This window comes from Labeo rohita, chromosome 25 (genome assembly GCF_022985175.1).
Source record: "Labeo rohita strain BAU-BD-2019 chromosome 25, IGBB_LRoh.1.0, whole genome shotgun sequence".
Taxonomy (NCBI): Eukaryota; Metazoa; Chordata; class Actinopteri; order Cypriniformes; family Cyprinidae; genus Labeo; species Labeo rohita.
The window spans coordinates 17,328,109-17,400,197 of NC_066893.1; the positions used below are offsets into that span (position 1 = coordinate 17,328,109).

Consider the following 72,089-nt stretch of genomic DNA (forward strand, 5'->3'; position numbering starts at 1 on the left):
ACTACGCAAGAGGCAGTTGAAGCTAAGCCATAACAGACTTACGACAAACTCTGAAAGACCTTGTACGCTCAGGCCTGGTTTAATGAACTAGCAGCAAGACTTAAAATTAAATGTTTTATTTGTTCATAATTTCCCATCAGATTCTGTAAAGTATACCAAAATATTACGCAGCCAACATGGCATGTTATTGACCAGTAAAAGCTTGTCAGGCTTACAGCCAAATTTCCCCAGCTTAATAACCCAAACTTCACCTACACAGACTTAATGAATATGAGAACTGTCTGAGCGTCGTCTCTGATGGTTCATGCGTGAGTCGGGAACATTCTGGTCTCGGCTGGTCAAGGTTGTTCCTCTGCCGGATTTGGATCAGTGCCTCCAGACGAGACAGCTGACTTTATTTTCTGTAATTGAAAAGAGTTTGTGTGGGAGAGAAAGGGCTGCAAAACAGTGGGCCGTCAAGTCCAACTCTAATTAAGACAGGAGCTGCCATGGTGCTTTCCATTACACCAAACAGCTCCCTGGATCTGAGAACAGAAGCCGCATATAGCAGATTAGCTGACTTTAGAACAACCCGCCATGAGAAGAGACCGCGCTGACGGTCTGTCAGTATTCCAAATAATAAGTGTCTTTTATTTATGTTTACATTTTCATTTTGTTTTCTCTAACAGAGGGGTTTGATTTTATTGGACAGGTGCTGAAGTGAATATGACAGTTGTTGAAAACACTGTGGGTAGTCTTGCATATAATTGTGTTGTTCTCCAGCAAGATTTGCCGCACAGGGCTCTGTGTTCAAGGATTTGAAGGTGTCGGCCTGCATATTATTGGCAAAACAAAAAAGTAGTCATGATTACCCACTGTATTTTTCCAGACCACAAGGGGGTGTCATTTCTCCTGAATGTCCTGAAAGGTTAAAAAAAGCAAAACCTTTTGCCAATCCAACACTGGTTGGATAAACAAACCTCTGCATGCAAATAATGTGATTTTATCATTGCTTACTCTGTAATATTTACTCATAAATGCATATTGCTTGTCTTTATGGTGCTATATTTACTCTTGTTTGTTTTGCATTTGTGCAGATAACTAAAAAGTGTGCTTTCAAAAAAGACATTCACTTGTCAGACAAATGTCCAGCATATTGAATATCTTTGTCATTATCCATGCGCATGATTGCTTTTATTACAAAAAAGTATAAAGGTTTTGTTTGCGCAGAGAAAGCAATGTTTTTCAGCTCCTCTGGGGAGTTGACAGCTTTGTAGCGGAGCTTGTCTAAAAATTGCTGACAAACAGTTTGTGTGTAATCAACTATGTCATGAGACAATTTCAACGTCCAGCTCACTGCGTTGGCTGCCGAGTCTCTTGATGTGCTGTACTTATGCATTTTTTAGCACAATCCCACTCTTGGATATTGCCTTCGCAAAGACTGAAATTCTGTCCCCCACTGATCACCCACTGATGGAACACGTCCGGAGGGGATTGGCAGAAATGGAGGGACGTGGGTCTGTATGGCCGTCAATCCAGATGGCATCTGTTTGCGCAGAGCATGTCAAGTACATGTTCAGGTCTCGGGACAGGATTCACGCTGTTCCTCCTTAAAGAATTTGGACCCTGTTGGCGTGTTTGACATATTTAATGGCCTCTTGTAATACATTCAGCCCTCCTTCCAGCACAGTGTGTCATACTTTTGGGGGAGCGCAGAGAGCATTTTAAAGAGCCCGAAGCCCTTGACGAGAGAGTAATTGCCTGAACGTGTTTTGATATGTATGTGTGGAGATTTTTTGGAGCAATAACTGAGTGCACAATTTTGTAATAGGTCAGTGAAAAAGTACAGGGTCAAGAGCGAGGTTATGAATAATTCAGAATGTCCTCTTCAAGATGAGGCCTGCTATTGTGATGCCTCCATGTAACATTGCAAATCCCATCAGAAATCCCAGGCTGAATAAAATTCACACATAAATGTCTGTATATGACACGCACGCTTTTTGTAACTTCACAAAGCTTCTAGGTTAAAAGTATTTATAAAAGATGATTTTTATTTTGCTTATGCAGAATCACTGAAAATGAGGCTGAGTATTGAAAGGAGATTGAATAGTCGTTTGCACTTAAACGGGAGGCTTAATTACACATCCTAGATGAATGTAGTTGAAGGCTCATCCCTGTTGTTAATTAACTCAACACAACCATCATGACTCGGGGATCTCATAAATTATAGCCACTAGAAATATTATTTTTGTTCAGACGTGACCGTGATTTCAATCTGTATGACTTTTATGGACCACTAATAATGATGTATGCCAAACAAATCACTTTTAAGTGAGAGCAATCGCTTTTTCAGGCCGCTGCTCTTGTGCTTTGTTTAATTGAAAGAGAGTCATTACAAAAGCCATATCAGCCCTAATGCTACCAGAACAAGAGCTGTATATCAGGTTATTCTGAAAACATCAGTAAACGGTATAAGAAAAAGTCTTATTCAAATGCCATGCTTTTTTCTTCGTGATATCAACTTGCATTTTGCATAAAGCAAGATTCTTGACTTTAAAGGAGAAGTTCAATTCCATTACAAAAATGTACAGATAATGTACTCACCCCGTTGTCATCCAAGATGTTCATGCCTTTCTTTCCTCAGTCGTAAAGAATTTTTTTTTTTTTGAGGAAAACATTTCAGCAATTATCTCCATATACTGGGCTTCAGTGGTGCCCGCGAGTTTAAAATGCAGTTTCAATCCAGCTTCAAAGAGCTCTAAACGATCCCAGTTGAGGAAGAAGGGTCTTATTTAACAAAACAATCTGTCTTTTTCTAAAGAAAAATAAAAATGTATATACTTTTTAACCTCAAATGCTCATCTTGTCTAGCTCTGCATGCGTATGCATACTCTGTGTAATCTGTAATCGATGTAGGATGATTTTAAAGTTGGAGGAGAAAATGAGATGGGAGTTTTTCGACATACCCTAACTGTATTGACCCGGATTACACAGAGTGCACATGCACATGGTAGAGCTAAACAAGACAAGCATTTGAGGTTAAAAAGTATATATAATTGTTCTGTTTTTTTAAGAAAATGACCGATTGTTTGGCTAGATCGTTAGACCGTTATTCCTTGACTAAGATCATTTAGAGCCCTTTGAAGCTGCATTTAAACTACATTTTAGACGTTCAGACTCGCAAGAACCATTGAAGAATGCTAGATGTAGATAATTCGAAAAACATAATTTCTTTATGACATGAACATCTCGGATGACAACGGGGTGAATACACTATGTACATTTTTGTTCTGAAATTGAACTTCTCTTTTCCCTGGTGAAAAAAACAGCATATGCTGGTAGGTATGTTTTGATGCTGGTTAGGTATGTTTTGATGCTGGTTTAAGCTGTTCCTTTGCTGGTTTATGCTGGTCCTTTGCTGGTTTAAGCTGGTCCTTTGCTGGTTTATGCTGGTCCTTTGCTGGTTTAAGCTGGTCCTTTGCTGGTTTATGTTTAAGATGGTCCTTTGCTGGTTTATGTTGGTCCTTTGCTGGTTTAAGCTGGACCTTTGCTGGTTTATGCTGGTCCTTTGCTGATTTATGCTGGTCCTTTGCTGGTTTAAGCTGGTCCTTTGCTGGTTTATGTTGGTCCTTTGCTGGTTTATGCTGGTCCTTTGCTGGTTTAAGCTGGTCCTTTGCTGATTTATGCTGGTCCTTTGCTGGTTTAAGCTGGTCCTTTGCTGGTTTATGTTGGTCCTTTGCTGGTTTATGCTGGTCCTTTGCTGGTTTATGCTGGTCCTTTGCTGGTTTATGCTGGTCCTTTGCTGATTTATGCTGGTCCTTTGCTGGTTTAAGATGGTCCTTTGCTGGTTTAAGCTGGTCCTTTGCTGATTTATGCTGGTCCTTTGCTGGTTTAAGCTGGTCCTTTGCTGGTTTATGTTGGTCCTTTGCTGGTTTATGCTGGTCCTTTGCTGGTTTAAACCAGCAAATGACCATCTTAAACTAGCCTCAAAACATACCTAACCAGCATCCCAGCATCAAAACATACCTACCAGCATATGCTGTTTCTTTAGGGTTAACTGCTGTGTCACTTATTCTTTTACGCTATGATTTGTTTCTGTACAACTTTAACACTCATGAATCCATTGACAAATATTACCAACGGTTGTTTAATCATTCCAGTATAGCTTTATAGTGATTTTAATGAGTGAGCAATCCAATAACTTTTAAGATTTAGCGATATGAACGGCATCTCACATTAATACAATGTTTTGTTAATGAGTCATGACCCAAATTTACGTAGACTTAAATGTTGGGTCTCAACGTGTGTTAATGAAACGTAAATATGACCATTTAAGCAATGAATTTGTTTTTTAAATAAATGAACGGAAAGAGCGAAATGATGTGAGTTCTTAATGGCTGTGGACAGGTTAAAAGTAATGAGTCAGAGGAATTATTAATAGCTTGATGGAGATTCAGTAAAGTTCTGACAAATTTAGCGAATTCATTGGGAAACTCTTCTGCGTTTGTGAGAATTTTAAACGAATCTTTAAAAAGACTCGGTTAAATAAGTAATTTGCTTATAAAGCAGACTACGCTGGTTGCGTTAAATGTTTTTGATTCACTAAAAAGAACCGATTTGTAAGAGAAGAGCCATTTGTTCGTAAATCGGACTACACTAGCTTAATCATGCCTGCGTCTCAATATGCATACTATCCACCCTGTCTGCCCTAAATAGTATTGAAATTTACTAGTATCACATAGAATTTAGGGTGGATAGTATGCACATTGGGACGCAGGGCAGATGTATTTGATTTACTAAAAAGAACCGATTCGTAAGAGTCATTTGTTCGGTATCTGAAATACACTGAGCGCGCTGTGTTTTAACGCGCGAATCCCACAAAGAGAACTCAGTAGAAAGGCTTATTTTCTTGCCAACATTTTTCGGTCATGACCTTTATTCTCATCACATTCAATTCAACCAGCAAACTCAGGTAAAATATGACTTTTTGTACATTCATTAGTGAGGCTGCGTCTCATATAGTTCAAATGATGACAGCACTATTTGTTTAGCTCTGATTCAAATGGAATCGCCTGCTTTATGTAAGACACTTTGAGAATGTGTAATTTCCTGGCTAATAACCCTGGTGAAAAAACAGCATATGCTGGTAGTTGTGTTTTGATGCTGGGATGCTGGTTAGGTATGTTTTGATGCTGGTTTATGGTGGCCCTTTGCTGGTTTATGCTGGTCCTTGACCAGCAACATGACCAGCTAAGGACCAGTATAAACCAGCAAAGGACCAGCATAAACCAGCATCAAAACATACCTAACCAGCATCAAAACATAACTACCAGCATATGCTGTTTTTTTTCACCAGGCAAGTTGCCACAGGTTTATTATAGAGCAATAACTTTTCAAAAAATTATCTTAGGCAGAAAAATATGGTTTTATTATAGCCTTATAGAGGGTTTGCACTTGCACCTTGATTTGGTCAGTTACCCGGATATGCAGCCATAATGGCGATACTCGGATGTAAACAACAGCATGGATTGCACAGTTAATGTAGATACTACTAAATACATTGTTTTGCTAATTTATGCTGTCTAAACCATGAAAAAAAACATGTGAAAGCTGCTAAATCATATAGAGAAGGACTTAGTAAGCAGGAAAGGGCGCAATATTTTGACAAACTAAAGTTAATAGATGGTAAAGACACATACGAGCAGTATTAATTAAGATATTAGTCTATTATTTCACCTACCTAGCTGGAAATGATAAGAACAACTGCGAATGTTGTGCAGATTTTTGCCCTGGAAATCCTGCTTCAGTTTGGCCAACAACAAACGCCTTTTATTCCTCAGACAGTTCTCCTTGATTTGTTGTATAATTTTTGGCAGTCTGTAGTAATCCAAATGTTTTTCCTAGTCCGACCAATTAGTACAGCCCAAAACACGACAATAATTGACCATTTTCAGCAGCAACTATCAGAAAAGTATGCAGATTTAGTTTAGTTCAGTGGCATTGTTTACATTCAGTGCTGCCAATATGGCCGATATATGCTTTTTACTGTTTGTCAATGTAGACAGACTTTGTTTTTCATACTTGCGTTTTGAAAATACATATGTTTAGTTAAAATGCTGTTTTTTTATTGTGAAAAAAAAATCACCTCTAAAAGAACCCATTTATATCAACGTTACATTAAAGTCTAATTATGTTACGAGATATCATATAAAGTCCATGTCACAGTATGTTCTCTCAGCATCCTACGCTGAGGAAAAACTGAAATCCTATTCCCTGAACTGTAGCGCGTCTCCTCCACCTACTGATGGAACAGGTCTGAAGGGGACCCTAGTGATTGGCAGAAATGAAGGGCCAAGGGTTTGTGTGGGCGTTGATCCAGATGGCATTCTGTTGCTTAGTGCAGAGAGCATGTCAAGTCCAGGCTACCTGGAGGACACGCTCAGGTCTCAGGACAGGAATATCATCCTATTCCTACTCAAAGATTTTGGATCTGTCCTTGGTGTGAAAGAGAAAGGAGGAGCCAGACATTTTTAATGGCCTCTTGTAATACATTCTGCCCTTCTTCTAGCACAGTGTTTTTTTGGGGGAGCACAGAGAGCATTTTAAACAGCCCGAAGCCCTTGACGAGGGAGTAATTGCATGAATGTGTTTTGATATGTATGTGTGGAGATTTTTAGCTTCAATAAATGAGTGCACGATGTTGTAATGGGTCAGTGAAAAGAACAGGGTCAAGAGCACAGTTATGAATAATTCAGAATGTCCTATTCAGGATGAGGCCTGCTATTGTGATGTCTCCATGTAACATTGCAAATCTCATCAAAAGTCCCGGGCTGAATAAAATTTCCTGTAAACATGTCTGTGTATGACATACACTTTCTGTTGCTTCTTATGTGCCTCAGGTCTCAAAGCGTCTAGGTTAAAAGTATTTATTTAATTTTGCTGATGCAGAATCACTAAATATGAGATTGAAAGGAGATTGAATAGTCGTTTGCACTTAAACGAGAGACTTAATTACACATTCTAGATGGCTATAGTTGAAGGCTCATCCCTGTTGCTAATTAACCCCACATGACCATCATGACTCTGAGATCTCATGAATTATAGCCATCGGAAATATTATTTTTGTTCAGACGTGAGCGTGATTTCAATTCGTAAGACTTTTATGGACCACTAATAATGATGTATGCCAAGTAAATCGCTTTTAAGTGAGAGCAATCGCTTTTTCAGCCCACTGCTCTTGTGCTTTGTTTAATTGAAAGAGAGTCATTACAAAAGCCATAGCAGCCCTAATGCTACCAGAACAAGAATCGTAATGACTTCACGGCAGATAAGTGTACTGAATATAAGATGTGAGGGCGTTCAGTGACATTTGATTCATGGGTGGTCAAGCCATTAATGGAGATTTTGTTTGTGTTAAGAAATGACTGAAATCGTTATGGTCTTAAGTCATACAAGGTTAGTCCAAACAATGGCATCATGATTTTTCTCGGTTATATTGAAAGTGACATTAACAAAAAGGAAGGTTTTACTGAAATCACATTAAGTTTTATTCAAAGTAGGCTTAACAATTTATATAAACGCAAAAAGATTCTCCAATTTAAAAATGCCTTTTTTGAACTAGCAATGACAAAGCCACAGCAGAACCAAGCAACACAGTAATCATGTTCTTTTCCTGAATGATTCAATGTTTTTGAATCGCTTGAGTAAATGATTCAATGTTTCGTTTAAAAAGACAATTACTTAAAGGAATAGTTCACCGAAAATGAAAATTCTGTCTTTAATTACTCACCCTCATGCCGTTCCAAACCAGTAAGACCTTCGTTCATCTTCGAAACACAAATTAAGATATTTTTGATTAAATGCGAGAGCTTTCTGGCAGAACTTAATTTTACCAAGCGTAACATGTTCCTGGATCAACATCTTTGTTAACCCTGGAATAACACTGTGATTTAACCAATCAGATTTGAACCAGTTTATAGTTTTGTGAAGTTTAGAATTTACAATCAGTGTTTGGTGCTTGTATCACATCAGTGTTATTCATCTAGCATTTCCTTTGATTTTAGGGATTACTCATGGTTAAAGGAGAAGTCCACTTCCAAAACAAAGATTCACATATAATGTACTCACCTCCTTGTCGTTCAAGATGTCCATGTCTTTCTTTCTTCAGTCGTAAAGAAATGTTCTTTTTGAGGAAAACATTTCAGCATTTTTCTCCATATAATGGACTTATTTGGTGCCCGATTTCTGAACTTCCAAAATGCAGTTTAAATGTGGCTTCAAACGACCCCAAATGCAGTTGTAAACGCTCGTCTTGTCTTACTCTGCCTGGACTGTTTTTTGTCCGGTTTATGACAGTTAGTGTATGTTGAAAAACTCCCATCTCATGTTCTCCCTGAACTTCAAATTTGTCCTATATCGCTTATTTTTTGTTAAGGGGGTTTGATCTTCTTTGCATGTTCACTTCTGCAGTGATGTACAATGATTTTGAAAAGTCTTTTGAAGTTGAGGGAGAAAATAGGACTGGAGTTTTTCGACATACCTCTTGAATCACAATACACAGAGTTCAGGGAAAGAAAGGCAAGACAAGCGTCTAAAAAAAATGTATTTAAATTTTATTTTTTTAATGAAAATAACCGATCATTTCGCTAGATAAGACCCTTCCTCCTCACCTGGGATCGCATGAAAACTGTTTGAAGCCACATTTAAACTGCATTTTGTAAAAATTGTACATTCAGTAAAAGTACAGATATGTATAATAAAATATTACTCCAGTAAAAGTAAAAGTACTCCTTTTTCAGTTTAATTTTTTTTTGAAAGTACAAAAGTACTTTGCAATTTTATATAGGCTACCTAATTTAATTTTATCTTAGCATATATTTTTTATAATCCTACTTCTCAAATTACCTGTGATTTTCCCAAAATAACCCCTATATGGAGTCAAGATATATTTTTGTAGTTGATATAGACTATGTTCATGCGTACCTGAGAGAAAACAGATTTTCACCAGTAAGAAAAAATGTTTTAAAACTTGTTTTGCAGAATGTCACAGTTATATATGATATGAGAATAAGGCCTGAAATTATGAAGAACATTTTAAGGAAAATATAATTATATTTTCATAATGATTTTTTTTCTCAAACCTTGTCTGTGGTGTAAAAACACCCCTAACCAAATGCACTCAGAGGGCATCACTTCCCACTTTGGTAATTACTGTAGTTACCATGTTCTGAACATCACATCCTTTCTTTTTTCCTCTGATGTAATCTATCTGGGTGGTTGTATAAATATATTTGGACTTTATATCTAAAAATGACCTCACCAGCACCAGCAAGCTTGTTTGCTTAACTGTTAGCATCAGCTAACAGTATTTACTTATTTTCAGTATGGTTATGAATAAGCATTCATATCTGTCTACTCTGCTAGTTGATCCAAACAATATAAAAATGTATACTGTTGATAAACAATATAAAAACAGACGTCACATAGGGCTAAATGTGCATCAGTTTCGTTTTTTGACCTAAAACATAGAGACACTGATGCTGATGTGTCTGCATTCAAGCATTTCAGTGGGCTTAAACAGATCACCCTTTACATCAGATTTAGATTACAAACAACTGACAGTTTTGACCTAAATATTATATTCAGTTACAATAATTAATCCTAAAATTTGACATTAGTAACTTACTTAACAAGATATCCCAGTTCATACTTGTGAATTTAGTTCACTGGAGACTTGCTCTAAATGGATCATTTGAATGAGTTGTCGACTCCAGAACAGCTGCAATCGGATCATTCAAATTTGTGAATTAATTATTTGGTGCAATTTGTGAACCGATTTAAAAGGTTCATTAAAAAGAATTAGTTTGTTCTTCTGCTGCTTATGAAATTATGAAATATAGTGAAGTAAAAATTACGATCTAATGCTTTGGATAGAAAAGTAAAAGTAATAGTTACTCAAAATAAAACTACTTCAGTAAAGTTCAGATACTTGAAAAATGTACTTAAGTAGAGTAACAGAGTAAAACTACTTTGTTACTGTCCACCACTGCACTGTAAAAAACAATTTGTTGAGTCAACTTAAAATAGTTTGTAACCTGGCTGCCTTAAAATTTTAAGTTCAGTCAACTCAGAAAAAGTTTATTCAACTTGAAATGTTAAATTATACTAAGTGACAAGTTAGATATTTGAGTTGAATCAACTTAAAATTTTAAGGTAGCTGGGTTACCCATCTGTTAAGTTTAGCAAACACAAATATCTAAGTTGTTACTTAGTACAACTTAACATTTCAAGTTGACTAAACTTATTTTAGTTGACTGAACTTAACATTTTAAGGCAGCAGGGTAACAAATTATTTTTAACTGACTCAACAAATTGTGTTTTTTATTTTTTTTACAGTGTACCCTCGGCAACAGTGTATAAGTAGCCCAGATTTGGCAACACTTGATATGGTCAAGGCAAATTTTTTAGATTAAAACGTTGAGGGTCAACAAAATATGTTGACTTATGAACACATCTAACTTAGCAAAATGAGGACGTGCAAGCACAGCTACCATGTTCAAGCCCAGAGAGGTAGTAAGAACATCATTAAAATAGTACATGTCCATGTAAAGCTCTCGGATTTCATCAAAAATATCTTAATTTGTGTTCTGAAGATGAACAAAGGTCTTACAGGTTTGGAACAACATAAGTGTGAGTAATTAATGACAGAATTTTCATTTGTGTGTGAACTATTCCTTTAACACTTACTTGAGAATTAACCAAGGTTTGAATAAATGATTCAGTTGACTAATTCATAAAGACAACCACTTGTCATCAGTTGCTGGATGTGTTTTTTATTCATGGTTGCAAGGTTGTAACCTTTAATTTATCAATGTAAATTTGAGATTTTTATTGCCAATATTTTCTGCCAAGCTAAAATAGAATGTTTAATCATAACATTGGTAGTTTGGTGGTGGCTTTATTGAATCTGAAACCTTAATCAAAGTAAATCAACTTTGCCCGAGGCATGTGCAGTGTTCTTTTAGTGATATTATTATATTTTCCAAAACTTCAAAACTCATAACACCATATGATAAATACTGTCCAAGGTTGTTTCATCATTCACCACAATTAGGCTTTATAGTGACTTTAATGAGTAATTCATTAAAGTAATGATTTAGAAATTGGCACATCACTTTAATACATGGCCATCATCATCTGCTAAGTCATATTCATGGCTTTTTTTCATTGTCTGTGAAAAGCTAGACATTTTCTTTCAATGGACTTTCTTAATGATGGAATCAAAGCTCAATTGAAGCACTATATTGGATTCCCATATATATATACATACCAGGGGACCAAGAAGGCAAAGCCGTGATGGTGTTTTGCGCTCCCACAGTAATGATCTTCTCTCATTTGCAGTGCCCTCGCCGCTGTCTCTTTGTCTCATGAGGGAGACTCTCGCATTACTCTTTTCCTCTAAAAAGCTTAACCTGCTTTACCTGATGCTCCAAGCAGCTCAGCCGCATGACAAAAATAATGTTTAGAGCCACCTTAAACATTGAGGACATTTGGGGCAGAGCGTGTTTCTTTACATAATGCGCTTTTGAGAAACCAAGGGCTTTGTGTCTTTCCCGAGCTAACTTAATTCCAGCTTTGCATGCTGGTTTTTAGGGCCTGAAAAGAAACTCGATTTTCTTCGTATGAGTCACAGTATGAACTGCCTTCTTAGACATCGTTCAAAGGCATAGTCTCATAGTTTCAAATTGTATTATATCAGCACAATCAGGTCCTCATAGCCATCATTCAATACTTTAAGCGTTATTAAAATCACCCTTTCTCATCCCGAAAATCTCACCACTCCCATTGCTTTACATTAGAAGGATCGTTTAGTGAAAATACATCACCTTCCTATAATTACTTTGCCCTCTATTGGAATGGAACTCTTTCCATTCATTTATTAAGTGCTACAGTTTACTTAAATCACTGGCATCCTTTGCTCTTCTCCGCCTCTTCCTCTTTTCTCCCTCCCTCTTGTTCCCTAAATAGATGCATTTCTAGCTGTCAGCAGAGTTTGTGGGACAGACTGAATTATGGAATCATACAAGCTTTTGGTGCTTTAATGGTTTTTCTATGGAGAAGATTACAGAAACAACACAAAGAGCCTATGCTGGATTAGGGCAGATACATTACATTGTGATGGATCGCAGAGCCAGGATTTGGCAGTCAAACGGAGCATAAAAGATGTCCATTTTTAGAAGCATCCTATCAAACCCATCCCACCTGAGATCCATCAAATGCTCTTTTAATTGGAAAGCTTTCATCCAGGCTTTGATGCTGAGTTTTTGACGTGGCTACTGAAGATGATTCAATTTAAAAACATTTTTTTTAAGGTTTATTTTTGTCGTCTTTTGCTTTTATTGTAACAGGACAGTGTAGAGGAGACAGGAAGCGAAGTGGGAGAGAGAAGGGGGCGGGATCGGAAAAGTCTTCGAGGTGGGGTTAGAACTCGGGATGCCCGGAAATGTATTTTTTGAACTGGTTTTGTCTTTACGATGAAAGTCAATGGGGTCCAAAACAACTATGGATCATATTGTCCTTCATTGTATGGACAAAAACAGTTTTTGAATTACACATTTTAACCAGGCCCAGAAGGAATCTGCAAACCTTTTCTGCACAGATTTTAGGACATAATCTGCACAAACGGACTTGTTGAAGAGAACTAGATGCTTAGGTAAAGGCATAAATAATATATGTTCAGCTATTCTTTTTATTTTTCAGATTTTCAGATAATTAGTCATCAAAGTTTCTTGTAATATTTCAACATTATTTTCATAATATTTCGACGTTATTCTCGTAATTGCAACTTTATTCATGTAATATTTCGACTTTATTCTCGTAATTTCAACTTTATTCTCGTAATATTTCAACTTTATTATCAAAATATTTTGACTTTATTCTTGTAGTATTTCAAATTTATTCTCATAATATTTTGTCTTTATTCTCATAATATTAAGTCTTTATTCTCAAAACATTTTGACTTTATTCTCGTAATATTTCATCTTTATTCTCGTAATTTCGACTTTATTGTAATATTTCAAGTTTATTCTCGAAATACTTTGACTTTATTCTTGTAGTATTTCGATTTTATTCTCGTAATATGAAGTCTTTATTCTCGTAATTTCGTCTTTATTCTCGAAACATTTTGACTTTATTCTCGTAATATTTCATCTTTACTCTCGTAATATTTAGTCTTTTTTCTCATAATTTCGACGTTATTCTCAAAATTTTTCGACTTTATTCTCGTAATATATTTTTATTCTCGTAAGATTTTGTCTTTATTCTCGTAATTTCAACTTTATTCTCGAAATATTTAATCTTTATTCTCAAAATATTTTGACTTTATTCTTGTAGTGTTTCGATTTTATTCTCGTAATATTTCGACTTTATTCTCATAATATTTCAACTTTATTCTTGTGATATTTCATCTTTATTCTCATAATTTTGACTTTATTCCCGAAACATTTCGACTTTATTCTTATATTTCAAATTTATTCTCGTAATTTGACTTTATTCTCGTAATATTTTGTCTTTATTCTCATAATTTTGACTTTATTCTCGTAATTTTGACTTTGTTCTCATAATATTTAATCTTTATTCTCGTAATTTTGACTTTATTCTCGAAATATTTTGACTTCATTCTCGTAATGTTTCGTCTTTATTCTTGTCATTTTGACTTTATTCTCAAAATATTAGGACTTTAATCTCGTAATTGTAGAATTTTCCATTTTTTTTTTTTTTTTTTTTAACGCGGCACTGATACGCTGTTGTAGAACACAATGTGAAGAACTATTTTTGTCTATGCAATGAAAGTCAGTGGGGTCCAAAATTACTTTGAATCATATTGTCTTTCACTGTATGGACGAGAACAATTTTTGAATTTCAAATTTTAAATGTTGTGTTCCACAGAAGAAGGAAGGTCATACAGATTAAAAAAAAAAATGCAATGTCATTTTTGGGTGAACTGTTCCTTCAAATCGATTATAAAATGAATCATTCAAGTACATGCGGTATTTCATTCTTTCCTTCCTTTCGGCACAAACACACTTTTCTATATGCAAATGAGGCGTAGAAAATTGGCACTTATTGCCTGGCACAATTAACCTTGAGCTAAAAGCTTGAAGTAAACTGTATTTTATTTTGCAATATTTTATGTTCAGTATATGTGTCGCCCCTGTCGTTTTATGCAATACAGACCTTAGACTGCATAAATACATACTGTACAATGAATGAAATGTTCAAAGCTGTTCAAATCACCCTCGCTTCCCCCCCAAGGAAAGAAAGCGGCGAGCTAAACCGCCGCTCAGGAGGCCGAGAAGGGCCTAAAACAGGATGATCCCGGCTCTTGAGTGGGATGCTAATGATGATAAATGGTGTATGTGTGGATTAATGAGAACAGAGGACCAGACGGGGGGAACCGGGAGTTCCGGGAGAAAATCTTTGCTCCGTCTCGCGCTAGACGCGAAGAGCTCAATCGTCGGTGACGGTACTTCACTGTTTGCCCTTGAAAAGCAGGTCCAGTAATTATCTCTCCCCTGTGCAGAAAAGGGGGAAGGGACAGACCTGCCTGGAAGCTTCCTCATAATTACATGCTGCCTCTCCAGTAGGATCAGATGAGATGATTTTACCTGTGAACCATCTGTGTTATACTCCACAGTTATTGGTGAGAGAGGATAGCAAGCAGACTCGGGATTTTTTAGTAACTGGAACAGTCTCGTGGGTGTGCAGCATTATCTCAAGGACAGGAATGAAAAGAAGAATGACTTATGAACAGAGGTCCCATAGGCGTTTGTTGTATCGCATGATTTTTTCATGACTTTTCAAATTGTACATAACCAAGCCCAGAAGGAATCTACAAATATTTTCTGCACAGATTTTAGAACATATCTGCAAAACTGACATTAAACAGTACTAGACACTTAGCTAAAGGCATAAATTATAAGCCTATATATATATATATATACATATATGTAACTTGTGACTATTTTTGAATTCTTCCGATCATCAAAGCACGGTAAATATTGGTCACAGACACAGCTGATTACTTATTAAATCTCCCACATATCATGTTTTCATGCCATTTTAAGTCTTATTTTGACGTAACAAAGTGGTTATATCTAACTATGTGGGTTGTTTACTTACTTTTTTATTAGTCTTCCAATTAACACCATTTTATTGATTTGCAGATGCGGAATGTGCACAAACACAAAAGGCGGGACTTATCGCATGTACCAATTACAGCCAAACATAACCAGTCATATCTAATCAAATCTTCCTGTAGGCCTATACTAGTATTATGATTTTAAAAACATCATTTTATAGATATTTTTGTGGCACTTCAAATCATATTATCTTGTTAAAAATATGAAATAGTTCTGAGCAGAACTTAACTTGAAAAATTGGACATTTCCATGACTTTTCTTTAAATTTTAATGACTTGTACACTACCAGTCAAAAGTTTTTGAACAGCAGGAGTTTTAATTTTTAATAAAATAAATATTTTACTATTTAAAATAACTACTGTTTAAAATGTAATTTATTCCTGTGATCAAAGCTAAATTTTCAGCATCATTACTCTAGTAGTTTTATTTAACAGAGATGCTTTAAACTGATCAAAAGTGATGATAAAGACATTTATAATGTTACAAAAGATTTCTATTTCAGATAAATGCTGTTCTTCTGAATTTTCTATTCATCAAAGAAACCTGAACATTTCTAAGTTTTCAACATAATAATAATAATAAATGTTTTTGAGCGGCAAAACAGAATATTAAAGGATTATGTGACTGGAGTAATGATGCTAAAAATTCAGCTTTGAAATACAGGAATAAATTATATTTAAAAATATATTCAAATAGAAAACAGTTATTATATATAGTAAAAATATTTACAAATTTTACTGTTTTTCCTACACTGCAAAAAATGCTTTTCTTAGAATTTTGTCTTGTTTCGAGCCAAAATATCTAAAAATTCTTAAATCAAGAAGGATTTTCTAGACAAGCAAAAATTATTGTCTTGTTTTCAGAAAAAGACATCAAATTAAGTGAGTTTTTGCTTAGAACAAGCAAAATAATCTGCCAATGGGGTAAGAAAAATAATCTTATTTCAAGATGAAAACGAGATTATTTTGCTTACCCCATTGGCAGATTATTTTGCTTGTTTCAAGCAAAAACTCACTTAATTTTGACTTGCTTTTTCTGAAAACAAGACAATCATTTTCGCTTGTATAGAAAATCCTTCTTGATTTAAGAAGTTTTAGATATTTTGGCTGGAAACAAGACAAGAAATCTAAGTAAGAAGCATTTTTTGCAGTGTATGCTTCTGATCAAATAAACACATGCTTGGTGAGCAGAAGAGAATTCAAAACATTAAAGATCTTACTGTTCAAAAACTTTTGACTGGTGTATGTTAATTTCTGTTTCCACATTAACATGTTTCAAAATCATTTCCCTGTGTGAATGCTGATACCAGTTTTTTACCAACAAGAGGTTTGTTACCTTCTGTGGTTTGAAATATTCTTTTCTTGTGTCTGTTATTTTATGTATGCATTTATTTAATTCCTTACTTATTTTGTTGGGTTTATTAGTGGAAATGTTTCTGCTCAGTATTCAAATAAAACCAAATGCAGTGCTTATAAGGATCTGGCACATTTGTGTCTTTCTCATTTAAAACTGACAAGTCACCTTTACTGACATGTCTTTGTATCGCCCAGATATTTATCAGGTATCTGGTTTTTACAGAATGTAGATAACAACAAAGTAAGCGTTTATGATACTAACCCCAAATTCTGTGCTTTATGTTAGCACATAAAGCAGAAAATTACAATTCAGTGTAATCATACAGATGCATTTCACAAAGCTTCAGCCTCAAATTAAAAGAAGATTAAATTAAAAAACCAACTCTACGCAAACAGATAATCCAAACATGAGCAGCGCAGTCCAATTTCGCTTCAATTAACACTTTGATAGGCCACATTAATCACGAGCTGCAACAATTCGGGCTGTATCTCTTCAGCATGTCCCTAAACAAAACACTGCAAAAGAGGGGAACAAACGAGCAGATAAAGCAAATTGGATTGGAAATTTAGTCCCCCAAATGACCATGTAAATTATTGCCCATGCAAATCGTCCCAGTGTTAAGCATCAAAAAAGAGAAAGGATATGCTTGCCGTCCAGCAAGGATAATTAAGTTCCAGAGTCGCCGGAGTCTATCAAAAAGGCAATGCGGCAAATGGACAGTGCAGAGCTAGTGAATGCATTACTTTGAAGACACAACAGCGTGGCCGTGCATTGTTGTTGACGCATGCCTCCAGCTTGAATGCTGCTTCTTGGTGTATGAACATGAAGTGAAATTCAAGTAAAATCCCTCAGAGACCGGCCAAAAGCCAGCGCAGCACTTTCATTGTAAACATGGCCGCAGGAGAAATGAATGGAAATGTGTTCTGAAGGCGTTTTTGAATTTGCAGTCCTGAATAAGATATAAGCAACATGAAGTTGTAAGTGTCTCAAGAGACTCATCTTTTCGAAGCATTGAAATTGCATTCAGCGTTTCTATAACCACCAGGAATCTCTCCTTTACTCGACCATATAGCGGCCCCCGAATGTGTTTAGGCTTTCGGTTAGAGGCAGATGGGTTTTCTTTTCACTGGGCTAAATTATTATTGATTTAGACGCCGAATCCCTTTCACTTGAAAGGTAAAAACACACAAGTGGGAATAATTTGAGCAATTTGCCCTGCACCGTTGCACCACGTACAAAAAAAGGAGTGATAACGGATAATTTCATTTTCCTGGTATATGGCTTTGTTGGAAGCCTTTTCAAACGATATTCATAAATGCACTGCGCTCGAACATGCATTTTATGAAAATGAAATGCAGTCATCAAATGCACTTTTCTTCATTAAAACGAATCAAAAGATATGCTGCTGTAATGCAGCTTGAAGTATTTCACATTTCATTTTCTGTTTTTCTTTGTGCACCATTTCCTCTAATTGCCATCGCTGAATCATTTTGAGAGAACTTTATGAAGTCGTCTTGATAAAAGGTGACATTTTCCCAATATTTCTCTTTTCTCAACTCTTTCTTTTATTCAGATCGATGGCTGCAAACCTCCCATTCCCTGGTTTTCGCTGCCCCCGATGTTCAGAGTTGCTCTAGGCTCATTTGAATTTCAACAAGAAGCCAGTTGACGCTTATGTCAGTCTACACAGATTAATGGAGTGGAGCTTTCCTCACAGTGTGCGGGCAAACACAAGGCCCTGAATGTGTAAACAAGAAGCACAGACTCAGTACATCAGCCCAGATAAAGGTCTTCCACACAGAGTGCCAGTGTACTAAGGGATACAATCCGTGCGGCTGCCTCAGAAAATAATCATGAGGGTTGCATTTCAAAAAGCTGACTGTCCTCGATTTCTCCTCTAGCCCTTCGCATCAAATCACTTCTAGTTCGTATTCAAGTTTTGCCTTACTCTTTCCAGGAAAGGCAAGACACAACTGCAATATTAACTAGCGCTTGGGCACCCAAAGGCGAGGCCTGGATTGATCATAATTTTGCTTTGCGAGCGACCTTGTTGATTTAAAATCTCTTGCTCTTTGACATCGCAAAGATCTAAAAGCCTCTGATTTTAAAATGTTCCGGATCAATGAACCGTTTAAGTTTTTGCTTCCTCTTAGTTTAGACGGGAGGAGCTTTTTTGCACCCTGTGGTTTTTCAAAGATCCAGTGTCATAGAATACTGTAATTTTAAAGGGAAGTCAATGTGAGCGGAGAATGCTAAGTGCCTCTGTAGCGATTCACCATCTGTGGAATTAATTGTCTGTAAAAAGTTGAATGCTGGGGGAAGGAGGGGTTGAATTGATTCTCATCGATTCGCTCCAAGGCTTTGATCCATGAGAAAATGCCTTGTAATCATGCTTCAGGAGCCATAAACGAGACTAAGAGCGAAGTCATTAATAGCGATGTTTTTTAGAAATAGCGTTCTATAAAACCCCCTTGGGGTGATAAAGCGGTAGCATAGCTGTAAGTTTAAGCACCGTAGCCCTTTATAGGCTACTGTTTTCATAAGCCCTCAAACATATCAGCTGAGTTCAGGAAACAGCAGAAAATGAGAGGCCAAAATGGAGGCTTATGGGAATTTTTAGATGATACCCTTCATTTGCTCATCATTTCAAGTGCATTCATGTTTTTTTCCATAAAACATAAAGCATTTTTTATTGTTTTAAATTATTGCTTTTATACAACAGTTCAGTAAACAAGCATTTTAGACACAATCAGTTTCATTTACAAAACGAACATACGACAGAAAATTGGGCGTACGGTCGTTTCTATGCAACTTGTAATTTATCAGTTTGGACGTGAGCGGTGGCTGCGATCAAATCTCATGTCAGGTCTCAGCTTGTGTATGCAAGTTTTCGCACGTTAAAAAATAATTATGACCTCACAATGTGTTTACACACTGTTTCCGAAACTTTTGGCCGTCATAAAAAAGTTCAGATCAGGTTCGATTTTTTGTTTTCGCATCCGTAGCAAACATTTTGAAAGAAAAGGTTGACAAATACAAAAAAAAAAAAAAACGAAAAAATGCATACGAAATTTTCAGACTCAATGTGCAATGACCTTTAGCATGAACTGTAAAAGGTAATGCAATGTTAACTTAATAAATTTATGTTCATCTTATTTGTTTCTGTTGATATTACTCAGTTTGATTGAGTTTTTATTCTTTTCTGTTACTTAAAGCATTGCAATTAATTTCACTAAACTTAATTTCTTTGTGTTCAGTGAAAAAGACAAAAATGTGGCTAGTTTCTGTGATATAAAAGAGACAATTGTACATCTTTTTTTGTGAATGTGTCTGTGAAATTTTTTTTTGGAATAAGTTATGTACCCATCTCTCAGAAAAAAACAAAAAACAAAGAACAAATGTTAGAGTAGGCTATGTATTAACACTTTTGATATTTGACTCTAACTCCCATATTCAATATATTGTTACTCTTTTTATTATTCTTGGCAACTTTTTGTTCATAAATTTTTGGGTAAGAGCCCACTAATGTCAGTTGTTATGTTTTGTCTTTGATGGACATTAAAAAACGTCAAAAGTCAAAAGCTTTCAGTGTCTAACCTTGTATAATTTTCCCCTTCTGGTTTATGTTATTTATTTATTAATTTATTCATTTTTATTTTATTTATTTGTTTTAGTTTCTTCCTTCTATTGTTTTTTTTTGTCCTCTATTGTTTTGATATTGTTATAGCAATGTACTTGTTATGAAGTATGGTGTGTGATGGTGCACGCAACCGTGAATATGGTAGATGTTAATTCTGTATATTACCAAAGACTAAAAATAATACCACCGTGATAGATAGCCTTGTTCATATAAGACTTAAAATGTGAAAAGATCTCCAATGATGTGTACGTACATGTTGATGAGAAGAAGACGACAGATCCGACAGCTGGATTTGAGACACGCTGTTCGTGTTTTGCTGCGTGACCTCATACTCTAAACACTTTGCACTTGAGAATGACGCGAACCCTAACACAGGCTTCCAGATGTGAGGTCAGAGCTGGCGACAGGGGCTGTAGAGGACGTTGTTTGTCCCAGTCGATAATGCAGAGGCGCCATCGTGCCCCTGCCTGTCAGTGGCAGCTGTTTGCATTGGGCCATGTGTATGCATGGCAAAGACACTTAAACAGTTCTAGCGCTGCAGAGCTGTCACTGTTTGTCACGTTCACGCAGAGCGGGACTGTCTTTGAAAGAACGCCAGGCCGGAGGACATGAGCTGGAGCAGAGGTTAAAATAACCTACTGAAACAGACGCACAGAACAGGATGGCAGCCTGATGGTAATTGGCGGATCACGTTGGCTTCCTCTGGTGCTCTTTTAATGGGGGAAGTTGATCCACTTAATGTCGAAGCTCAATATCTGAACGTGCCACAGGATACTTTAGGAGCGATTAGAAAGCGATTGGCAGCTGAAATCCCTGCAGACTCTAAAACAACATGTGTCTTGATTTTGTAGCCTTGCGTTAATCGTGTTTTACCCTTTGATGTACACATCCAAAAGCTACTGGTTTTTCCCTTATAAGCAATTACATGTGTGACCAGGGTCCAATCACACATGGTGGTGCATCAGGACCAGCGGAAACAATTTGATTGCCTTTTTTTACAGCCATTTTGTCTGCTCTGAAAGAAAAGAAGAGAGGCCACTTAAGACCATTTTCTAAGACTAGCCATGTCGCTGTCGGATTACAGTGATTTTCTGTCATTCTCAGTCTGGGCTGGATTATGGGTAAATCCCACGAGTGACCCAACTCTGCCATAATACAGACCCTCAACCAGTCTCAGTGTTTGATATTTATGTCAAAACAACCTGTCCAGTCCTTGAAATAGTGTACTCTTGAGGGTTTTATCCAGAGAATAGTAGGGACAATTGAATTGTCCCAGACGAGAACCCCTTTGAGAATGATGGCCTGGTTATAGCAAGATATTGTTGGAAAATGTATGCACACATACACAATATTGGGCAATATTGGGAGATATTGGGAAATGGGATGAGAGTGGATGAGCTTGGGAAGTGGTCCAAGTTTCTGCACGCGCGACACCTGTTACTGTCTCCAGCCGTATGTGATGTGGTAATGGGCTATATTCGCCTTGGTTCATACATGAATAATAGTAGGTTCATTCTATAATTGTGGGTACATCTCATGTCCATTAAATATTTTCATCAATATAAAGCCCTGATGCTTTATTTTCTAGTACACAATTATACTTTTCCCAATCACACTACTGTATGTTGAAAAAGCCATATCTTTTGTTCAAAAAATGTTCATATCACATACAACCCTGGTTTACAGCTGTCCAATTTTGTAACCTTGCTCATTCTACTCTGCATTTAAGCATGAAAATTACCTCAATTATAAATTAATTTCATAGATTTGACTTCAGTTAGATTAGGTTATCAAGACATTTCGGTGTGCACTTCAAAAATAATAAGTGTTTATTGTGATATAACTTGTTTTATTTGTGTCTAAAAAAACATTGTCAACTAAGTTACCCACTAGAAACCCCCCCTAAAAAAGGAATGGTTTGTCCCATTCTCACATAATTTGCACAGTATGATGATATTTACTCTAGAAGCACATAGATGAAACACTGGAAGTTATGTTCTCTCTGTTTGATTGGTGAAACTAGCAAACCTGTGTCAAGAGTGGATTAATTGACTGTCAACAGTGTTACACAAGTATTACTGCTGCAAATTTTAACAAGACAATTTAACCAAAACTTATGTTTTGTTTACAAAAATATATTTCTAAACATACCATATGCTCAGTAGTTCTAGGCTTCCATGTTGAGTACAGGCCCAAAACACTAAAAATGTCAACTAAGTTACCTGTCAACTGTGTTACTCAGTAAAGGTAACATGGTGGACAGTAGCTGGTATTTTATTTACACATAGATAGTATTTTATGCACATATTCCTACAGACCACCTTTATTTATATAGCACTTTATACAATATAGATTGTTTCAAAGCGGCTATGTAAGGTCATGTTTGGGTTTTTGAGAAAAAGGAAAACTTTTTTTCACGTAGTCAAATTCTAAATGTACCCCTAATTATAGAATGAACCAGTAACTTCCCCATATATATATTAATCTCAGTGGTGTATATGGTTGCATCTCATTTTATGATTGGAAATTTCCCCAAAACAGCGGGATTAACATTTTTATTGCTTAATAAAATGTAAATTGTGTCTAAATATTTAGCATAAAACCCGTGAAAGAGTTATGTTATTTTAAAAATAAATATTATTTATTGCCATTATTTTGATGATGTAAAATGGTTGCACTCTGTAAGCTACTTGCGCTACCTGTTTCTATTTGTACCACAAACAATTATCGGAAAATAAAATACAGATATGATGACCACAACTGTTGAACGAGCTTACAGGTTGCAATGGATATAAGCGAAGACTTAAACCAAATGCCGTACCATCGATTTTTCCCCACAAGGAGTCTAAATGCTCCCAGATATCGAGTGAAATCCACACCGAAAAACGCCTTCAGTGGCTGCGGCGTCATGACAAGCATCAGCATGTTTACATCCTGCCAGGATGGCATCTAGCATTTCTTGTCTCTGCCGTTTTAAGCTTTTTCAGTAGCTGTGGTCTACTCAAAGCCTCAAAGGCATCAGGGCTATAAAGCTCATCAAGTGCAACCATTTGACATAATCAAAAATAATTGCGCCCCCAATAGTCCAAAATATGTACAAAACAATGTGGATTTTTTAAAATAACGTAAGTCTTTAATGTGTTTTCTACTACATATTTCGGTAGAAGACATCATTTACATTATATTAAGCCATGCAAGTCAAAATACCCAGAGTTCCCTTTAAAAGGCTCTAGAAATAAACAGGTAAATATTTAACTGTGCAATCTGTAAAGTGCTAACACAGCACTACTAGGAAGTAGATTTACATTTGAAAAACTGCTTGGGTCTTCAGTGCCGTTAATGAGTGGGCAGCTAGGTATTAGTTTAGGATTACTGTAAGTCAATTGAGCACATAAATTCAAATTATGTGTGTTGTCTGGTAGCAGAAAGACAGTGTGACTCCTCAGGATTCACTCTTAAAAACAAGCTGATGTATAATAGTAAACACCTTCCATTTTCAGATTGTTTTCTCTTAGTTTTACTTTTAACAAGGTTCATTAACCTCAGCGCATGCTTAGTTTACACTCTCTGCATTTATCCACTCCTGTTTAAAAATATCTTATGTTGCTCAAACCTAAGCAAGCCTGTAGAGATAATTTGATAAGTAATGAGTTGTTCTGTTCACTTCTCACGTACTGTGGTTGTTTAGATGAGGGTGGTTGGATTCTATCTGATCCTCTAACCTACATTTCTTTGTGATATGTTATCATTAACCCAGAAATGCTTGTGCATTTCTAGTTTATTCTATGGTTCTGCACTCTAAGCAGATGCTGCGTTTTAAATGATTTGTGAAGACTCATTTAGATAGTCGAATCTGTAATGTATTAAATTATTTTTAAAAGAATTAATGTGTTTCTGTTCCACCAGATGTTCTCCCATTTGGTCACCAAAAATAGCACATTAGCTTTAAAGACAAGAGATATTGATTTAAAATATGTGTCTATATCTGCAGACAATTTAGCAAATGGTTCTGTGGGCTCTTAACGGTGTAAAACATCATTGACAACAGCTCATCAAATACAGATAAAAGTCATTTATTATACAGTTGAGGTCAAATGTTTGCGTACACCTTGCAGAATCTTCAAAATGTTAATTATTTTACCAAAATAAGAGGGATCATACAAAATGCATGTTATTTTTTTATTTGGTACTGACCTGAATAAGATATTTCACATAAAAGACATTTACATATAGTCCACAAGAGAAAATAATAGTTGAATTTATAAAAATGACTTAGTTCAAGAGATTACATACACGTGACTCTTAATACTGTGTTGTTACCTGAATGATCCACAGCTGTTTTTTTTTTTTATGCTGTTCAGAGTCCATTGTTTGTCCTGAACAGTTAAACTGTCTGTTGTTCTTCAGAAAAAAATTTCAGGTCCCACAAATTCTTTGGTTTTTCAGAATTTTTGTGTATTTGAACCCTTTTCAACAATGACTGTATTATTTTGAGAGCCATCTTTTCAAACTGAGGACAACTGAGGGACTCATATGCAACTATTACAGAAGGTTCAAACACTCACTGATGCTCCAGAAGGAAAAAAGATGCATTAAGAGCTGGGGGGTGTAAACTTTTGACAGAATGAAGTATGTACATTTTTCCTATTTTGCCTAAATATTATATATTTTTTCATTTAGTACTGCCCTTCAGAATCTACAGAAGATACTTACATGTTTGCCAGAAGACAAAATAAGATCTTGAAATTCCAAAAGTTTTCACCCCCTGGCTCTTAATGCATCGTGTTTCCTCGTTGAGTCCCTCAGTTGTCCTCCGTGTGAAAAGATGGATTTCAGAATCACACAGTCATTGTTGGAAAGGGTTCAAATACACAAAAATGCTGAAAAAAAATTCTGAAGAACAGTGGGTAATTTAACTGTTCAGGACAAACAAGGGTCTTTTGGTAACAAGGTAACTACATAGCATTATGAATCAAGTGTATGTAAACTTTTGAACAGGGTCATTTTTATAAATTCAGCTATTATTTTCTCTTGTGGACTATATGTAAATGTCTTTTATGTGAAATATCTTATTCAGGTCAGTATTAAATAAACAATAACATGCATTTTGTATGATCCCTCTTATTCTGGTAAAATAATTAACATTTTGCAGATTCTGCAAGGTGTATGTAAACTTTTGACCTCAACTGTATGTCAGGACTTATTCTTTCAGCATTTTATTACAAAACAATTTGATTATAGCAGAAACTGCTAATTCTTGAAGTATTTCTCGTAAAATAAAGTTTTGAAAAACCAGTGTTAGAATGACAAAAAATGACCTAAACTGTCTCACCAATATACAATGGCTTTTTGACTATAAATTGAATGGCTGATGGTTTAAGTTTGGGTATTATCAAATCTGCTATATTTTCTTGAAGGAAATCCGCACGCTTGTCAGCCATCTTGGTAATGCTACCATTTTTTTGAATTAGGAAACTCTCAAAAATAGTTAGTCAAGATTGCATTTATATAACATATCAAATCAGAAAAATTGTATCATAAATTGAGCTTTTTAGCTCAAAAAAAGCTTAAGATTTGCTATTTTACCTAAAAGGTGGGACTTTCATTCCTATAGCAGCCATGCTGAGATTTCTCCCAGTCATTTTTCTATGGTCCATCTCCTCCTCCTCATACTTTCTCCGGTATAGTGTGACACACCATTTGATAGCATATGAAAGATTTAGGTTGTTACATAAAACAGAAAACGGTCCAGATGTCTCAGTAAGTTGGGGTATATAATTTATTTATTCAATTAATTTTCTTTCTACGCTTCAGACTTATTGGACTGTGTAAAGTGCAAACCATAGCTTCAAGGCAGATCCACAAAAAAAAAAAGTAATGTCACCATCTATGCTGTGCTATGACATCCACATGATTTTGATCTGTTGCTGACAAAAGAAAAGTTCCAATTTGCATTTCAGGTCTTGTTGTTATTCAAGTCATTCTTGACCTTATACAGTGCAATCCTAATGCAAAAAATGTAAAGTATTCAATTAATTGCTGTTCCTTTCCTCCCCCCCTTTCTCTCTGCTTCTCTTTTTACTCTCTATCTAGGTCATCAACACTGCAGAGTCTCTGTAGCGGCAGCAGCTTATTCGCTCTCTTCAAAACACAGGTTTGTTTCGCCAGACACGCTTCATCAACGCGACCAAGATGAGGCCATTATCGAGAAAAATAATTGAGGCGTTAAAGATCCATAAAGGGCGATCATAGATGTCATCCGTCAATTCCTTGATGCAAGTCGACACGATTACAGTGAAACATCAGACAGCTCTAATTGCAAAAAACTAAATCTTTTGTTGATTGCCAAAACCTGGCCGACAGGTTGCCCACTGGGATTTTAAAGAGGTATAACCAAATCTCCTACAAGTGCCGGCGTTAAAAAGCCCTCTCTGTGGGTTTCGCATGAATACAGTTGATTATTCAGAGAGAGCCAAACCATGATTACAATCAGGTTTTATTACTGTGATCAACACAGTATGACATTCAATCAGGGGTTTTAATCGAGAGAATGAACGAACGATAGCAATCAGGTTGTTAGAGCCAAACAGTCTATTCTTGCCAGAAATCCACACTATATTTACCACAAGCTATGATAAGGAAAAAAATAAGAAATCATTATGCTCTATTTTGACAGTATACACGTGGGAACATCCAGTCCAAAAGTCAGATTCACTTATATAGTCAAAAAGTTTCAATATTTGTAGTTAAAAACAATAAGGACACTGTTCTTATTGAGGCCTAAAAAAATACAACAAAGCTAAAACCGCAAGTCTTACTTAAAAAAACATTTTCTGAGACCATGTAATAAGATTTTTTTCTTAGAGGACAACCGAAACGGACAACTGAAATCCATTCGCATACTCCCATTCACTCTATTGTCTGACTGGCCCATTTACTGTATGTGTTTTTGTCTTATCCTGCAAACATTTCACACTTCTGCGCTGTGAGACTCAATATGCCCGCAAGATTTATTCTTTTGTCTTTATTATGTTGCTGCCACTTGTCTCCCTCACTTGCCCCTTTGTCAAAAAGAAAAAAAAAAAAATGATTTTATGTTGATTCTTTTGGCAAAATTTGTTAGCAGTTATGGGCGAAGCTCTGCCTGAGCTAAAAAAGCTAAAAAAAAAAACATGCTTGAAGAGTGGTGAATTCAGAAATATGATTTTAGGCTAAGCAGATCATGACCTTGTGACCAACAGATTGTGCTTTGCAAATGCATTTTTCATGAGACAGCTTTCCCATTAACAGTCTTCATGGTCAAATTTAAAAAAAAAAAAGCATTTTCTGAATTCAAAACGGCAGACGGAATGTAATTATTCAAAAAGTGATGCACGTTTTTAGATTTCCACACCAATATGCCCAATAGCATTGCTTCCAGTTTGGAGTCCATGCCATCGTATTTGTGTCCCTGCACCACAAAACCAGTCATAAGGGTCAATTTCATCATATGAAAGCTGAATAAATAAGTTTTCCATTGATGTATGTCTTGTAAGGATATGACAATATTTGAGAAAATCCCCTTTAAGTTCTTAGCAATGCATATTACTAATCAAAAATTACGTTTTGATATCCAGAAAGGATATACAAAAACAAAAAAATTCAAAATGGCGTCAAATTTTGCCAGGCGAAAATTGAAACCACCAGGTGTGTCTAACGAGTCATAAAACCATAAAGCCCAAGAATTTCATTTGTAGACCACATGGTTTGAAAGTTACGAGCAGAAACATAAGTGTAATTTTGAGCATGTGTCTCTGTAGTTCTCTGTTGATGCCTGAGGGGTTGTGATGGCCTATAAAACTTCTATTCCCTGATTCAGGATTGGACGTCTCAAGACAAACAGACGAGGACTACCTGGAGATACATACATTAACGCCAGTCGGATTCCAGTTGCATTGAAAGCTGTTTTCTACCATTTGTTAATGCCTACGGGTAGGTAAAAAATTCAGTAAGTGCCTACAAGAGCACCAAGACAAGAATACTTGAAAAAGAATTATCAAATGAAAGGTACTGATATATATTAATATCAGAAGTACTCTATATGTTACTATATTAAAGCATTAGTTCACTCTTGAATTAAAGGGGTGCTATTATGCATTTTAACTTTTTGAATTTTAGTCAGTGTGTGGTCTGTATGTTTGGGCATAAAAAAGATCTACAAAGTTACAAATCTCAAAGTCCACTCCAAAGGGAAATATTTCTCGTTTGGACTACAGCGTTGTTTCCGAGTGCTATGATGTCTCAATGCGGCCCATTAGAATATAATCAAAATAAATCCTGTCTACGGAAATTCGAATGGTTGGGTCGTAGGTATTAGGGACGAGGTGGGGATTAGCATAATTTTAGAGATGCAGTGTGGAGAGCCACTTCTGGGATGTTTCAACGAGCCGCAGTGCAGCTGGTATAAACACAAGCATTGACCAGAGTGGCCGCGATCAGCTCTGGTGGTCGTGTTGGACCTGTAACATGCCGCAGACTTGTACAGTGTGTGGTAAGAGATTTATTCATCATACAGTGCAGTTAGCGTCACATATAAAGCAAGTGCTTTTTTAAAATGCATAAACTTGCACTAGACTAGGCTAGGCTAATCAGTGATGTTCTTTAATAATGTTAATGTTCTTTGCTCATTTTCTGTAGCTGCTTTTTGAATAAGGAAATGTAAACAGTATAATTAGTAACTTACAATGTTTTTATTCAATTGTTGTCATGTTAAATACAAATTAAGTCATTAAAAACAGTAGGCTGCTTTTAGCCTTATGCTGGAGTTGGTTTCGGGCAATAAAAGTATGTAAATATTTAAATAAATTAGCACGATAATATCATGTGCGTGGCAGTACTGAAACACCATCTAAGCTGTTCGCCAATCACAACGCACTGGGACAGCTAACCAATTACAACACGTCTCGTTTTTCAGAAGGAGGGCCTTCGTCAAACCCAGAACTAATCGTGCCGTTTGCGCCAGGCTGGGAAGAAAGGTATTTTATATATACTATATAATGTAAATTATGTGAAAAATAATGCGTTTTTCGAACCACCAAGCATGGGAGCATGTTTTACTCACCTCTATGTCATCCAAGATGTTCATGTCTGTCTTTCTGCAGTTGAAAAGAAATGAAAGGATTTTTCTCTATATAGTAGACTTAAATGGCGATCAACGGGTTGAAGGTCCAAATTGCAGTTCCAGTGCAGTTTCAAAGGCCTCTACACAATCCCAGCCGAGGAATGATGGTCTTATCTAACAAAACAATTGGTCATTTTTCAAAAAAAAAATATAAGAATTACATACTTTTTAATTACAGATGCTCATCTTGTATTAGCTCTGCTATGCACATCGGTGACTTCACGGATTACATAATCACATTGGAAAGGTCACGCATGGTTTGTTCTTCGTCTGTGTTCTTCAGTTGAAAAAGGCAGGGTAGGGGAAAAACGTATCTCATTCTGTCCTCCCACTTCAAAATCGTCCAACATTGTTGTATTACATTTTTTGGTAAAGTGCGTTTGAGATTTTTTTTTTTGCATGTTCACTTTGCAAACACTAGGTTGGTACTTCCACCTACGTCACATGTGAGCTTTTCAATGTGACAACGTAATGCAGGATAGTCAAGCTAGTGCAAGAGCATTTGTAGTTAAAAAGTATATAAATTGTAATTTTTTTAGAAATGACCAATCCAAACTAGGATTGTGGCCCTTCGAAGCTGCATTGAAACAGCAATTGGACCTTCAACCAGCTGATTCCCAATGAAGTCCACTATATGGAGAAAAAACCTGGAATGTTTTCCTCAAAAACCATAATTTCTTTTTGAGTGAAGTAAGAAAGACATGAACATCTTGGACGACATGGGGGTGAGTAAATTATCAGGAAATTCTAGCAAACATTGCATCAGTGTGAAGACTTTTCCACAACCATCTACTGTAGTTTTATACTCTTCTATTTCCTACTTCATACCAGTTCTTGACAAATAACGTGGACGAGTGTATTGCCAAGTCCACCTCTGAAATTTCACATGCCACTGTGTTTTTAATGGCCATTAAACCAGTGGGTCACCAACCAGCCTTAAAAACCCACTGGGTTGACATGGAAATGCACTGAAGTGCTATGGTTTTAGGCTAGAGGTTTATATATATCTTGTGCAGTTCTCCATAATGATTGTTTTTGACATGCTTCAGGTCATTTAGATTTTGACAGCCCACCAAAAGCCCCCATGTCACCAGTTTTTTACATTTGTATGACTAATTCACACACACAGCATGCTATTCTGTCAGTTTATTAATCACGCAACCAGTATATGAAGTCACTGCGCATTACACGGAGATTAGTGGAACGTGTACAGTCACAACGTGTTCCACATCAACCACCAACCAAAACTAGCAGCGGCTCCATCCCGCCTTGCTGGAAGCTCGGGAGTCGGGCTGACCTCACTCTGAGCAGTCCTGTTTTCATTTGCGTTGTGTATTGTCTAAATTGCTGTTCTTGCAGGCCAGGTCACGCTTCCGTTCACCAGAATAGGACCGTGACCCATGTGCGCGCGCCAGCTCAACCCGCTACTTTCTCACCGTCCTGAAACTGGAAGAGAATGATGAATGGGCGTGGTGTAAGTGCGCGTGTGTGAGATGAGTCTACAGCAGAGGACACCGTGTCCATTCCACCACACACACACACCAAACCAAACAAGACTCAGGGGTCAGTCGCTCGTCCCAGCGGTGCAATCTGTCCCACCAAATTGGGTTTGATAACGGATCGACTACAGCGACAGCGGGCATAATAGCTTCCTCATGCCTGGCACTATTACCTGTGCCCATCCGTGGCCAGATGTCTCCCTTAAAATCTGATATAAGAACATTTCCGCTCGCTCACAGCTGAGTCAAAAAAGTAAATATAAAATACAATATTCTTTCTGTTGTTGTAGTGTAAACACCTCTGTTGTAGGACACCAGATGTGATTTTGCAAGACATGTGGGAGAGAGATAAATTTACTACTATTATCCACTTTTTTCTTAACGAGTCAACAAATTATTGGAGGCACTTCCGGTGTGGGGAAGTTCCACTTAGAAAGACTAAAACATATCATTTCAAATCATGACGTTTTTTAGTGACATGGTATAACAAGAATATATAAAGAGCTCTTTTCAATTCATTGCATTCTTTTGCTCCATTGTTTTCCTTTGTATTCCACTGTAACTGTAAAGAGACAACCTATACTGTACATTTGTGGTTTGCTCTTCATATTTAATATACAGTATATCCCATGAGGGATAATAATTCAGTGGAATACACTAAGAATCTCTCATTTTTTCCCCCTAATCCTCAAGTCTCTTTCGAGGTTTGTTTTCACACTGATGCTTTGAAATGTAATAGTTACATATGTTACATTACATAGACGTACAGCTGAAGTCAAAAGTTTACATACACCTTGCAGAATCTGAATCATTCAAAATGCATGTTATTTTTTATTTAGTACTGACCTGAATAAGATATTTCACACAAAAGATGTTTACATATAGTCCACAAGAGAAAATAATAGTTGAATTTATGAAAATGATGCTGTTCAAAAGTTTACAAACACTTGATTATTTATACTGTGTTGTTACCTGAATAATCTACACCTGTGTTTTTTTTTGTTTGTTTTGTTTGTTTGTTTAGTGTTAGTTGTTTATGAGTCCCTTGTTTATCCTGAACAGTTAAACTGCCCACTGTTCTTCAGAAATATCCTTCAGGTCCCACAAATTCTTTGGTTTTTCAGCAATTTTGTGTATTTGAACGCTTTCCAACAATGAGTGTATGATTTTGAGATCCATCTTTTCACACTGAGGGACTCGTATGCAACTATTACAGAATGTTCAAACGCTCCCTGATGCTCCAGAAGGAAACACAATGCATTAAGACCTGGGGGAAATCTTTTTGAATTTGAAGATCAGGGTAAATTTAATTATTTTGTCTACTGGGAAACATGTAAGTATCTTCTGTAGCTTCTGAAGGGCAGTACTAATTAAAAAAAAAAAATAGGACATTTAGGCAAAACAAGAAAAATGTACACATCTTCATTCTGTTCAAAAGTTTTCACCCCCAGCTCTTAATGCATAGTTTTTCCTTCTGGAGCATCAGTGAGTGTTTGAACCTTCTGTAATAGTTGCATATGAGTCAGTTGTTCTCATTGTGAAAAAGATGGATCTCTCAAACTCATCCAATCATTGTTGGAAAGGGTTCAAATACACAAAAATGCTGGAAAATCAAAGAATTTGTGGAACCTGAAGGATTTTTCTGAAGGATTTTTCTTTTCAGGTCCAGAAAGGTAGTAAGGACATTGTTAAAATAGTCCATGTGACATCAGTGGTTCAGCCGTAATTTTAGAAAGCTACGAGAATACTTTTTGTGCACAAAGAAAACAAAAATAACGAGTTTATTCAATGTCTTCTCTACCGCGTCAGCCTTTGGCACACGTTAACAAATACCGACCTCCGAAAAAACCCATTGGCTGGTTATTTTGTTTTACTCTAGCTAGAACATGACTGCTGCACAATTACAGCTTTTATAATATTTTTTTATTTTAGTATTGTCATTTTAGAGAAGAAAAAAAAATAACACAGACATTATTGAAATGTGAGATGGCTAATTTCACGACTGTGTTATTGTGGTAACACATACACGTTCCTTTTGAATGTATTCATCCAATTCATTGGCAAATCCAGTCTGACGTTCCTCATATTAGAGTTTTGTGAATCAGTCTGGCACTTTAATACTTTAAAAATCTTTTTGTAGATTTTTAATAGGATGAAAGATATTACGAGCCCTATCTGTCAGCCCACACGGCAAATCTCCCACAATAACCCACCCGGCAATGACAATCAAAGACATTATCATGGCAGAATTTGCTCTAGGAGAGTTTTATCACCATCAGAAGAGGTCATTAAAACTTCTTAAACTAAGCTCGCTTGAATAAAACTTTCACAGACTACAAGGTAATCTCACAGAAACTCCAGCAGTTTTATTGTACAAGTACTTTCTCCCTATTAAATAAAGCAATGAGGCTTTATGCCTCGCTTTCCTATTTAAACACCCACCTATCCTAGTATTTCATTTTGAGCCTTCATTTATATTTCTCACATGCATTTTTAATTGCAGCATAGATTTGTTTTTAATCTCAAGTATATATCTGACCTTCTATAGGCAGTCGTTTTCATACACAGTTATGATTACAGCTCCATATGTTTCATTTTTCAGACGTAACAAGCTCTTTTGATAGCTCAGCCGGTACGGAAGTGGAGTTAAGATGTGGAATCTCATGAAAAAACATGATTCACAGTGAAAGAGCTAAAAGATTGAAAAACAAGCTAAAACGGCGTGCTTGCAATTGCGTTTTTACATCACATTCGCTTTTGTTCGTACTTTCGGGTAGGTTTAGGTGTAGTGCAGATGGTACGTTTTTTTAAAGCGTCACGGAGCATTACGGTTATAGCACCACTCAACGAATATTTCAAGTCACAACTGCGGTGAGATGTACAAAATACATAAAACGTACCATATGTACGTTCATCTGTTCCGGGGAAAAAAATGAACACTCTTTTAGCCCCACTCAGTGGACATTTCGCGTCGAACATGTCACAAAACGTACACGGTGGTACATATAACATGTCTTGCGAAAAAGTTCTCACAGGTTCAGTTTCATCATGAGATCAGGTTGGCTAAATCAACTATTTCTTTCTGTGTCGCAGTATTTGTTCATACAGTTAAAGTCAGTGGGGTCCAAAACAACATTGGACCCCATTAACTTTCATTATATGGATAAAAAACATTGAGACATTTATAAAAGTATCTTATTTTGTGTTGCACAGAAAAAAGGAATGATGCTCTTTAGCATCAGTAGGAATGAACATTTTGAGCTTGCCTATTTTGGCTCTATTTGTAGACACTTCAGATGAACAGACATCATAATTTCACTGAATTATAAATTACAGAGGCTCTTCGCTGGCTGATTCAGTTTGTAATCAATGTCCCCCTTATATGACCGCTTTAAAGAGGCCCAAAGCTCTGATGGAAAAGAAAATGGTCCATTAGATGAGTTCAAGAGTCAAGTTCAGTCTTATAACCTTCTGAGCTACTGCTCGCAAAATAACGCGCAATTTCACGATAAATTATGCGTATATTTTCTGAAAACATTCTGCAGATCAATATGAGACGGCTTAGCTTTGCAAAGCGTCAGTCTGTCCCTCAGCATCTTAAAACACTAATGCATCTATTTTGGATGAAGCGCTTCTTACCCTTCGGCTGTTGATGGGCTTCAGATAAATGAGTGAGAAAGCAATCTTATTTTCGCTAAGAGAGGCTGAGAGAGGGAGGATGAAAATCGCATAAACCGCAGTGGGATGATGGAACCAAAAAGCAGAGGTTTGCGAGGATGCATTTTAGGGATTCATAGCTAAATCATTTTTCTAGGTTCGATTGTTGTTTGATTAAGTTGGGCCAGTTTTGCATTCAGTGTTGTAGCGCTAAAAAAATGGTTTATTCACCAACCACCAAAATTCCAATTTTACCATGAGAATTTAAAGGAATAGTTCACCCAAAAATGAGCATTTGCTGAAAATGTACTCATCCTCAGACCATCCAAGATGTAGGTGAGTTTGTTTCTTCATCAGTACAGATTTGGAGAAATTTAGCAATGGATCCTCTGCAGGGTAGGAAAAATTGTCTGATTTTCACTTTTAAATGAACTATTCTATGTCAAAAAACTAAAACAACGCAAGCAGGATGGGCAGTGAGCCTTTTTGGCTGTTACTTTCTGAAATGTTCCACTAGAATGTACAGGAAATTAGATGAGAAATTATATTTCATGTCTGTTTAAACAAGGAGCAAAGCAACTAGAGATGTTTGAAGAGCTTTGAATGTCACTGTCAGATCTATTCATTCTTCTGAAGTTACGGTTTACTCTGCAGACATATTTTTAGAGAGATGAATGCGTGCTTTGTAAAATTGTTTGGTGTTCATAGTGAATTGTCCATCTGTCAGATTAAGACAAATCCTCCATTAACAAATGAAATGAAACGTCCAGATGGCATGAAAATAACACTTCAGTATGGTACCAAATGGCACAGGAGAGTGGTTAATGCTCTTTAATTTTAGTGAAGTGAATATGTAATGTTTTTTAATAGTCATGATTGAATCACGTTTTATTCTTTTGAATTCAATGTCAACCCATGCATCATTGTTTTATTGGTCATATAGACTGTTTTTAATGTCCTTGCTATTATACAAACAAGTGTTTTACATTGAAATGATTTATAAAGACTGTGTGGTACTCGTTTTTCCCTTCTCAGACATATTATTTGGAACAGTAGAATTTGTCCTCAGGGATGTGATTTAAGAGAAATCCTCAGTCTTTCTTACATCAGTGTGTGCCTGCTTGCAAAAGTCATAATACAACTAATAAGGGAGAAAATCAATGAAAACTCTAGGGGTCTAGGTTATCACTTTTCAGATATTAGTTCTGAAAGTTCTCTGAATGCCTGTAAATAGAAGCTTGAAAGGATTTTTTTTCTTTTTTATATAATGAGCAGCCATTAGAAAATCATTTAAAAATAGTTTTTACATCCCTTATTCGATTTAATTTAATATATACCATGTACATGTCTGTACTACCTGAAAGATATAGCACTTAAAATCATTTAAAATCAAAATAAGTTAAATAACTATTTTTAATTTTGAAATCTGGAAGCCTCTGGCTTTATAAAATGGTTAGTTCACCCAAAATTTAAAATGTATTAGTACTCACCCTCACGTCGTTCCAAACCTGTAAGACCTTCGTTCGTCTTTGCAACACAATTGAAAATATTTTTGAGGAAATCTGAGAATTTTCTGACCCTGCATAGACAGCAACGCAACTGACACGTTCAAGGCCCAGAAAGATAGTAAGGACATCATTAAAATAGTCCATGCGACATCAGTAGTTCAACCGTAATGTTATGAAGCTATGAGAATACTTTTTGTGTGCAAAGAAAGCAATTTCTTCTCTTCCGTGTCAGTTGTAGACACACGTTCACAGGAGTACCTCAACGCATGCATGTGGAAGAAATTGTTGAATAAAGTTGTTATTTTTGTTTTCTTTGTGCACAGAAAGTATTGTCGTAGCTTCATAAAATTATGGTTGAATCATTGATGTCACATTGACTATTTTAATGATATCTTTAGTACCTTTTTGGGCCTTGAAAGTGTCGGTTGCATTGCTGTCTATGCACGGTCAGAAAGCTTTTGGATATCATCAGAAATATCTTCATTTGTGTTCCGAAGATAAACAAAGGTCTTATGGGTTTTTAAAGACATGAGGGAGAGTAATAATGATACACTCTTAAAAAATGCTGGGTTATTTTTTTCAGCCTGTTGGGTCATTTTATTGGGTTGTTTTTAATATTTTTACCCAGGTGCTGGGTTAGTTTTCTTTAACCCAAATACTGGGTTCAACTTGAGTTATTTTATTGGGTTATTTTTAATATTTTTTTCCCAAGTGCTGGGTAGTTTTTCTGTAACCAAGTTGCTGGGTCATTTTTAACGCTGGGTCATTTTTTTCTACCCAACCACTGGGTTGAGCCTGTCTCTGACGAAACAACCCAGCTGCTGAGTTACAGTCAATCAGAGCGCTGGGTTTTTGAGTTCTCTACAGGAGAGAGTGGTTCTCAGCGCTGCCAATTTGGTGCACTTCTTCAGCAAAATAAAGGTTTGTATACATTTTATTTAATTTATTAAGTCTTTACTGTGCTATAAATTATATTATTTTACACAACGCAACATAAGGACGAGATGTTAGTCAGCTGCATGATGGAAACGCCTTTTGCCTTGCATAAAATAAATTGATTTTATTCTTTATAGTACTGAGTTCAATTAATTTGATGTTAAAATATAATGTCAGTACTGCTTGTTTATGGGCAGGTTTTGGAGTCAGTCATGGCATCTTTAAGTTACGAGTGAAACGCGAGGTCTGAAGTTCGCAGTTAACACCGGTACAAGAATTAGCACTATTTCGGTAAAAAGTGATTATAGGGAACGGCTGAATACACTAAAATTATATTGCTACTCTTAAATTTTACATTTTTTTAATGTCTAAAATGCTTGTTAAAAGAGTTTAAATGTTGTAAACTATGCTGTATTCACCCAAATAAATTCAATTTGTCTTGTATTTTGTCCATGTGTGCTTACTTAATAATAAATGTTAATCTTTTGATTATTGCTGTTGCCTTTAGTAATTCTGTGTGTGTTTTTATAAATTTCAGTCCATTTTAAGCCAGCAATATCATAAAAACAATAAACAGCTGACTTAACTAAAATAACCCAGCATATTTGGTTAAAACATTTAACCCAACCAGTTGGGTCAAAATAACCCAGCATGTGTTTTGTTCAGTATTTACCCAGCGCTGGGTTGCCAAATAACCCAAGTTGGGTTGTTTTTAACCCAGCATTTTTTAGAGTGTAGAATTTTAATTTTTGGGTGAGCTATCCCTTTAAACCTGCAGCAATACAAGGTCATGTGACACATGCAAACTGAAAACTTATTTCAACTTGCATTTGAAATTCTTGCGTGCTGAATTGTGATTGGTCTTTTGTACATCCATTTGTTCCAGCTGCATTCTATTTGTGTTTACAACTTTTCTAACTATCCTAACCTACTTTTAACACAATTCTTTTGCTGCCTTGCAAGCAGTGGTATTTCCTTCAGGAAATGCAAATTTAGTTTGTTGGATCATTGCATCTCTCCTGCCAGACATCACAGGCAATTTTGCACCTATGCCATGCAGAAAGAGACGAAGACTTTAATGTTTACATCCAGTGCTCCGTCGACCGACACAAACCAGTGAACAAACATTCATATCGTTTCATCTCCAGAGCCCTGGAGTCACACACCCTGTGCTCCAAACAGAGCGCGGTCCATCGCCGCAGCAAGCATATAATCTGCACCCTCTGACTAAAAAACCCCTAGAGCCCTCCAGGATGGAGAACAATATTTCCCCCTGACTCGCTACAGCTGCGAAATGAATGCTCCGCTGAAAAACAAAATCACCACCGGGGGGTCTGGCGACTTACTGCTGACATGAGAATCAGCGATTTTCAAGTCTCCAGTAATTAGCGCCTCAAAGACGGAAAGTTACCGGGAGCCGCTACATCAGCGCGTGTTTTCCACTATCCTCAGCACACACGTCACCCGTGCGAACTTCTAATAGTCCAGATGCTTCTGTTTATCTGTACATTGAGACTCGAGAAGCATTGATTTTTTCAAACTTTTAGTGAGATATGCAGGATATAATTTAAGTGGAGAAGGTCAGAGTGCAGAAACAATTCAGGCCTTGAAACTTCTGTTCAGTAATAAACAGCAGATATATTTTAAGCTGCCTCTCTTATTTTTCAGATTTCAAAGAAATTGTGGGCGGGGCTTAAAGGGATAGTTCACTCAAAAAGACAATTCTGTCATTAATTACTCACTCTCACGTCCAGTGATAGGAATAATGGCGTTATAAATAAACAGTGTTATTAACAATGTAATTTTTTTCAGTAATGAGTAATCAAACGAATTGCTGTTTCCCCGTTACAACGGCGTTACAGTTACTGGCAATAAAATGCGGCGTTAATATAATTTATTATAATGTTATAATTTTATTTTTCAATTCATCTGAATGGATGCGCAGCATACCTGTATTTGACGAACCAAAACTCTAGTGTGAAGGCACACGACTAGCCGTTGCTTTGTCTCACACACACGCAAAGTTACAGAACGAGAGAGTCTTATATACCATGCAGAGTGGATGCGTTTCATGCAAACAATATTCTTAGTTGTATGTTCCTCTCAAAATAACGGAGTTCCTTTGGAATTCTTCAACTTTTAAGAAATGCCGGTTTCTCCGGTAGTACACTCTTAAAAATAAAGGTGTTTCTGTATGCCATAGAAGAACCTTTTTTTGACTAAATGGTTTCTTAAAGAACCTTTAACATCTGAAGAACTTATCTGTTTCACAAAAGATTCTTTGTTGGGAAAGGAGGTTCTTCGAATTATAAGAAGGTAAGAAAGATGGTTCTTTAAAGAACCTTTGACTGAATGGTTCTTTGTGGAAACAAAAGTGTTTTTTCTATGGCATCACTGTGAAGAACCTTTTAAAGCACCTTTGTAGGCAGAGTGTAGGCGGAAGTAATATGCAAACTGTAATCTCTTTGGCTGGCGCTCACCTGTTATCATCCCTGTTCTGATTTCAGCAAATCAGTTTGAGCAAACGCAGACAACGGGATTAAAATATATGAACCCAGCAGCTCATTAATCCTTAGTGTGTTTTATATTGTTATTAGTAGTAGAATTCGTACTAGTTTTGTTATCAGTATAATTTTTATGTTTTTTCCCCTGTTTTATATAAACAATTACAAACAATATCTTAAGCACCACCACCAGTCCTAAATTCAGTCAACATGACAAGTTCTAATTGCTAAAGTTTAATGCTAAATGATCATAATGTAATAATGTAATATATATTAGATATTTAATATTAGTCTGGTGAGTAAACTAAACATTTAATTCCTTATATTAAAATTGTATTCATTCAACATATTTAATATTAGCGGAATCTAAGTTATTTGACGTATTAGAATTTTTTTTAAAAAAAGCAACACAGTAGTTTCTTTCCTTGGTAATTTGTTACTTTTATAATGATGTAACTCAGTTACTAACTCAGGTTGCGTTTACACTAGTGCGTTTTTGTTTTAAAACGCATAACTTTTGCTACGGTTACGCCCGTCGTTTACACTACTCCGGTGTTTTCAACCCTCGAAAATGGAGACTTTTGAAAACGCTGCAAACCCTGTTTTAGTTTGAAAACTCCGGGGCTGCGTTTCAGTGTAAATGGACCAAAACGGAGACTTTTGAAAATGATGGCTTGGCTGCCCACATCCGATCTTGTAAACAAAAACATGCTCGTTATACTCATAGATTTCTACAGGTAGATGCCTCATTCGACTGCTCCAAGCACGTAGACACGTCCACCATAGGGCATCTACCTGTACATATCTATGGTTGTGCCTGCGTAAATGTTCATGTGACATGCGTTTTCAGTTGTGTAGTGTAGACGGAGATCGTTTCTAAAATGCAGAAAAAACGCTAATGTAGACGAGGATCGTTTTCATTTTAAAACGGCACTAGTGTAAACATGGCCTCAGTTACTATTTGTGAGAAGTAACTAGTAACTATAACTAATTACTTTTTTAAAGTAACATTCCCAACACTGCTCATGTCATTCCAAGCCAATAAGACCTTTGCTCATCTTCAGAGCACAAATTGAGATATTTTCGATGAAATCCAAGTGCTTTCTGACCCTGCATAGACAGCAACGCCACTACCACGTTTAAGGCCTGGAAAGGTAGTAAGAACATCGTTATAATAGTCCATGTGACATCAGTGGTTCAACCATAATATTATGAAGCTATGAGAATACTTTTTGTGTGCAAAGAAAACAAAAATAACAACTTTATTCAGCAATTTCTTCTCTTCTTCCTTAAACCGATTTTCAGGGGCTTTTTAATCCTTATGGAAGCATTAACCAAATAAAAACACAGTGTTCTGCCCATTTATGTAAATGTATATTAACAGGATCTGTGAATTGAAATAAGTTCTGAACAGTAATGGCTGTTATCTACAAAAACAAATCAACATCAAATAGCTGTAGTCAAATAGCAAGTACAGTAGTTGTAAATAATGCACACGATTTGGAGTTTTGGGAACGTTTGCTTCAAGTTCAATTTATTCAGTCAGCAGCACTCTCTAAGGTGCACTAAACTAAATAGGCCTTTAATAAAACAACAAAGAAGTTAGATATAAAAAAAAAAAACACTATGCTCTAACATTTTATATCTTTATTTTTTTGGACAGGTTAATTTTTCATGCTAGTTAGCGTATTATTAGAGGTTGCCCACTGGACAAAGTAAAAAGTGCCCAAACCCAAGTCCCTAAATAGGCCAACCCCTAAGTATGAGCAGTAGTAATAGTGATACTTACTTTAAACACTCTGAAATAAATTAATCTTTCAGCGATCTGATGAATTATTGATGTTTCATGCAACATAGCACATGTTGTCAGAGCCTGACCAGAAATGAACTGAAATCTGAATCATAAACGTGCCGGATGTTACCAGCTTTCTTTATACGCCCTAGTAGACTCAGCATCATCCTGTGAGAATATTACTCACTGTTTAATGAACACACCGTCGTCACTTTCTGGCTTGTCTGCCTAACCAAGCATAATTTTTAGACACTTGTCTGGTTTTAAATGTCTCCGCTTTTGTTGATCTTATTTGGTTCCTTATCCTGAGAAATCGATAGGATGTGGGGAGAAATAAACATGTATCGATCAGAGAAGGGAAGTTGGATGCAAGGGTGGGATTAGAGCAGACCCCCTCTCTATCAGTCTGAGAATGTACCTCTAAATGGACTAACACACACACACACACTCTGATGGTGATGCCAGAGCCGCTTATTCCATCCGATTCCGCATCAGATTTGAAGATTAAAGACTCATCTGGGATTTATCCGCACAGAGACTTTTACCAGTTTTTTTTTTAAAGTTGGAGCAGAGTGCAAGTGCAGAGCAGTTAAAGGCCATGACAGGTCACCAGACAGATGTTGGATTTTCGAAAGCCAATCATGATTGTTTGAGCTTTAGCCTAATATTTGCCATGTTTTCCAATTAAAAATGACAGGCACAGGCAAACATAAAATGGGTTGGAAAAACAATCCAACTCTATTCATATGGACAAAACGCCTGGCAAAATCCTAATCTAGTTTATATATCAGTACTTCTGATATTGTTGTTGGTTTGGTTTTGAATTGGACAAGAGGCACTTGGACTGTGTTTGTGCATTATAGACAGATTTCATAGACTCTTTTTGCATGCTAAATCATTGTGTTAGCAGGTGGTAACAAGTGACTTTGTAACAAGTGAGTCATGGAAATAGTGATTCAGCTGATTTGTTCAAAAACACTTAAACATGGATGAGTCATTCAATCTTTCATTCAACTGATTCTTTAAAAAAGTTTCAGGAAAAAAGAATGCATGAATAAGTCAATGAATTATTCACTTGACTGATTCTTTCTGAAAAACACTCATTCCTACAGGACCACAGCAAGCAATAGTTTTATGGATGAGTGAGTGAAATTTTCATTCAGCTAATTCATTCTGAAACTTTATGAATGCATCACTTATTCACTCAACTGTTTCGTTCAAAACCAATGATTTATTCAAGAACAAAACAAGTGACTGTCTTTTTGGATAACATTGATTAGTCATGGAATAAAACATGTTTTTTTATGAATGAGCTGCTGAATTATTCACTCAACTGATTCATTTAAAAACACCAATCCATTCAAAGCCACTGATTCATTCAGGAATCAAAAATGCGACAGTCTTTATGGATGAGTCATTGAATCTTTCATTCAACTGATTCTTTAAAAAAAATCAGGAACAAAAAAATGTATAAATGAGACAATGAAGTATTCACTCGACTGATTCTTAAAAAAAAAAAAAAAAAAAAAAAAAAAACGCTAATTTGTATGCACAGCAAGCAATAGTTTTACAGATGAATGAGTGAAATTTTCATTCAGCTAATTCATTCTGAAACATTATGAATGAGTCACTTAATCATTCACAATTTCATTCAAGAAGAAAAAAAAAAAAATAGTCTCTTTGGATGAGTCCCTGAATCTTTCTTTCAACCAGTTTTTCAAAAAAAAAAATTAAGAACTAAACATGTAATTGTTTATGTAAAGTAATTAATTATTGACTCAAGTGATTCATTCATAAACACTAATTAGTTCAAGAACAAAGTTAAGTGACAGCCTAATGGATGAGTGATTCATTTTTTAACTCAACCACTTTGTTTAAAATCACTGATTCAATCAGTAATCAAACAGGTAGCTGTTTTTACTAGTAAGTCACTTAATTATTCACTCAACTGTTTAGTTCAAAAGGACTCATTCATACAGGAATAAAGATAGTGACAGGCTATATAGAAGAGTCACTGAATCTTTCACTCAACTGTTTTTTTTTTCCAAAAACACTGATTAATCCTAGAATAAAAACTATTTTAAAGCTATTTTATCAGTGAGTCACTGAATTATTCACTCAGCTGGTTCATTTAAAAACATAAATCCATTCAAAAACAAAACAAGTGAAAAGTCTTTTTGGATGAGTCACTGAATCTTTTCAGTCAACAGATTTTTTTCAAAAATACTCATTCATTCAGTAACAAAACATGTAACTGTCTGTATAAATGAGTCAATGAATTATTCACTCAACTGGTTTATTTAAAAACACTAATTGCTTCAGAAACAAAGCAAGTGATAATCTAATAGATGAATGATTACATTTATAACTCATCCAGTTTGTCCTAAATATATTTTTTTAAATGAGTCACTTAATTGTTCACTCAACTCTTTAGTTCATTAATTCAGGAATAAAACAAGTGACAGGCTTTATATATGAGTCACTGAATCTTTCATTCAGCTGTTTTTCTCCTAAAACACTCATTATTCCTGTAATAAAACATCTGTTTTTATGAATGATTCAGTAACTCATCCGTAAAGACTGTCACATGTTTGATTCCTGAACGAATCAGTGTTTTTGAATAAAAACATTTATTGTAATTTTTTTCTGATAATGTAAGTCTATATTTTATAGTGTATCATATTTAGACAATTTGTGAATATTTACAATGAAAATACAGTTATTCATTTTAGTAAAATAATTCACATTAATATTGTTTTAATAAAACAAATAATACTAATATTATAATACAAAAATAGTGATTTTAACCTTTGATTTTACAGTGAAAAGCAGTAAAAGCATGTTCCCTTGCTTTTAACAATGTCAAATTTTGATCATATTTTATTCTTTTTTATATTTATGTATTATTTCTAAATGGATTTATTTATTTTTCAAGTTATGTAAGTTATGTATGTTACACTTTTTATAATTTAGACAATTTTTGAGTCACTGAATTATTCACTTAACTGATTAATTTAAAAACAAGATTCCATTTAAAAACACATATTCGTTCAGAAATCAAACATGTGACAGTTAAAAAAAATTCAGGAACAGAAAATGTATGAAAGAGTCAATAATTTATTCACTTGACTGACTCTTAAAAAACAACAACAACAACAACACTCATTCGTACAGGACTAGAGCAAGTAACAGACTTTTTGTTGAGTCAGTGAATCTTTCATTCACATGATTTTTTCAAAAACATTGATTCGTTCAGGAATAAAAAAAAATTTAGCTCTCTAATTAATTATTCGATCCAAAACACGTATTCATTCAGCAACATGACAGTCTTTGCAGATGAGTCACTGAATTATTCACTGAACTGATTCATTTGGAAACACCAATCCATTCAAAAACACTTATTCATTCAGAAATGGAATAAAAGACTGTTATTTGATAAGTCACTGAATCTTTTATTTAACAGATTCACTCAAAAATGCATATCATATGCTAACGCACAAAGGTGAGTAAATGATGACAGAATTTTCATGTTCGAGTGAACTTTCCCTTTAGCACTCTGATCATTTGCACTTAGCATCACAGCGAAAAGAAAATGTGGAATCGTCCGTTCCTACATCCCTAACCCCACAGCATGAAGTACAGCTAATATCCAGCACCCTCCTCCCTCCTCCTTCCCACCAGCCACGTCCCAATCAGCCCAGCCAAGCGATTTATCATCCTCACCTGCGGCCGCTCCATTTATCATCCTTAGATCGCATCTCCAACGGACAGGAAATGTTTATTTTCGCTCATTACAGTCACCACCATTCCCCTTCCACCAACGCCGACTCAACCCCCCAACCCTTATGTGATACCTGGGCCCGTCTGATCTCATTGCATGTACCCCTGTCTCATGCAGACCATGCACCGCTGCCCTCAGCCATCAACCCCTCACAGCCTCCAGCACCACTCCATTTGCATTTAAATGGCCAAAAATACACATTTCACAGCCTGTTATTGGATTACACTCCCCCTCCCCTGATATCTCCTATTAGCAACCGGAAAGGTTAAATGGCTAATATTGTCAAGTCACACCAGGACTCGTAATAAAATTGATGCGATGCTGCACAAATTCATATGGAGGGGGTTCGAGGGAATTACCTTCCATTTTATACACCAGCGGCATCCCAATTATTCTGTCAGACCTGCGGTGATAGCAAATAACACCCACTTTTCATACAAGTTAACTCACCCGGGCGAGACTGCATTAGACTTGAATTATGAGGATCCAATAGGGATTTGTTTGCAATCTTGCATAAAACCCTTCATCCTGGAGAATATGATCATGAGCAGAGTATTATTACAGTGACTGCTACAAGCTACCCTTGATTGCACACCATGTAGTGCAGACGGTAAACAACCATCTCCAACCACCGATAAGGGCACTTGAACCTCTTTCACACTTTGCTTCATTCAAGATAAATCATTACAATCTTTCGCGCAGGGAAAGGACCGTTTGCTGGCACCAAACATCCCACTTTTTCCCCACAAGCTGCGTGGCATTGAAAATCTCATTTGGAACCAAATCCATTCACAATTCTTATTTTTTATTTCTTAGTTAATGTCAGTGTGTGTGAGCCCGTTCTGTTCTGACTCGATGTGAGTAAACAGCTCGATAACTTCACGGTTGTACATTTTCACTGCTCGTATGTCGGTCCGCTGTGTTTTTCTGGCCTCTAATTACTAGACTTGCTTCGGCTGGGATGAACCAAAGCCTCTTTTAGAGCCCGTCTCCCCCGTATTTTGTTGAAAACTGAACCTCTGCCTCCGCTTTCCCTGCTGACAAATCAATCCAACCCTTTTCTTTATTGCAGCAGGCCAGAGACGAGCTATCGACTGCCTCCTTCGGTTTTGTGGATTGTAATGTACTTCAGTATTAGGGAATAAAGCATGTACACATGCTACAGTAAAACTGTCAATTGTGAAGTTACTTTACCATGTTAAATAGCCTATATTGTCCTTATAAAATGCGACACCAGCAGGTAAAGTTACGTGAAAGGGAGGTAATGCCTCTATCGTGATATGATTGGATAGGACTGGTTATGCTCGGCTGTGATTGGTTCATGAAATAAGTCCCGCCTCTTGAATTTGTGCTTGTTCCTCGATCGCAAATTAGTCTGAATGAACAAGATAATGGCATTAATGGGAAGAATACTTATAAAGTAAGTAAACAACGTGCACACTTAGATATATAACCACTTTGTTATGTCAAAATAAGACTTGAAATAGCCTGAAAGCATAATCTGTGGGAGTTTTTAGTGAGTAATCATCTTGGCGAACTTTAAAGTAAATCTCCATGTCTGTGACCAATATTTACCAAGCTTAGATGACTAATGATCCAAAAATTCAAAAATACATAAAAGTTAACTGTTAAAAAGAATAGCTGAACATAAGTTCACAAATAAATAGTTGAAATTGTTACTGCTAGAGGTGCTCCATCAGGGTTTTTTTTAAGGCCGATCACCAATCGCGATCACAGGAAGCTGTATCTGCCGATCCGATCACCGATATCGATCTTTTTAAAGCCTTCTATTAATCATGTAGAATTATTTATAGAGATACTCCACTTATTCAGGGTTCTGCTGCCCTTATTTACATTTAAATCTTAATTACAAGCAGTCCTGTTGATAATAAACAACTTTGTTTTCCTACCTCCACGATCTATTATTGCCTCATCTAAAAGTGCTCTTTTCCTTTAAACCTAGCCAAAAACCCATATGTGTTTACTGTGAAACACAGTAGACTTTAATGATATGCATTTATTGTGTAATAATGACATTTTCATGTCAATCCTTGTTCAAATTTACCGCAAACACTGTGCTGTCACTTTAATTCTGCGCGTGCAGCACAGACTCCATGCGTAAACGATCTCTACACGGCTGCAGATACACCGCTCACATAAGTTTTTCAAATTACTTTATAAGTTATTTAATGAAGAAATATGAATTGTACCTCACGTTCAGCATTATAATTGTTTTACCCGCACCGAAAAGAGACTGAGACGGTGCTGTTGCATGTCGTACCAAACCTCTCACGGCAGGCGCGTCATCAGCTTTAGATCGGTTTATGAGATCGGCCTTTTTAGAGACCGCCAATCAAACATCCCCAAGCGATTATCGGCCGATAGTGATCGGTAGCCGATCAATCAGAGCACCCCTAGTTACTGCCTTCCGTTATTATTTTGGAATAATGGCTTATATAATAATGTAATTTAGAATAATGTAAAATGCTTAAAAACACTAACTTTATAAGATTCATAGGCTACTTGACTTTAATAAATAGAATATTAATTACATTTCTCTTTCCTTTTCTGATAATGTTTATTTAACCAAGAAAATGTGACATTTGTGGACTTTAAAACATTTTTAACCTTTGATTTTAGAGTGAAAAGCAATAGAATCACGTTCCCTTGCTTTTAGCAATGTCATATTTTGATCATATTTTAATCTTTTTTATATTTGTGTGTTACGTTCGGTTACTTATAAATATATTTATATATATTACAAGTTATATTACAAGATATATTACAGATATAGATATATATATAGATATATATTATATATAGATATATATAGATATAGATATAGATATATATTAAGATATATATATTACAAGTTATGTATGTTACACATTTTGTAATTTGGCCAATTTTTGCAGTGAATCATAGCTCATCTGCAAGTTTGTCCTATAAATTTCACAGTAGGCTTATTTTTATGTGGGTGGATATTGAAATTACTTTCCAAAAATTCTCCAAATTAACATTCTTTTTATTTATTTATTTATTTATTTGTGCTAGGAAAGCAAAACTCTCTCAAAAGTGGAAAAACATCCTTAATGATATCAGAAATTTGAAATGTTTTTTAAAACTAATTTCTCATATGAAGCCTTGAGTGGCTGGTAATTTGTAGTATACGCACGCAAACGGTGTGTGTAGGCGCATTCATGCGAGCGTGTGTCCGTTCCCACTGGAATATATCTGATGAGATCGTGTGAGATTAAATTGTCTGAAGCCTCTGCACCTGAAACTAAAGTGATTCACACTACATGGCAGAGAGCCCAAGAGACAGTTAGATTTATATGACAATAACACAAAAAGCAAGCACTCCACTCTTCTTGCATAAACACAAGACGGAAAAAAAATGGAAGACGGAAACGCGAGGATGCATTTATCATGGGCTACAAAACCTACAGGGTCACTTATATTTCAGAGAACTACTAATTAGATGTGCTGAATGCTGGATGAATTCTTGGTAGTCCTTAAAAAGTTTGCGGAGCCATTATCTATTCATCTATATGATTTTTGCAAGGCCATGTTTGTAGGAATTTATGCACAATTTTAAAACACGTCAGTGTTTTTGACACCCTAAACACCTTTGGCTCAATTACTTGCTCCGAAGTGACAAATATGAGCTTTTTTATTTCCGTACTTTTAGATTTTTTTCAGACGCACAGTATTACAGTGAGTTATGCATTCAATTAAACTCAGCCGGACCTGAAAACCTTGAATATTTTATGCATTTGTTAGATACGCGTCCGTTACTGTGACAGAAAACGCAGTAGGCCATTGTATAAACCATTTGATGGTTAGCTTCCTTTGACATTAGCTTGTATTATGCAAGAGCGCTCTTTATTAAACATTCATGCTTACACATCAATCTCAAAGGTGGAGCGAAACCCTTTTATTTTGTGCGAGCAGCAAAGGAAACACATTAAATAAATTGCCACAGGAAACATCCGAGCACCAAAAAAACCATTTGACATTATAGCAGATGAAAACCGGCAGAGTAAAAATGCTGACGTAGAACGAACGGACCTAAAAAGCAAAGCTGACCCTTGCTAAGGCCACCGCTGAATTAAATTTGATATTTCTCAACAGGGGAGAGCTTTGACTGGCAGATAAATTAAACAAAATGACATGTGTTACCCAACTGCAGTCACATTTTATGCGAGCAAACGCAAACTACGTTTGCCTCAGGTTAGATATCAGAGCATGATTATTTCAAAGTATTTTGAAAGCCTGCTCCTAAACTTCAGTTTGAATACTTTGTGCCATAAGTGTTCGTTCCGTCTGATATTTTGATAGCGCAGTCAAAGCTTGTGAGGTAAAGAATGCTATTTTTGCATAATTGCATCTATTGAGTGGTCGGCGTGCTGTAATACACGACTGATGAAGGGGGTGAGAACCAGCTGCCAGCTGTGGCGTAATAAAACCCTTTTATGCCTCACGCTGATTGCTGTGCTATGGAGGTAGGGTTTATGACCACCGAGCTGATTTCCGCCACCAGAATAGCCTTTTTCGCTAAGATCTAGACTGTTTGAATGCTGAGGACATACGGATACAGATTCAATGTTTGTGTAATAATATATTGTCCAAGATGCCTTCAACTGGTGGGTTTAATAGGTGTACTCGAGCTGAACTGTACTTGGCTTCCACCGACAGGTGAGATCTGCTGATTTCAGATGGGAGAGGAGTAAAGAGTCACTTTCTGCTTCCTGCAGTGATGCTCACTCAACGTTTGCATACTTTATTTGTCGAATACACAGACTTACAGACATTTTCATGAAGCAGCTCAAACACTTTTCTGTCAATAATTTATTTACAGTTTAAAGGGGACTTAAAAGTTATTCTTTAGGGTTGTTTTGGTGAATGTCCCTTTAAATGCTAATGAAGTCTGCTCACCCCGCCCCTCTCTTTCGTGAGAGAGTGTAAACTTTAGCTGCATTTAGCGGCAGTGTTGCCAAGTCTGTGATTTTCCCACGGAATTGGGCTACTTTAACACTTTTGCCGCAGGTTGTTTTTGATGTCTGATGGTTGAATCGATCCCAATAACATTATATTTAGCCCCTGAAATGCGAAAACAAAACAAAAAAAAAATGTGTCTTTTATCCCACAAAATGCAATTTTTTTTTTTTTTAATTTATTTTGAGTAGCAATTGGGAGGGTTTTGTTGTGAAAACCTGGCAACCCTGTTTAGCAGTGGAACTTGCTAACTACCACGTTTGTGACAGAAAATTACTGTGTGCGACTCTGAAAAAATATTTAGGAACACCAGTGTGACTGACCCGATCAGCATATTTGTGTTTGCGCTGAAGGAAGCTTCAAAAGTTTCTATGTGATTTTGCAAAGTTGAGTAATGTATCACAGACATATCTCACAAATCCTTTTATAAACAAAATGTAGAGTGAAAATAAGAGATTCATTGTGAAGTGTAGAGAGCTTTGTGGATTATAACTTTATGAGATCGCTGTGATATAAGATGAGTGACAGCTTTTTAATGTTTTTTTTTTAAGTGATATTAATGGGTTTGAGAGATGAAATGGAGAATGAAGAGATGACAGGAAAGTACTGGGAGGAGAAAGTGGAGCAGGATCAGCAAACAACCTCAAGGTGGGATTCGTGACATATCTCACGAATCCTTTCATAAACAAAGATAGAGAGAGTGAAAATAAGCGATTCATTGTGCAGTGTTGAGAGCTTTGTTGATTATAACTTTGTGAGATTACTATGAACTAAGATGAGTGACAGCTTTTTTTTTTAAAGTTATATTAATGGGCTTTTTACACTTTTATTGTGAGAGGACAGTGGAGAGCTGACAGGAAAGAACTGTGAGGAGAGAGTGGAGCAGGATCAGGAAACGACCTCAAGGCGGGATTCGAACTCGGGTCACTGTGAGCGCATTTGCGCTTATGTCGACTATGGGTGCCAACAGCTTTTAATGATTTTTAAGGGAGTTTGTAAATGAGTTATTGATTTAATACAACCGTTATATAAACAAGAAGTTAACATTAAGTGACTTACATTGTCTGACTAGAACCCCACGGCCTGATTTTGCTCTATTTCGTCATCAAAAATAGTTTGAAACAAGTCACAGCTTAGCCGCTGCGCATCTCTATTTAAACACAGCGGTGTTTTGTTTATAAATGAACATGTGTTTTCCTATTCATGAAGGCAGTCACTTGCTTCATTCCTGAATTAATCAGACATTTGAACAAATCAAATGAATGAATGATTCAGTAATTAAATCAGTGACTTTCTGCCATCTACTAGCAGCATAAAGTATCTTATCAGTTGTTAAAGCATTTTAGATTTTAAACATTAAGTTTAACATGAAGTTATCAATTTGATTGCACTCATACCACCTCTGAGCCTCATTAAATATATGAAAATACACGTACAAGCCACTTTTGTGTTCTTCTGTGCCACCTTACAAATTAATTTTGTTAAAACTGGTTTCGTTTGATTGGTAACTTATTCTTATTCTACTCGTTCTTATTCAGTTGTTTGAACTAGAAGTTTTAAAAAGTACTTTTAAAACATACTTTTAATAAAGTTAGAAAAATGCCATTACAAAGGTTTCTAAATAAAATAAATCTTGTTGACCTCAAACTAAAGAACAGTAATGTAAACATCTACAGTTTGTGAAAGTTTCAAACATATCCCATTAGCTAAGTTTGATTGTTACCTTAAAATAGAAACATTGACCAATATATTGGCAGAAACTAAACTTACCATGGTACATTTTTAGGGGCACATCCTTGTGTGCAATGAATCTGTAAGTTGATGATCTTTTGACAAACTTTTCTAATGTTCACTATAGTATCCCTTGCGGCAAAACCGAGAACTACTTTTATTTAGCTGCAGCATAAAGATGTTTGTGCAAGTGTGTTTACACTTTACTTACATAAAGCTTATTCCCATTATAAAACCTGACACATTTTGGAAAGAATATAGGCTTGTGTGTTCTGTTTTATATCTCCAAAAAAGAAAAAATGAGGATTATTTGTCATAATTAGAGGCCTGAATGTTACCGTCACTTTATTGTCAAAGATGAACTGGGTGCTGCATGATACGTTTCTCTGAAAATACACTTGCTCTTACTCTAATGACGCTGATTACTCGCCAAACTTTTTTTTTTTGAAATGGGGACATTAAGTATAGTCATGAATCTTGTTCTTTCCCCCAAATGGGAGCGACGTCAGGGGCAGCGCAGGATTAATGGTCATTCCTCCTGCCTTCTCCTTTTTCTTCAGGGCCGGGGTTTCTATTCACCCACAGGCTAATGCAAATTAATATCCACTCTCCCAGAAAATGAGTCCTGCGGAGCTGGGCTCTCTCGGCCCCGACAGATGCCGAAAAGAAGTTGCGGAGCACAAACACTTCATTAACTATTTCTTCCCGCATTAATGGAAATAAAAAGCCGTGGAACCTTGCCGCAGACTGGATGGTGGTAATCAGTTTTCCGCTTGATTGTTTGTTTGCAGAAGAGGAAGTCAACCACCCATGGGTCCTCGTTAGTGGTTCGGTTAGTGCGACGTGTATATATGTTCAATTCGAGTAGTCGTCCTTGATAAGATTCGCTTTCACTTATTCATTCGGGCTACCAGTGTGTAAAATGACAAATGACTAAGTTTCAGAGCACTTTTGACCCTGACAAGGTTAAACGTCTGCATTGATTGCTAGCTTTAGAGGGCAACTTTCATCAATGTCATACTGTACATGTAAGTACAGCACCTTCAGAAGACTGTTCTCATGCACAGCTTTTTAAGTCCAGATGCGACTCAATAAAGTGGGACGATTAAAGCTGTCTCGTCTATGTAAATTAGATATTTTGTCCTAACCAGCTGCGAAAAGGACGTTTTGTTGACGGTTTGGTTGATTTGAAACTCAATGATTCATTTGTGTCACTTAAAATATATGGCTTGAAAAAGTAAAGAAGTAAAATAAAACTGCATTTTTTTGAAAAAAGTGTCTCTGATTTAAATTTTAGGTAACACTTTACAATTAGGGTTATTAGTTAACATTTCTTAACTACGTTAGTTAACATGAACTAGGAATAAAGAATGAACAGCATTTATTAATCTTAGTTTATATTAATTTCAGCAATTACTAATGCATTATTAAAAATCTCAAGTGCCTTTTAACATTAGTTAATGCACTGTGAACATGAACAAACAATAAACGACTTTATTTTCATTAACATTAACATAGATTAATAAATAGCGTAATAAATGTGTTTGTTCATGTTAGTTAATACATTAACTAATGTTAACAAATGACACCTTATTGTAAAGTGTTACCAAATTTCGTTTGATTCATTTTGAATTTATTTTCATAATTTTTTAAATGATGGTTCATAAAATAAATAAAAAGGTCAAATAAAAAGTAGCCTTTTTAAAATATATTTAATATTAATTATAAAATCAAGATTAATTTCTTGGCAAAGTCAGATCTGAGCAACTTTAAAAGAGCAGGATGTCTGAAAACACCTTATTTATAACAAAAAAAAAATATTTTAATAGTCTTATTGATTTAAACTTGGAAGTAGCAAAAATGAGTTGGTTTCATTTTTAATTAATTTTGATTCATTTTTAAAAGGTTGGTTTTTAAAATTAATACATATAAAAGTAAAATAAAAAGTTGCTTTTTTGAAAACATATTTAATATTAATGAAATATTCAAGATGATTTTGCTGGCAAAGTCAGATTTAAGCAACTTTAAAAGAGCAGGATATCTGAAAACACATTATTCATAAAACAATAATTTAATAGTCTCTCTGATTTAAACTTAAGTAGCAAAAATGGTGAGTTTGTTTGATTTTGAAATCATTTAGATTTATTTTTAAAAGGTTGGTTCTTAAAATTAATATATATGAAAGTAAAATAAAAGGTTGCTTTTTTAATATTAATGGTATGTTAAGTATGATTTTGCTGGTAGTGTAAAATTTAAGCAGCTTCAAATGAATAGGATGTCTGAAAACTCATTACTTATAAAACAGTATGTTCTGAAAGTATCTCTGATTAAAACGTAGCAAAAATGGCAAGTTTAATTTTGAATCAGTTCAGGCCTAGTACACACGTACAGTACACTGGTATTTTTATAAACAGAGTTTTAAAAAAAAATCTCTTCCACGTGAAAACGCAAAAACGCGCTATGAAGCGCTGTCAAGAGCATGCCAAACCAACAGGTGGTGACATATCTTTAGTGGTGTGTTCACACCGCACACGAAAGTGAATCTGGCATTGTGTTGTGCAAATTTTCTGCTTGAGTTGAAATTTTGAGGCTCTATTCGCGTCTTTGTAATATACTTGTGCTTGCGCTTTTTTTTTTAGTATTCATCATCCCTTTTTGTCAAAATGCTTGCTACAGATGCGAAAATGCAGAAAATCGAACCTGACCCAAATTTTTTTTATAACAGACGAACGTTTCAGAGAACGTTTAAATACGTTTGAGATCGTATTTATTTTTTAATGTGAAAAATTACAGACGAGAATTTTGGACTTTGGACTTTTTGTGCAAAGACCTTAAGGCTGGACGATTAATTTAAAAGTCATTGAAACCAAAATTTAAAACCTCTAAACAGATGTAATTTTCCCATGACGGTTATTTTGTTTTTTAATCCTGTTAAAACTTTCCAATTAAAACCATACTACTGTGTGTGTAGTCGGCACTATACAGGCGTGTATGACTGTTGCATTCGCATCTTTTGCAGCGTCTCGCACATAAGTGGCGTGCCATGTCAGGTTAATAAAGTAATAAACCCTGTGAAGCCATGGTTTACAGTGAATTTATAACAGCTAGGGGGCGTTAAAAATTCCCCCTAAGCTGTTATAAATTCACTGTAAACCACAGCTTCACGAGGCTTATTGCTTTTATAAAACGGTTATTCCATATACATAGTAAGGTTTTACAAAATAAAGCAGAGCAAATAAAGGGTAATAATATTAATAAAAATATTATTGTTCCGCCAAACAATGTAGTCCCTCAGAAACGGTTGTGGTTGCAACAAAGTGGTTGCCGAGCAACAAAGTAAACAAAGGTGTATGTTTGTAGAGTAATTTACAATAGCTGCGAACGGGGCTCAACCAATCAAAATCAAGGACCGGAACTATCTGTTTTATAACAGAATTTACACATTTAAATGCAGTGCTGCTCATCAATGTCAGTTCCAAAACGCGTTTAGCAAACAATGGATCACGCATTTCGTGTCATTTGTGTTCCCCCGACACAAATTCACCTCTATTCACATCTTTGTATGTAATCTACTCGTATGAATAATTAAATTTGCTTTTGGTGTGAACACACCATAACTGTAAAGCAAAGGTCATTGCACACTTTTTTTTTTACAAAAAAATTTGCTATGGATGCGAAAACACAGAAAATTGAACCTGACCCAATTTTTTTGGACGGGCGAACGTTTCGGAGGCAGTGTGTAAATGTGAATGACACAACGTGAGGTCATATGTATTTTTTTAACGTGAAAATTTTGAACGAGAATTTCGGACTCCTAACCGATATAATTTTCCTATGTCGGTTATTTAGATTTTTTAAAATACTTTCCTATTAAAAAGAGCAGTGTCTCACACATAAGCGGTGTGTTTAAGACGCCGTGTCAGGTTAATAATTTTGCCATTTTTTGGTTTCGATGACTTTGCGATTAATTGTCCAGCCTTAAGGTCTTTGCACACTAAGTCAGAAATTCTCATCCGAAATTTTCGCACATTAAAAAATTAATTCAGCGTCAATCACGTTTACACACTACGTTCGAAACATTTGTCCGTCATTAAAAACAGTGAATTTATAACAGCTAAGGGGGAATTTATAGCATCCCTTAGCTGTTATAAATTCACTGTAAACCACGGCTTCTTGGGGATTATTGCTTTTATAAAACGGTTAATCCTTATACGTAATAAAACTAAGCAAATAAAGTGTAATAATATTAAGGAGAAGTTCGCTTTCAGAACAAAAATTTACAGATAATTTACTCACCCTCTTGTCATCCAACATGTTCATGTCTTTCTCTCTTCAGTCGTAAAGAAATTATGTTTTTTGAGGAAAACATTTCAAGATTTCTCTCTATATTAATGGATTTCTATGGTGCCTCCTAGTTTGAACTTCCAAAATACAGTTTAAATGCAGCTTTAAAGACCTTCACAAGCCAAAATCTGTGGCTTTTAAAGACACTCCGTTGTTATTTTGTTTATGTTTTTACACACTCATTGCGTCGAGCTGTTTGTAGCTGAATGTATAAATGCAATATCACACTTGTAGACGTCAGATATGGCTGTATACTGGCACACCGAATCTCATGCCGATATACAGCCATGTCTGATGTCTGCTTGTGTGATATTGCTTATACATATATATATATATATATATATATAGATATATATATACATACATATGCCACCCATTTATTCTGTCTGTCATCCTGCTTTTTGCTCTTGATGGTTGTTAGTTGAAATTTCACTCTGGCATGCATTAACCGGGGCCAGGCTTCCTATGCTCGCGGTTTTCAGAAAGTCGCACAGATGGAGTCTCGCCTCGAGTGGATTTGTCACATTATCTGCAATTAGACATTCTGACCAACATGCCCTGCGGGCTCAGTCCAATGCCCATGATACAGTTTGTTAGCAGTAGTTTTGGGACAAGGACGGTTCTGCACAATATGATGCATGCTTGACAAATTAAAAGTGTGTTGTGCAGTCTGATTTCCATAAAAATGATTCTTCAGATGGCAGGAGACTGTAAAGACACAGAGAACTAAAGCGTTCCAACCTCCCAGTGTGCATCCCTGTGTCTCAAGAGACTAAAAGGTGTAAACACATCACAGCACAACTTCACGTCTGTCATTTCCTAACCTTGAACCACTTAGATGATCTCATATGTGGTTTATAAATACAGTACTGTCTCTTAAAGCATCTCTATTTTGATGCTGCTTTCTGCAAACTCCGCTGGACTTCCAAAGATAGAGAAATCGATGGGGGGAGCGGGGTAAAATGTGGCACTTTTGTCTTGTCCTTTAAGTGCAAAGAAATGAAACATGACTAATACTGCTAAATATAAAGCTGTCATGTCAAGGGGTTAGTTGAATCACTGGGGAATATATAAAAATATGATTAAAAAAAACAGTCACATAACGCACAGTCTTATCAGAAAGTCATTTTACGCATGTCATTTGTCATAAATAAATTAATAAATAAATAAATGATTAGCCCATGAGTTTGCTAGCAGTATCTAATTTGAGATAATAAACACTTTCACATGTATTATTTAAAATTTATTTAATACTGATTTTTATTTAAGTTATTTAATATCTTCAATAATTATTTAACCAACTTTTAGTCAACTAATTTGCAGTAATGCACAGTCTTATTTTAAAGTCATATTTTATGTAATAAATAAATAAATAAAATAAAAGTTTGCCATCGGCATGCTCTGTTATAATTAATATATTTATTTATTATTATATTTATTTAATATATAATTATTTATATATTAAATTATAAATAATAATAAAATCTAATATTAAAAAAATCTAAAAAATAAAAAAGCTAAAAATAATCAATAAAATAATTCAATTATAAAAGTCAGGTTATCCAATTTTAAAATTAATATTATTAAAATATTTTATAAATAATAAAATGTGAGTCAAAAAGTTGAAACCAAATAAAGCAAAAAATAATAAAACAATACAAAATTAATAATATAAATAATAAGACAATATGTATTTATTTATTTTGGAATTAACAATTTAATTAAAAAAGAATCTAATCAAAATAAAAGTCATAATACACAAAACCTAAAGTTTTCACTATTTATTAATTTTTTGTTTTAATTAGTTTTAGTAGGATCTATAATTTAAACTTAAGTAGCAAAAATGCTGTTAGAGAAAGTTTGATTCATTTTATAAATCAGTTCAATTGTATAAATATAATTATTTATACATAGGTCAGGACATCCAATTTAAAAATAAATATTATTAAAATATGTTATGAATAATAAAAAGAGTTGTCAAAAAGTTGAAACCAAATAAAACAAAAATAATACAAAATAATACAAAAATTAATAATAATACAAATAATAAAAATATGTATTTATTAAAAATGATTTAAGTATTATAAATATGAATAAAATTTCAAATAGTTATTAAAAATAGTAAAAAATTCAATTAAAATTTTCAATAAAAATTAAATTAAAATTAAATTAAAATAATTCTATTCAAATTTTATTCACTACTACTACGATTTAATAACTTCAGTAATTCATAACTAATCTTTAGCCAAATAATTTGCACAGTTTGCATGGTTTTGTACACTCATGCATGATATATATTTTTAGAACTGGCTAAATTAGCTTTGACATTTAGTCTCATTCCAACTCGTTTTATCAAGCAATTTCACATTGGCACGATTTATCAAGCATATGACACCGTGGCATATTCCCTTCTCATTTTAATGACCCCTTTCCTCTTGTCAAACAGGAACGATAGAGGCAGCGGCACAATTTCCTGTTGTGAGGGGCTAAAAATACCTCCGACTTGCTGATCTAGATGGATTCAGTCAAAAAAAAAATAACAGCGCAGCTCAAAAGGACAAGGCTAGTAGCCGGTGAGCGTGCGTTTATATGAATAATACTACATGCGTACGTGTGTGTGTGTGTGTGTGTTTGCACGAGGATGTGCATATGAATGCATCTGTCTCTTTTCACAGGTGTGAACATAATGCGAAAGACCCAGGGAGTCGACAGAGAGCCCGTTCTAATGAAAATACTGTTAAAGCCCAGTGCCGAACGGAGTTATAGGAGAGCTGTTTGTTAGAGCACTTCTCCCAGCTTTTCTCATTTGGTGAGCTTCAAATTAGATTCAGTCTGTTACCGCCATCAGTTTTCAGCAGTCCGTCTACCTTCTTTACTCTCTGCATTCTAATTTGATTCTCTTTCATTCGCCATTCATTTTCCTCCCCCTCTCTCTCTTATTCACTCACTCTCTCTTAAACTCCTCGACATCTCTGTCTTAGCAGTCCAATTTCATTCCAATCAGCCTTGTACTGTCCAGAAAAAAATGAGCCAAAAAGAACAATGGAAGGCATTGTTAATCCAAGTAAGCTAGTGATATTGGATACCACATTAAAGCTGAAATACCTGCTTTAGAAACTGAAGTAAACAGATTGCACTTGCTTTTCCTAATGCTGTCGCACTTGGGCTGAAATATTTCCAAATTAAACATTAAAGGAGAAGTCCAATTCCAGAACAATAATTCACAAATAATTTACTCACCCCCTTGTCATCCAAGATGTTCATGGCTTTTTGTCTTCAGTTGGGAAGAAATTATTGTTTTTTGAGGAAAACATTTCAGGATTCTTCTCCATATAACGGACTTCATTGGTGCCCCGATTTTGAACTTCCAAAATACAGTTTAAATGCAGCTTCAAAGGGCTCTAAATGATCCCAGCCGAGGAAGAAGGATCTTATCTAGCGAAACGATCAATCATTTTTTTTTCATAAATTAAATTTTTTATACTTTTTAAGCACAGGCTCTGGGATGCGCGTTCACGACGCTATGTACTATTGAATCACATCGAAAGGTCACGCGGGACGTAGGCAGAACTACAGACCCAGTGTTTACAATGCGAATGCGCAAAGACTAAGAAAGTGCAAGTAAGTTTGTAAACTCTGTTTACAAACAAAAAGGTACAACGTTGTCCTCCTCTCAAGTCGTAGGAGAAAATAAGAAGATCAACTCAGTCGATGAACTTGCATGTGATTCGTAGTAGTGATGGGAAGTTCGGATCCTTTTACCGACTCGATCTTTGAGACTCGTTCAGCAAAATGAACGAATCTTTTTTTGAGTCATTTTCGTTCATTTTAGCAAAATATAATTAAAATGTTACGCGTTACTTCCCTAATACATGTACTGTTTACACAAACGTTGATCACACTACAAACAAGACAAAACTACAATGCTATGAGAAACAGAAAAGATTCATTCATTGTTTACTGGGATCTTTAGTCTTTGATTAGCTCACCTCACTTCTTATTTGACATGTTTTCGGGTTTGAGTTGAGACTCGAAAAACCCGAAGACTTGAAACAAGTGAACTAATTCCAGTAAAGAACCTAATAGGATGTTGCGCAAATGAACGAATCACTTCACGAGACGACTCGTTCTTCCCGAGTCACATTAAAGATTTGTTCAAAATGAAAGAATCGTTCAAGAAAGAGCCATTATTAATTCGTGGCATCGTGGACACGCATCCCAGAGCCTACACAAGCTTTTGTGCTTAAAAAGTATATACATTTTTATTTTTAGAAAAAAATGACTGATCGTTTCGCTAGATAAGACCCTTCTTCCTTGGCTGGGATCGTTTAGAGCCCTTTGAAGCTGCATTTAAACTACATTTTGGAAGTTCAAAATCGGGGCACCAATGAAGTCCATTATATGCAGAAAAATCATTAAATGTTTTCCTCAAAAACCATAATTTCTTCACGAGAAGACGGAAAGACATGAACATCTTGGATGACAAGGGGGTGAGTCAATTATTTGTAAATTGTTGTTCTGGAAGTGGACTTCTCCTTTAATTGCAAGAAGGGAGTAAGACACTAATAAGCCAGTATTGCCCATATCGCTTCATTTACTTGTAAATAAGGGCTGCTTCTTGCTAGGCCTAGATGATATATTGAATATTAATGGTATATTCAGAATGGTTTTGCTTGATATCCAATTTAGTTTCCTAAAGATCATCCCTACTTGCAAATATGTATACTTTCTTGATATACACTATGAAAATGTAATTAAAAAAGTCTTATTGCATTTAAAAAGGAAGAAGTCTGATACAGCACACTGTTAAAGTAATAAAATAATAATTCATAGCTAAGTTATAATAAAAAGTACAATAATCAATTCAAATAATTAAATAATAAATAAAAAGATTTACAATTTAATAAAAGATAATGAAATTAAAAGAATACACAATCCTAAAGTTTTATTCTATTTATTATTTTTTATTTAAAATAGTTTCAATAGCATCTATAATTTAAACTCCAGTAGTCAATTGTATAATTATACAAAAAATGTATATAATTATAATTATAATTTTATATATATATATATATATATATATATATATATATATATATAAAGAGGTCAAAAAAGAGGTTTTTATGAATAATAAAATGTGAGTCAAAAAGTTGAAACCAAATAAAACAAAAATAATAAAATAATACAAAATTAATAATAATATAAATAAAAAAAAAATATTTATTTATTTTTAAGTTTACAATTTAATAAATTTAAAAAATAATCAAAAAAAATAATCAAATCAAAATAAAAGTCATAATACACAATGTAAAGTTTTTTGCCATTTATAATTTCTTTGTTTTTATTAGTTTCAGTAGGATCTCTAATTTAAACTTAAGCAGCAAAAATGGTGTTAGAGAAAGTTTGATTCATTTTATGAATCAGTTCAGTTGTATAAATATAATTATCTTGTAGCCCTTGTAACTCCAAAATACATGATAATACAGTGATAAGTGAGTCAAAAAACTGCAACCAAATAAAATAAAAAAATAAATTAAATGTAAAATAAAAATATAAAAATGATATAAATAATACATATAATTATTTTATGTTTCATGTTTCAAAAATGGCAGTCCATCCAATTTTTCATTCGAGAAAATGATTATATAAAAAATAATAAATACAAATATTTCATGTTTTTCAAGTTTCATTTATTTCTTTATTTGTTTGTGTGTATGTGAATCAGTTTAAAGCATTTGTTTCAGTAAATCAAAACTCCATCACCACTCAAAAATGATTTGAAATTATAGTTCATAAAATACCAAACAGCCTTTTTACAAGTTTGACTCATTTTGAATCAGTGCAAATTCAGATTCAGAATGAACAATTATGATTCCGGTTCTGTCTTAATCAGTGTGTTTTAAACTCTAAAATACACCTTATTCAAAGATCCACTGTATAAACACTTAAACATTCAGAATGTCTAATTTAATAAACACTTTCAAACCTTTTCAGAAGAAGTATTGAAATATTGAATATCCCTATTTCTTGCTAAGCCCTATTATATCTGACTAAGCTAAGATTTTGTGGAAGCGAGCGAGAAAGAGAGTGATTTCAAAGTGTATCAGTGGCTCATTTGCATATAGAGGAGGTTGCACAATCGTGACCAGTGCGAAATGAGTTTGGTCACTGATGAGAAAATAAACTGTGTTTGTTTGCTCCTCTATACTCTAAAATGCACTTTTTGCACAGAGTATGTTTTTAAAAATGAATATAATAAACATGCACTTAACAAATCATTTGAAGGTCATGCTGTGAATAGTTGAACTGAAAATATAATTGAAAAGACATCCAGTAAAGGATAACAATAAGAACAAATTAATCGAACTGTGTTTCTATCCCATTTACAACTTATCTGTGCTGATAGCAGGCAGTTGGGAAATGGGAAAACTCTTATCTTCAACTTCATTAGCTGGGTTATCTAAATTACAGCCCTTATCAGTTTTAATTATTAATTTAAGTTTTAAATGACTTCTGCATCTGTGCTGTTCAAATACAGTGTGGTGAAAGAGTTCTGGTGAAGAATTGTAGAAGATTTCAGTTACTAGACTAAAGCTACTAGGATTTTCATGCCCTACAACTATGAAATGAATATGAGGTTCCCATCTGCTTGTCATCTTATTCTAAGTCATCCGACAGAGCCGAAAAAAGAGGGAAAAGTTCGATTTGAACCTGAAATCCACATGGTGCACTGGCGTTTCATTTACGAGCTCAGCAGCTCCAGACTGCAGTCAGATTTCAGCACCATGGAGAGCTCACAAAGCAAGCGCCACGCAGCTGAGCGCTCCCCTTTCAACTGGGGAATTTCTCTCTCCGTGTACATGTGTTTTTAGGTCTGTTTTTGGAAAGTGGCATGAAATGTAATTTCCTACCTTACGGGATGGGTTCTGTCATATTGTTGTCCTATTTTTCCTCTCCCCAAATTTCAATTAAAGGCCCATTTGAGGACATTGTAAGCCTCTACATCTTTGATTGAATTATTTGTGTTAATTGTGCAGCCTTCCAAACTCTAAAATATATGTTAGTCATCCTGTCTAATTTTGTGGCTTTACATGCATACATAAATAAATAAATAAATAATTGTTTTAAATATATAAAAATATTTTTTTAATTAAAAAATTATAAAAAGTGCAACCAAATAATAATAATAAAAAAAAATCTTAAAAATTAATATATAAATTAATATATGAATACAATTACATTTTATTAATTATATAAACATAAATACAGTTTTTATACACAGCCTTTGTAATTCCACAATGCATATTTTAATAAAAAATGACAGCCCATTCAATTTTTTTGGTCAAATAAAAGTAAAAAGTATACAAGAATTAATGCAATCGTTTTTTATGAAAAAAAAAAACTTGCAACCAAATAAAACGAACAAACAAACAAAAACTGAATAAATGTACTTTATTAACTATATATATATAAAAAAAAAAAAAATACAATTATATATACACAGCCTTTGTAACTCCAAAGCATATTTAGTAGAAAAAATAACAGCCCATCTAATTTTTGGTCAAAAAAAAAACAACAAAAAAAAAACTATATATATATATATATATATATATATATATATATATAAACAAATAAAATTATATAATAACTTTTCAAGAGTCAAGAAAAAATTTAAAAAAATTACTTATGAGTAAAAAAAAATAAATTAAATAAATTAAAAAAAATTAAAATAAATTAAAAATATTTTATAAATTATATAAAATTAATAAATACAATGATTTATAAAAGTAACAGTCCATCCAATTTTTGGATTTTTGGGTAAAAACACACACACACACACACACACACACACACACACACATATATATATATATATATATATATATATAATGTATACTTGTTTTGCTCATAATTGTAAAGACAAAAAATACATATATATAGTGTTTAAAATTATGAGTAAAACAAATTGCAACCAGATAAAACAAACTAAACTAAAATAAACTAAAATATTTTATTAATTATATAAAATTAATAAATACAGCTATTTATACATAGCCCTTCTAACTCCAAAAACCATATCCACTTTTATATATATATAAAAATTAATAAAATTGTTTGTTTATAAGTCAAAAAACTGAAACCAATTAAAACAAACAAAAATAAATAAATAAAAAAGTGAATGTATAAATAAATGCTTCAGTAAATAAAATTATTTTATTAACTATGGGAAAATATTAAATACAATTATTCATACACAGACCTTGTCATTCTAAAATGCATATTTTAGTAAAAAGCGACTAAAAAAAAACAAACAAAAAAACCTACAACCAAATAAAACGAACAAAAATAAATTAATAAAATGTAAACATAAATAAATAGGATGATAGATAGATAGATAGACAGACAGATAGATAGATAGATAGATAGATAGATAGATAGATAAAATTATTTTATTTTTTCATGCTTCAAATATGGCAGTCAACCCAATTTTTCATTCAAGTAAATTATTATATTAAAAGTAATAAATAACATTATTTTATCTACGTTTTTCATGTTTCGCCTATACTTTTGTTATAAATTATATATATGTATGTATGTATAAAATTGTACTGTATTATTATATATACATGCAGCCTTTTAACCCTTAAATAAAACAAACTACACAAAATAAAAATGTTATAATAGATCATAAAATAGATATTTTTTCATCCATTATTTATATATCTATGTAATTCAATATAGATAATGTTAAATCATCAACATAAATAGCAAGTTGTCATTTAGCAGACTTAAGGAGTTGATCTGAATTAAGCTAAACTGAATTTCTTTGTCTTGTATTATAGTATCATAGTCCGTCATTTTAAAACAAATGCGAAATGCTTCCATTCTCTCTTTACTTCTCCATTTTAGTCAGTCCTTCATGCCATTCCACTCAACCCAAGCTGAAAAAAGCTACACGGCGCTATTTTAGCAACACAATGGCTTTTTTCATCCAGCACCACAACCTTTTGGCACATTATCCACGGGGACCCGTGAGGTCATTCAAATAAGACTGCAAAGAACAACAGCCTTTCGAGCGCTATACTACTAACACTTCTTCGGATTTACACCGTTTGGTTTCGCGCATCTGCATATGAATGTACATTTCTAATAAAAACGCATTCACGAGCGCAGACCTTTATTACCACGCTGCAAAACACCTCCGCCACGGTTTAATTAGTCCCATTACCCAGCATTCTCTCTGGCTGAGCATTGATAATACGGCGAATGCAAACGCTGTGTAATTGTATTCGAGGCCCTCGTTCGAAGCGGGCGTTAAAAACGCACACACCCGACTCTCACAAACACTCCACTTGCTAATCTCCTGCCTGAGTTAGCACTTGTTATGTTGAGGGGAGAGTCAAATAGTATGGCCCACTGCCTCACAGACAAATGTGCCACATTAGCATTTGAATATGTATTGTATTCTAATCTCCTTTCACTCAAGCATATTTGAATATAAACCAATTTCCTTCCTGCCCATTTAGATTAGTCACTTTGCATTGCTTCCAAAGGACATGTTTAATATTCGCTATCAGATTTTCATATCTTGTAGGTTCATTGTGTGATATTGATATTTTACGCTATAATACCTTTTTTTGTGACTTTGACGGTGTGGGTTTTATACTTATAGGCCTCTTTTTTTCTTTTTCTCTGATGTGAACCTGTCTTTGAAGCTGTCAGAAACTTTCAAATGATGTTGAGCAAAGTTTCAGTGTGCTATATTTAATCTGGTCTTTGAAGGCAGGTGTTAGCCGGCTTCTTCTTAGCGAGCCTCAAAAGGCCAGATCTGACATGTTTTTGACATTAGGTTTATTACTGAAGTATTATTAGCAGGCCTTGCTGTACAAAACACCTAACCCTGAGTGTTAAACGTGGGCATGTAATTGACAGGTAACAAAATGGCTAAAAAAATCCCACAAAAACTCATTCGAAGATTCTTCTGCTGGTTTGTGTGTGCGAGCGGGATGGCAGTGTTTCCCCTAGGATTCCAGGTTTGGGGACGGGGGGGGGGGGATTACCAACGGTACGGTACATTACTCTCTGCGTAATAACAAAAACATTTATTTCAGTGAAAAAAATAAGTCGAAAAATCTTCAATCTTTTTCTTTCTTTTTTTCAGAAATTCTTGTGTGTTTTAATTTTTCTGATAATTAAATACAGGCATTTAAAATATATATATATATATATTTTTTTTATAGAAATTAAAATTAAACCTTTTTATTTGTTGCCAAACAGAGTTTTTCTGTTATTTCTGTTATTATTATAATTTCTGCATTTAATTGTATAATTAAATTTGTCAGAAATAGGAATATTTAAACACCTACATTATACTGTTCAAAAGTAATACAAGACTAATACATTTCTGCTACATGTTAAACCGTACTTTTATTTTGACAGGTTAGTTTTTGTGTGTATACACTATGGTATGATGGTAATTTTCTCAAATGAAATGGTAAAATTTACATTAAGTGACTCTCACAGCAGTTCTGGGGATTAAGTTCATGTGTTTATGTCATCATATAATGAGACGCAGAGGCCGAAAATAACTGCGAGCGTCACGTGTGCTTTAGTATTTGTGACCCTGGACCCTGGTCTTAAGTCGCTGGGGTATATTTGTAGCAATAGCCAAAAATACATTGTATGGGTCAAAATTATAGATTTTTCTTTTATGCCAAAAATCATTAGGAAATATATATATAAAGTAAAGATCGTGTTTCATGAAGATATTTTGCAAAATTCTTACTGTAAATATATCAAAACTTGATTTTTGATTAGTAATATTTGAATAGGAGCTTCATTTGGAAAATTTAAAGGTGATTTTGTCAGTATTTAGATTTTTTTGTACCCTCAGATTCTATATTTTCAAATAGTTGTATCTCGGCCAAATATTGTCCTATCCTAACAAACCAGACATCAATGGAAAGCTTTATTTCTGTGTTACGGACATTTAAATAATAGAAGTACTGGGATAAAAGTTTATATATTGGGTATAAACACTTTTTGTCTACAGTAGCAAAGAAAACGAAAGTATCTTAAACAACAATTTACAAATAATATACCCACCCCCTTGTCATCCAAGATGTTCATGTCTTTCTGTCTTCAGTCATGAAGAAATTATGGCGTTTGAGGAAAACATTTCAGAATTTTTCTTCATATAATAGACTTCAATTGTGTCCCGATTTTGAACTTCTAAAATGTAGTTTAAATGCAGCTTCAAAGGACTCTAAACGATCCCAGCCGAGGAAGAAGCGTCTTATCTTATCTAGCGAAACGATTTGCCATTTTTTTTTTTCGAAAAATAAAAATTTGTATATTTTTTTAAGCACAAAATTTCACGTAGCACAGGCTCTCGGATGTGCGTCCACGGGTCGTTCTTGAACGATTCGTTCATTTTGAATGAACCTTTAATGTGACTCGTGAAGAATGAGTCGTCTCGTTCATCTCATACGTGACGCTGATTTTGCTAAAATAAACGAAATGACTCAAAAAAAGATTTGTTCATTTTGCTGAACGAGACTCAAAGGTCCGAGTCGGTAAAATGATCCGAACTTCCCATCACTACTACGAATCACGTCTAAGTTCATCGTCTGTGTGCTCCGGCTAAAAAAGGTAGAGTATGTCAAAAAACTCCATCTTATTTTCTCCTACGACTTCAGAATCATCCGACACGTTGTACCTTTTTGTTTGTAAACAGCGTTTGACTTACTTGCACTTTCTTAGTCTTCACTGAGTCTGTAGATCTGCCTACGTTCGGCATGACCTTTCGACATGATTCAATAGTACGTCGTGAACGCACATCCCAGAACCTGTACTACACAAGCTTTTGTGCTTAAAAAGTATACACATTTTTATTTTCCGAAAAAAATGACCGATTGTTTCACTAGATAAGACTCTTCTTCCACGGCTGGGATCGTTTAGAGTCCTTTGAAGCTGCATTTAAACTACATTTTGGAAATTCAAAATCAGAGGCACAATTGAAGTCCATTATATGAAGAAAAATCCTGATATGCTTCCTCAAAAACCATAATTTCTTTACGACTGAAGACAGAAAGACATGAACATCTTGGATGTTGTTTGAATGAATGTATGTTTTTAAAAGACTTAAGCAACGAACAGTTTGTCAGAACCACTAGTAAATTACATTATTTTGTTTAATTTTTGAATCCTTTTTCTCCAGAATCGTGAGAGAATCATGGTCTCCAATTTATTAAAAACTGAGATTCTCAATTTATCCAGAATCGTGAAGCTTGTTGAAATATTACGTTGTTTATTACTGCATATAATTGGAAGTTGGAAAATGGAAGTTAAATTTCATTAGGTTCAAAATGCACTTACATTTTGTTGCATTTTGTCTTTTTCAGTTGAATAAAAGACTATTTTCCCTATATATTTTATCATTGAGGATTTCTTAAGAAAAGTTTAAAAATCTCGTCTCGTCCTTGTAAACCCAGTCTCGTCTCGTCTCGTGGGATAAGTGTCTCGTCACACCCCTAGTTCTGGTGCGACGTGTTTTTATTTCTTTACGAAACTTTCACTGTACTGAACAGTATATGACTGCTGTGAGCTGATATAGTGAGCTGTTCTATCCAACATTAGCTTACATAACCAATTAAACTTAATCTTGACATTTTTTTCGTTGGAACTCGGAACCGGTCGGTTGTTGCTCCAAACATGCGCTTACATTTTGGCTCATGCATGCAGCATCTTTGTGTGGATTAAGTTTAAAAATGCAGTGGTTGCCTCTAATTTAAATGGCTGCAGAGAGTTTGACCTGTAATAGAGAAAATTAACATCTTGTTCATGTACTCATATTTTCATTCTTTCTTGTCCCTTTCTTAAGGCAATAAATAATTATTAAAAATAAATAAATAAATCAGCCCATTTGTTTGTAAAGCATCAGCAATCAGAATCGGCCTAAAAAGAAGTGTGGTAAAGAATTCAGGATCAGGTTTGACTAGTAATGAAGCCATTAATCATCAGGATGTTGCTGGCCGTTCCTCTCAGTTGGCAGTTGTGGTGCTCCTTAATATTCATTGGGTGCTCCTAAATTTTATTTGGTACTTCTAACTTTTTGAATTCGGTAAAAGTAAAAAAGTAAAAAAGTTAATTTCAAGCCCTGTTTATTGACATGAATTTTTCATTTTTTTAACTGCATAACATAGTTGAGTGTTTGAAATAATCTTTTGCGATCAGATATCACAGAATGGGGCAGAAATCGTATTATAAAAGCTATTTCAATTAGCATTGCATTATAAATATACTTAATCCTTATAAAAATACCCAAGATTGCTTGAAGAACACAGACAAACCATGTATTGTAGCAATTGTATGTTTATTGTCAAGTTTTCTCAGTTAATATTTCTCTATCTGCATTTTATTCAGCTACAGCGATAACTGGATTAGAGATTCCTGGAGCGTTGTCAGTACTATTACTTGTTGAGTTTCTGCAGAAGGGGGCCCTCTGGCTTCCAGTGAATTAAACAGTCATTACATTGTACGTGTGTACTCAGTTTTGCTCTATTTTGGTTAAAAATAGGAAAGATAATATTTTTCTCTAAAGAAACAGAATTCTCTGAATTATCGTCACTGATATCATTATTGCAATAAAACCAGAAATTATTGTGATAAATTTCTAAGCCCATATCACCCATCCCTAGTGAGCGGCACTCAAACCTGTATAGAGTGAGCAGTGTAGTCTGAGTCGCAAATGAACTGATTCTTTTTAGTGATTCAGAAATAACTAATGTAATCAGAATTGTAGTACATTAATGAATCATTCAAAAGCTTACTGAATCAGAGCAGTTCTTGAATCAACATCAGATGATCATAACTTCCAGTAATAGAATTTTAATAAAATATATATTACATAAATATTTTATTTTTTATTCATTTATATATAATTATACATAATTAAGTTGGCTTGAGAAAGCCATGCTAGCAGCAGCATACTAAAACATGTTTGCAACATGCTAATCAATGTTAATAATGTTACTAACATTATTAACATAATGTTACTAACATGCTAACAACATGTTACAAACATGCTAGCAATCTGCTAATAATGCTGAAAACATTATTAGCATGTTAATCAAGCTAAAAACATGTTAGCAATGTTAATCATGCTAAAAATGGTAAAAACATGTTAACAAAATTCTAATCATGTTAAAAACATACTAGTTAACATGGTAGCAACATGCTAATCATGCTACAAACATGCTAGTCTTACATGTCTCACAGAAATGCTGTATAATCTAACCAATCTAACCAAAAAACTCCTGAAGAGTTTCCAGCTAAGTGTGCCATATACATCAGATGTTTTGTTTTTTGGGTTTTAATTGTAGTAAAAACCATGGTTAATTTTCGTATTAAGTAAACAACATGTTAACAACATGCTAATCATGTTAGCAGCTTTTAACAACACATTAATCATACTAAAAACATGTTAACAATTTATTAATCATGGTAGGAACATGGTAACATGTTAATCATGTAGCATGTTAACAACATGCTAACAACAAGCTAAACATGTTAACATGCCAATCATGCTAACAACATGCTAATCATATTAAAAACATCCTACGAACATGTTAAACGTTAACATGTGAACAACATATCAATTTGCATTAGGAACACGCTAGCAACATAGTAACAACATGGTAATCATGCTGGAAACATACTAGCAACATGCTGATCATGTTACATCATGGTAATAACATCTTAATCATGTTAAAACATGCTAGCAAAAATGTTATCAGCATGCATCAACATCAGGTTAAACCACAACATCAGCTCAAAAACATGTTTGACAACATGCTAATCACGTTAGCAACTTCTAACGGCATGACAAAATCGTGCTAAAAACATTAGTATGTTAATCATGCTAGAAACATGTTAACAACGTGCTAATTGTATTAAAAACATGCTAGCGACATGCTAATCATGCTAGAAATATGCTAGCAACATGCTAAAAACATGCTAAGGAACATGTTGATCATGTTAACATGCCAGCAAAATGATAATCATGTTAACATGCTAGCTACATGTTAATCATGTTAACATGTTGAAAATGTTGTTAGCAGCATGTTAACAATGTGGTAATTGCATTAAAACATGCTAACAACATGCTAATCATGCTAGAAACATTTTAACATGTTAACATGATTAACATGTTCCCTAGCATGTCTGTAACATGATTAACATGTTTGTAAGCATATTTCTAACATGATTAGCATGTTGCTAGTAACAATTAACATGTTGTCAACAAGTTTCTAGCATGTTCATAATGCAATTAGCACGTTCTTAACATGCTGCTAACATGATTAGCATTTTAACATGTTAACATGATTAACATGTTCCTTAGCATGTCTGTAACATGATTAGCATGTTTGTTAGCATATTTCTAACATGTTTAGCATGTTGCTAGTAACAATTAACATGTTGTTAACAAGTTTGTAGCATGATTAACATGTTGTTACCATGTTTTAAGCATGTTCATAATGCAATTAGCACGTTCTTAACATGCTGCTAACATGATTAGCATTTTAACGTTAACATGATTAACATGTTGCTAACATATTTCTTGCATGATTAGCATGTTGCTAGCATGTTTGTAACACAATTAATGTGTCGTTAACAAGTTTCTAGCGTGATTAACATGTTGTTACCATGTTTCAATCACGTTCCTAATGCAATTAGCATGTTTTTAACATGCTGCTAACATGATTAGCATTTTTAACATGTTAACATGATTAACATATTGTTAGCATGTTAACATGATGAACATGTTCCTTAGCATGTTTTTAACATGATTAGCATGTTGCTAGCATATTTCTAGCATGATAAGCATGTTGCTAGCATGTATTTAACACAATCAGCATGTTGTTAACAAGTTTTTAGCATGATTAACGTTGTTACCATGTTTCAAATGTTTCTAATGCATTTAGCATGTTCTTAACATGTTG

At 34.8% G+C, this 72,089-nt stretch overlaps 1 long non-coding RNA gene across 1 annotated transcript; it reads left to right on the forward strand.

The window, feature by feature from the left end:
- The first annotated feature begins 4,814 nt into the window (after positions 1 to 4,814).
- LOC127157142 (uncharacterized) lies at positions 4,815 to 58,895 on the forward strand. Its single transcript, XR_007825834.1, has 5 exons — positions 4,815 to 4,951; positions 26,269 to 26,329; positions 28,034 to 28,146; positions 58,532 to 58,658; positions 58,761 to 58,895. It is a non-coding gene; the product is annotated as an uncharacterized LOC127157142 (long non-coding RNA).
- Positions 58,896 to 72,089: the final 13,194 nt, after the last annotated feature.